At 46.0% G+C, this 71,367-nt stretch overlaps 1 protein-coding gene across 27 annotated transcripts; it reads left to right on the top strand.

Annotated features, from left to right (window-relative positions):
- Nucleotides 1-16,296: 16,296 nt before the first annotated feature.
- Tpm1 (tropomyosin 1) lies at nt 16,297-42,256 on the top strand. Of its 27 annotated transcripts, none has more exons than XM_052187939.1 (10): nt 16,297-16,565; nt 17,339-17,464; nt 17,672-17,797; nt 28,752-28,885; nt 31,004-31,121; nt 32,123-32,193; nt 32,956-33,031; nt 33,474-33,536; nt 33,813-33,882; nt 35,199-37,012. In XM_052187939.1, the coding sequence occupies exons 1-10, from the start codon at nt 16,452-16,454 to the stop codon at nt 35,279-35,281; spliced, it is 981 nt and encodes a 326-aa protein (XP_052043899.1). In that variant the 5' UTR covers nt 16,297-16,451; the 3' UTR covers nt 35,282-37,012. The 27 variants fall into 27 exon arrangements, with proteins under 27 accessions (XP_052043899.1, XP_052043890.1, XP_052043900.1 ...); XM_052187938.1 differs by lacking the exon at nt 32,956-33,031 and adding an exon at nt 32,448-32,523 and having other exon boundaries at nt 16,299-16,565; nt 35,199-35,696; XM_052187937.1 differs by lacking the exon at nt 35,199-37,012 and adding an exon at nt 41,413-42,256 and having other exon boundaries at nt 16,303-16,565.
- Nucleotides 42,257-71,367: the final 29,111 nt, after the last annotated feature.

Below are 71,367 nucleotides of genomic sequence, written 5' to 3' on the forward strand. Positions count from 1 at the left end.
GACAAACAATCAACAAAAGATTCAAAGTCTGAGGCTGGCGAGCACCCACTGTTCTTGCAGAGGAGCTGAGTTCAGATCTCAGCATCCATGTCAGGTGGCTCAGAGCTGTCTGTAACTCTGGGTAATCAGACACCCTCTTCTGTCCTTCACAGCCACCTGCACTCACATATACAGACCTACACACACACACACACACACACACACATACTCACACACACAATTATTTAAAATTTGTTTTTCTTTTTCTTTCTTTTATGGATTTTTCCAAACAAGGTTTCTCTGTATAGCCCTGGCTGTATAGGAAACTCCCTAGTTCTGTGGTTAGAAGTGTGTGCCACCATGCCTGGTTTTAAAAAAGTTTAAAAAACTTTTCTTTTTTTAAGATTCAAAAGTAAAACAGTAAATCAAGTGTTCCCCGAAACCAACTCCATTGTCCTTGAAGGAATTCACTCTTCTACTTCCCTAACATCTGCATACAGGTGACATCTGATTAAAATAAATGACCCAAACTGTCCGGGGGGGGGGGGAAATAATTCATTACTAGAATGCTTGTATAGGGTCCATCGACAAGATCATGAGTTGTCCCCAGAACAACAATCAATCAACAAATAAAGAAAGTCTGAGGACCCACAATGGTGAAGATATTTATTATTATTTTTTATCTGTATTTTTTAGATGAGGAAGCTGAGGTTCAGCAAAACTTAGTAGCTTGGCTCATACTAGTACACAACTAATAAACAGTTAAATCTAATGCCTCAAAAGGCATAAAGGTTTGTCCCTCAAGTCTTCTGTATGAAGGGTAAAGCAGGAAATATTTCCTTTTGTTAATCCACAGCTTAACTACAGAAACATCTGGTGTCAAGACAAGTTAGTGCATTTACTTAAAAGAGTTAAACAGTCAACAGTTATTTTGCTGATTACTTTCCCACATAATAACAACAGAGGGGGAAATGACAGACATGGGTTCTATACCACACTTAATACAGTGCACAGTTTTATACAAGATATCTTTATCTGTAGTCTCAAGATATACTGAAGTTGGAGAACATTTGAAGTCTTTCATCAGACTCTTACCTAGGTGACTCTAAATGTCATCCATGCCCACAAATGTCATCTGTGACCTAAGTTTACCCTTGAACTGTCCTCATTGGGCTAACAGGATGACTGGGAAGGGCTCATGTGTGAGTTGGCCCAACACTAGATCAGGTGAGCCCAGGAACTGCTCCTGATGTCTCTTCTCCTTGTCTCCAGTCATTGCAAGGTGCTATGTATGATCCAACAGCTCTGCAAGCAAGATCATTCCATGGAGAAAATCCACCTTGGGCTCCCTGTTGAAGGAACCTAGGAACTGAGAAAAGTCATCAGCATTTGGGTCCTAGAAGAATATGGCTGGTGACTAACAAGTCACAAGGGAAACCAGCTTCCCCAGCCATCAATAATGGCTGCTGTGCTGACCACACGTGTGGAAGAAGCCTTTGCTCCCAGCCATGAGCTCACTCACTGTCCACATTGAGACCGGAGGCTGCTAGAGGGGAAGCAGAGACAAAAGCAGCCTGGGCAGGTCTTTGCTGTGCCCTGTAGCTGAGAAGTACAGGCTGCTGCTTTCTTGCTGCTCTTAGTGTCTGGCGACTACAACCCTCAGCTCACCTCTTTAAAAAAAAAAAGTTCTTTATTAGCACGTGTTAGTTCTGCATCACACCGGGTTTCACGCTAGTCCTTCTGTAATGTGTTTTGACCGTATTCACCCTATCCCTCTCTCTTGTCCTCTTCCCATTCCTGCTGCTCCTCCTCCCCTTCTTCCTCCCAACTTCTCTTCCTAGTCCTGGCTGTCCTGGAACTCACTCTGCACACAGGGCTGGCCTCTGAACTCAGAGATCTACCTGCTTCTGCCTCTGCCTCCTGGGTGTGGGTGCTAGGTAAGATTTAAGGTGTGCCTATTTTTCTTTCTTGAAGGAAGTGAATCAAAACTTAAATATTGAAATGGGCTTATCTCCTTTCAATCTGTCAGCTTCATATATACATCTCCTATCCCTTGGCCCAGTTCCCTCTAAGCCCTGAATATACTGATTTTTTTTGTTTGCTTTTTGGTTTTTTGTTAGTTTGTTTTTGATTTGCTAAATAAAGCCTTGCTTAAACTTTGTGTCTTCCTGCTGAATGTTTCCCTCTAAGAAGACCAGAATTGGGAACTCGATTCCAGCCACACAAGCATAAGATAGCAAAACAATCTCCATTTGATTGGGTGGGTTGTAGAAACACCTACAACAGTTCTAATAGATGATCCTGCCGGTCCCACAAGCAGTGACTAAGAAACTCACAGGAAGCCAGGCACTGTGGCTCATTTTCAGATTTCTGGTGTCCAACTTTACACCTGGCAAAGAATAGGTACTAAAGCCAGTAAGATGCCCTGGGCAACATAGAAACATGGAAGGTTTTAATTCTTATTTGTTTTTTTCATGGCCACAAAACTCTGGCTACTATGTGCCTCAAAATGATTTTTTTTTTCTTGAAATGACTTGGGAAATAACAAACAAATCTAGAGTTTTTCTACCATAAACTCAAGAATATATTCTAAAACATGATAAAGGTGAAAATGAACATTTCTAATACTTTATATGATTGAGAATATATTCTACTCAAAAGTTAAACCTTAGCCAGGCATAGACATTCAGGGGAGGCAGGGGAGGCAGGGGAGGCAGGGGAGGCAGGGGAGGCAGAGGCAGATAGATCTCTGAGTTCTAGGCCAGCCTGGTCTACTTGAGTTTTAGGACAGCCAAAGCTACATAGTGAGACCCTGTCTCAAACAACAACAAAATAAAACAAAAGGTTTAAACCTTAGGGCTGTTGTTTCGCACCCTTTGACCATGATACCTGACTCTCACCCCTACCTCTCACCACCCCCCCCTCAAGAGAAGTGAACTGCATCACCAAATTGTTCTGCAACCTTCCAAACTATTTTTATCCTACGTGGGTATATATCCATGCACACATGTAAAGCACATTGCATGTCCATGAACATTATTTTCAACTAAATTTTACCAGTGTGTGTATGATTTCTTTTATTATATTTTTCACGCACCATTATGAAACTGACAACTTGAAAGGTGATAAGCCTGTTTCAGTACTTAAGTTCTGACTCACTTCCTTCAAGGGGGAAAAGCCAGGTATACCTTAAATCCTACCTAGCACCCACACCCAGGAGGCAGAGGCAGGTAGATCTCTGAGTTCAGAGGCCAGCCCTGTGTGCAGAGCAAGTTCTAGGACAGCCAGGACTAGGTAGAGAAATCCTGTCTCAGAAAGAAAAAACAAACAAAACAAGACAAAACAAAAACCAAAAAAAAAAAAAAAAAAAAAAATCCTACAACAATAAAAACAAGCTATCGAGTTCATACTAGTGGCATTTTGTATAATAGTATTTGGGTCACTATAATAGTATTTGGGAGCACTAAAAATAGCCAGAAAAGAGCTATATAAATGTAGTTCAGTTGGGAGAGTGCTTGCCTAGAATGTCTGAAGCAGGGCTTCTGTCCCTAGCATTACATTAAACAGGGTGGGGGTATACTCCTGTAATCCTAGAATTGGGGTGGGGGTGGGGGCAAGGGAGTATCAAAAGTTAAAAATCATCTTTAGCCACACAGTGAGTTGAAACAAGTCTGGTCTATACGGGTCGGCACCCTGTGTCACCTTATGTCACCCTGTGTCAGCTCTAGAATTTACCATCCCTGCATTGCACTGACTGTGATACCAAGGAATGCTGTGGATGGTATGGGCTGAGGTCAACCTCCAAGATTAGAGCTATGCTGAGACACTTGTTATCCTGCGTGACCCTCAATGCATCTGTCCTCCACAAATGTATTGGGCTTCGTGAGAACACGTGTCCAGTTCCCACTTGTACCGCCCTTAGAAGGCAGTGAAGTCAACCTGTCCCCAGACGAAGGTTTGTAGCCCTTTGCCATTGTCTGAGCTTTATCTCATTTTCAGAGCTATCAAAAAAATTTTTTTTCTCTTTTGCTCCAAGGAAATACACAGAGTTGGTGTGAACAGTAGAGGGGCAAATTGAAGTTAGGAACAAATGGTGGCATCTCTAGCTGCTACTTTTCCATGGCAAATGTCACACTTCTCAACCAGGGACTGTGACGGCCCTGCACACATAGATAGGGACACGAAATGTCTCCCATTAGAAAGCCATCCCCTGGGTGGTATTTTAGGACATTAGCTCAGGCCGCCTTGTCCTCAGTCATCTCCCTGGCATTTAAGCGCCCCTTGGGTTACAGAGCACGGCAGGTGTTGGGAAGTGAAGACGGCCATGCTAAAAATACTGGCCTCTTCGGGAACTCTGCCGAGGGACGGACGGACGGCCTGCAGGATGAAGTTCCCTCCTCCAGCAGCAGGACCTAAGAAAAGGAACACAGTTTCCTCTGCCTCAAGCCCCAAGAAAGGTCTGACCCCACTGCCTTGCTGGAGTTGCCAAGATGAAAAGAGTTCTCAGGAGAAAACTTTGAAGGAAGCATTTCTCTGGAGGAATAGTGACTTCCACATAATCAAAAACCAAACCAAACCAAACCAAAAGGACAACAATAACAAAAACTCAAACCAAACCAAACAAACAAAAAACCCAACCAAACATCAAAACCACAGGCTCTCTCAAGGAGAATGCAAGGGCCCATTGGTAAGTCTTGCGGAAAATGTCTTACCAGAAAGGAAGCTTTACAAAAGCAAGTCCACTGCTCACTCTGCTATCCAGCTCCACCCTCATGTTCCCAACCAAATCACCTCTCCAGAAAAATGAGCTGCTGGCAGTGGGGCTGACAAAGAGGCCCAGACACAAGAGGCCAGACATCTGAATTTGAACTTGATACCTGATCGCGGTCAAGATTTGGGAATTTCTAGGTTCTTGACCTCTTGTTTAAATAAAAACAAGAGCCTGAATAGATTTGCAGAAGTGGCAAGGCAACCCTACTTAAGACAAGGGAACAGATCTGAATACATTTCAGAACAGTGGGCTACGTGAGTGAAGAGAGCAGAGAGTAGGTTACTGCGTGAGTCTCTGTATGAGGTTTAAAGGAAGCAAGAGCTGGTTACTGGGGGAGAGTTCCGGTGGTTCTCTATTTTGGTTGACAGACTAGGTTACAAAATCATCTTTTCCTCGGGCACATGTCCCTGCTCATAATGCATCTGATATTACCTGTGCGCACTCATCCATATACGTGTATAAGATGATAAATAGCAGGGCTGGGGAATCTGCTCAGTGGTCGCTGCTCTTGCAGAGGACTCAGGTTTGATTCTCAGCATCCACATGGTGGCTCAGAACCACCCGTAACTCCAGTCCCAGGGAACCTTGTTAGTTCTTTTTAGCCTTCATGGGCACCAGAAACACGCCTGGTCCAAAAACACACATGGAGGTAACATGCTAATACACATAAAATATTAACATTTTTAGAATCTAAAAACATTTTAAAAGATGGTAAATAGGGAGCTCTCCCTAGAAATTCACTCGGAGAGCAGCATGTCTCATTGCATAGCTACGCAAAGCCCGCTCAGGCTGGATAGCTGGGTGTGTGAAATATGTCCCAACAGAAGTGGTGAGGTTTGTTAGGGGAGGAGAAAACTATTTCCTTTTTCAGAAAGGGGCATATGTGTAGCTCAACCAGGTCGGGGGTCGTGTGTGTGTGTGTGTGTGTGTGTGTGTGTGTGTGTGTGTGGTGTGGTGTGTGGTGTGTGTGTGTGTGCGTGTGTGTGTGCGTGCGTGTGTGTGTGTGTGTGTGTGTGTGTGCATAACCCAAACTAACTGGAGTCCCAGGTTTCTAAGCTGCTCCTTGGGCTTGTTGGCCTCAAACTTACTTGCATGGAGGCGTTCCCTGAGCCTCAGTGAGGTGTAGCTAGCAGACAGTCCTCACAAGTGCCTGGTCCACCCTCCTCCACCTACATGGGTTGTGGCTGCTGGACTATCCTGAGACGTGTATGTGTGTGTGTGTGTGTGTGTGTGTGTGTGTGTGCTTCTCACACTCATGTGTGAAGGCATTAAGCCAACCTTGAGTATTGTACCTCAGACACCATCCATTTGTTGTCTTAAGCTAGAATTGGACAGAGGCCACACCTTTATTCCCAGCACTTGGGAGGCAGAGGCAGGCTGATCTCTGTAAAACTGAGGCCAACCTGGTCTACAGAGTGAGATCCTGTCTCGAACAAAACAAAAGACCAAAAACCAAAAAGGGGTGGGGCTGTTCCCTATTGGCCTGGAACAGTGGGCTGGCCGATTAGCAAATCCAGGGATCTACCTGTCTCTCTCTCTCCCCAGTACCAGGATTACAAGTATCTGCCACATACACACACACACACACACACACACACACACACACCCGTCCCCCAGCTTTTTCAAACATGGGTTCTGGGGATTGAACCCAGGTTCTTGCTCTTGCAAGGCAAGCACTTTGGCAGCCAAACCATCTTCCCATCTCCCCCTCCCCCCCACACCCCCACACCCCACAAACCCCGTTTGAGGCAGGGTCTCATATATACAAAGCTGGCTCAAATTACTGTGTAGTCAAGTGTCATCTTGAAGTTGTAATTTTTTCTACTTCTGCCTCCTGAGCACTGGAATTACAACCCATGGAACATCCAGTTTTTGTCGTGCTGAGGACTCTGCCTAGGGCCTCCTGCCTGTGAGGTGAGCCTTTACCAGCTGAGCCACCTTCCCTGCCCTCCAAGGCCTTTTTGCACTGGTCTCCTGACACAGGTCCCTCTGCAGTGACTCTGCAGAAGTCACGTCCACATGTGTTCCTGTTAAGTACATCAGTGGAAACTTGAGAACCAAGTACAGAAATATATAAATGAACAGGTGGCTCTCAATTCGAATAGAATGCAGGGCTCACTGGAGAGTAATGATTAAAACCCTCTCAGAGCTCAGATACCAGCCCTGCAGCTGGATGGATGGCTGCAGTCTCTGATCTACAAGGCCTGGAGGTGCCTTCAGTTTTGTGTGGGTTTATCTTGAATAAGCCATGAATACTGCCCCCCACTGTGGGTTTCATCCTCTCCCTAACCCCCAATGCACACACACACACACACACACACACACACACACACAGCCTGGATGGGTTGGTTGCTCGAGCCTGGCCAGGCTAAGGATAGAGGGGGCGGGGCAGGAAGCCGTGCTTGATCTTCGCGGCCAGTGATGACGAAGCTCCTGGTCTTTCCATGAAAGCCTTTCCAGGGAGGATTAACAGACAGCAGGAAATGACCCTGTAACTGGGCAGGGGTGGCACATGCCTTTAAACCCAGCCACTTGGGAGGCAGAGACAGGCAGATTTCTGAGTTCAAGGCCAGCCTGGTCTACAGAGTGAGTTCCAAGACAGCGAGGGCTATACAGAGAAACTCTGTCTTGGGGGACAAAAAAATGACCCTGAAACCAAGCAGCAGCATTCATGAGCTGGGTCTCTCGGGCTGGGCAGTGCGAAAGCTGGTAGAGGACAAGCCAGCAGAGGCCGGCATTGGCTCTCGGTACTGTCAGGCCTGCTGTGACTGGAACTGCTCTTCTCCATCATACCCTGCTGGCTCAGGGACTAATAAAGCCCCCTAAAACTGAGTCCAAGCAACTCTTTCCCCCTTGAGCTGCTTCTGTCAGGTATTTGGTCAGAGTGACAAGGGAAAGAAAAATAAAGAAACTTTGGGGGCCCTTCTCTTCTGATCTCTTCTGATCTTTACCTTATAGTATTTTAAAACCATGAAATGAAATGTAAAAATTAAAATAGGAGCCAGGCGGTGGTGGCGCACACCTTTAATCCCAGCACTTGAGAGGCAGAGGCAGGCGGATTTCTGAGTTCGAGGCCAGCCTGGTCTACAGAGTGAGTTCCAGGACAGCCAGAGCTACACAGAGAAACCCTTGTTCTAAAAAACCAAAAAAAAAAAAAAAAAATTAAAGTAGGCTTAGGACTGAATGGGGTAGAGCTTTCCTGTTGGAAGCATGAACATTTGTGTTCCTTTCTTCCAGCTGTCACCTCCCAGTGGCATAAACTCCAACCACGCACTGTCCTTGGTTTTCTCTACAGTGTGGCCCTTAAGCCACTCAGCCTAAAGTTTTCTACGAGGGAGGTTAAGGAGGGACTTGAGAGTGCTTTCTAAAACTTTACACAGAAAAGGGAGGGCTGGAGGGGTGGCTCAGCAGTTAAGAGCACTGGCTGCTCCTCCTAAGGACCCAGCACCCACTCGGGCATCTCTCAACTGCCTGTAACTCCAGCTTCAGGGGCTCTGACGCCCTCTTCTGGCCTCTGCAGAAACTCATATGTTCACACACAAAAGAAAATATCTTTGAACAAAGAGAAGGAATCATTCTCAAGATGGGCTTGGTTAACTTGATTAGACCCACACATAGATGCTTCCGTTGAGAGGCAGAAGAGGAAACATAAAGCAAAAATAAATCCTTGTGCTCTTTTTTTCCTTTAATATACTGGGAAAATTATTTTGCCCATATCATTCTCTCCAGAGGGTTAGCACACTCTGGGGTCTCAGCAGAATCCAGACCAGGTGTGGGTCACTAGACCATGAAGTCAGGTGCCCACACTTGCCTAAAGTCCCCAAAGATTGTTCTCAGAGTGCCACCCCTACCCTGCTCCAGGCAGAGGCTGTTTTCCCTGGGCTCTCGATGACCCTTGGGAAACAACACTCCCCTGTGTCTGAAGAGAACATGCTGTATCTTGTTCAGTAGGACAATGAGCCGTGGGTATAACACACTGCATTCCAGAACCCAGTGGAAGGAGCATTGTCTCTGGATTTAATTATAGAGTCTTCACTTTCTCTTCATTGTGTGAGTCAGTGGGGCTGACTCTGGGGGAGTCTGCAGTACACAGGTAGGGGCTCTTGTTACTGCAAGGCATGACCTTCGGGCAATGAGAGTCTTGTTTTGTTTTGTTGTTTTTTAAAACAAGCAATCCCTCATTTACACATTCAAGCAAGCATTCCTGTTGAGGGTGTCAGGGAGCTCTGCTCGTGTTGACTCTCTTTTGTAATTAAATATTGGGGAATGTAGCATGGTAAGTACAGGCTCCTTCCTGGAGGGAAAGAGATGGTATAAAACTCTCCTAGGAAAACAGAACTGTCCAGGTGTGAGAGTATATACCTGTAATCTCTGCGCTTGGGGAGGCTGAGACAGAGGGATGGCCAATCTAGTCTATATATCAACTTAGACATTTTAGAAAGACTCTGGAGCAGAAAGAAAAGGATTAAAAAAGAATAGAAGGAACGAAAGGAGGTCAGGGTGGCCTACTGCCCATGTCACCCTCAGAGTTGTAAGAGACCACAGGCTGTGCCAATGGTAACATAGTTGTAAATGCATATATATCAAAGAGAGTTTTACCCAGCATTTCATATAGTTACTTTTCCTAGAAGAAATTACTCATTTCTTATCTATAGTATGGACCGTGGGCATCCCCTAAATCTGTGTGTTGAGCCGGAAAGTGATGGCACACTCCTTTAATCGAAGTACTCAGGAGGCAGAGGTAGGCAGATCTCTGAGTTCGAGGCCAGTCTGGTCTATAGAGCAGTTCCAGGATAGCCAGGGCTACACAGAGAAACCCTGTCTTTAAAAAACAAACAAAACAAGCCGGGCGGTGGTGGCGCATGCCTGTAATCCCAGCACTCTGGGAGGCAGAGGCAAGCAAATTTCTGAGTTCGAGGCCAGCCTGCTCTACAGAGTGAGTTCCAGGACAGCCAGGGCTACACAGAGAAACCCTGTCTTGAAAAAAAAACAAAAAACAAAAAAAAAAACCACCAAAAAAACCAAACAAACAAAAAAACACCTCACTACTGTTCCTCCTTGCCATATTCCTCAGTCTCCAAAGCCCTAAATATTTTGCACATAAAGATAGGCTTGGTGACTAATGCCTATAATCTTAGCATTTAGGATGCTGGGGTTAGAGGATTGTCATAAATTCAATCCAGCCTGGACTACAGAATGGGACTTTATTTCAAAAATAAAGGGAGTTGGGGTATATATAACCCATTTCATCCAGCATTTTCAAGGCCCTGGTTTGGTCCCCAATACTGATTTTGTTTTTAAGGTGCCTAAAGAGCCATGTGGCAGGCCTTACTAGACTGCTTATATCCCTTGTTCTGAAGATAGAAGTCCATATTTTGAGTGGGAATAATATCTTTGGAAAGCTGTTTTGATACCTCACCATCTCTGGTGGTTAATCTTGATTGTCAACTTGCTGGGATTTAGAATCACCCTTGGAGGCATTATCTAGATAAGGTTCCTTGAAGTGGGGAGACTCACGCAAATGTAGATGTCACCATTCCATGAACTGGGGTCCTAGGAGAGCAAACTGAGCACAGGCATTCCTTGTGAGAATGGTCACAATGTGACCAGCATCCTCAAATTCCTACAGACATGACTTCCCTACCTCCCTGGACTGTATCCCTTAGACTGTAATCTGGAATAAATCTTCCCTGCTTTAAGTGTGCTTCTTGTCAGGTATTTTGACAGGAATGAGAAAAGTAGCTAATGTACCTCTCCAGATACTAGTTCTCCATTATGTCAATTAAAGACCCGTTCAGTAAATTCTTGTGGGAAAATGGCTGAATAATGGTAAATGTGGAAATTTTAGCGGAGTTTCAGTGTTCACAGGAACCAACGAGCCAAGGCTGTTGTACATGTTCCCACACCATTACTTGGTGGTGGTGTTTTGTTGTTTGTTTCAATTGAAAAAAAAAAATCAACTCTTTTACTGTCAAGAAATCCACTCTCTCATATGTCCCTGGGAAATAAGAAGTGTATGGCTTTCTTGAAAATAAATTTGATCAGATAATCTGTAATCTCCCTCTGAATTGTACTTCCGTTCATCTTGACATGGCTACTGAATTCTCCTACCTCTATAACCAGAGTTCCCTGTTCCCCCTATCTAAAATGGTCTATGGAGGTATATTAGTCAGGAAAACTAGCTCTGTTTCAGTAACAAAAGCCCCAGATTTCAGTGATTTAAAATCACAAAGGTTTGTATCTTGGTCTTATGACATGTCTGCCAAGAGTTAGTCTCTCTCTCTCTCTCTCTCTCTCTCTCTCTCTCTCTTTCTGTGTGTGTGTGTTTGTGTGTGCGTGCATGTGTGTGTGTGTTTGTGTGTGCGTGCATGTGTGTGTGTGTGTGCATGTGTATGGTGTCACTTGGGAACCCAAAAGGACAGAAAAATGACAATCTTAAAAAATAAATACAGTGAGGCGCACAGGCTAGCTCTTAAACTGTCCATCACAAGCCACTTATACTCTTATTTTCTTGACCAAAGCAAGCACCTAACTTACTTTGGTGAAGATATACAATCCTGCCAAGGCACTGGCTGGACCGAGAGCCCTAACATTTGTAAATAACCATAATCACTTTTGCACATGGCCTCTTCAGCCCAAACTCTAAATCCTTTTCATTTTAGCAGTTAATAATTCATATTTTCTCCATCTCTTGGTGTGAGTTACAGTGAGAGAGAAGCTGAGAGGCCCAGCTTGTCTTTGCCCCACAGGCCACAACATTAGCTCATTGGTTCATCTTTATGTTCTTATCCATGGTCAATTGCCAGGGAGCGAATATATACAGTATAGTAAGTGGCTATTCAGCCCTCTCTTCAAGATACTCTCTGAGGAGGCCCAGAAGATGTGTACAGTATAGAATTTGTTATAGAAATTATGGCATTTGGTTGGTCGTATTCCTTGATGGAAGGCAGGTCCTGGGCAATATCATCTATGAACCTGGGTGGGGACCTGGCCAGCTGTTAGACTATTCAGAAGACTGAAATGGTAATGAGTAAACTCAGGGACACATGGTGTCAACCCATTAGTGTTGATGATATGGTAGTTCTGGGGCAAGGGAGCTAGCTCACTGAGCATCTGATGTCACTCCTATCTGCCATTGCAGTGCTGGAGAGTTGGATCCCTGGGGATCTCCACCTAGCAAGCCTAGACTACATGGCAAGTTCTAGGCCATTGAGAGACCGTGCCTCAAAACCAATGTAGACAACATCCTGAGGAGTAACACCCAAGGTTGACCTCTAGCATATGTGTCCCACCCCACAAAGTTAGCTCAGCGTGACTCTGTGTGATGCTTGAGCCCCATAGGTTCAGCCTTTGAGTTTAGCTGTATGTGAGCGGTCCAAGGCTAAGGAGAGGCAGAGAGACATCCATAGCTTCCACCACACAGGAGCCATGTATGTGTAACCTCGGGACTCAAGAAGTAGAGGAAGGAGGACAGGAGTTCAAGGACAACCTAGAATCCCAAGTTCTTTGCCATCCGGCCTCAGCTTGCCTGTCCAGTCTGATGTCCAAGAGAGCCACTGTCCAGCCAGCGTTAAGGGCTTCTCAATTTTGTGACCCTCTAAAATCTGTCGTAAAACTTCCCAAAGAAGCCTTTTCTGTTTGCTCTAACCTGGATCTTCCTATGTCTTCCTTCCCCGGGTCTTAGACCACTGTTCATTCTTAGCATCTGGATGAGAAAGTCACCCAAGTTTGAGTTCAGAGTCCAGTCTGGCCTGTCATGCATGTAGCAGGTATCCAATTGTGGTATAGTTAATGGACTGTACCATGAGCTTCTTTAAAATGGATTTAGTGAAAGTCACAGGATATTCTTTAATATCTCTTAACATCAGTGGACTCAATTTCCCAATAAAAACACATAGACTAACAGAAATGTTTTTCATGTAAATCTTCAGTTTTATCAGAAAATGTTTGTAATTCCTCTTTCAATTAATTTGGTAATGTTTTTGTGTCTACCATTTTATCTGCATTATTTTTCATGATAATCTTCAGTTTTAACATGTTTTTCTATATATTTCTTCTATTTTATCAGAAATGTTTTCAATGTAAATCTCTGATTTTATCACAAAATATTTTTAATTCTACCTTCAATTAATTTAGAAAGGGATTTTTATGTCTACCATTTTATCTGTATAATTTTCCATGAAATAGTCAATTTTAACATGTTTTTCTATATATTTCTTGAATTTTATCAGAAATATTTTCCATGTAAATCTTCAATTTTACCTGAAAATGTTTATAATTCCACATTTAATCAACTTAGAATTATTTTTATGACTACATTTTATCTGTATAATTTTCTGTGATAATCTTCAATTTTAACATGTTTTTCTATATATTTCTTCAATTTTATCTGAAATATTTTCTGTGTAAATCTTCAACTTTATCAGAAAGTGTTTATAATTCCACTTTCAATCAACTTAGGAATACTTTTATGCCTATCATTATTATATCTATATAAAATTTTCCATGATAATCTTCAATTTTAACATGTTTTTTCTACATTTTTCTACAATTTTATCAGAAATATTTTCCATGTAGATCTTCAATTCTATTATAAAATGTTTCTACTTCCTTTTTCAATTAATTTAGCAATTTTTTTTTGTTGTTTTTTTGTTTTGTTTTTTTTTGGTTTTTGCTTTTTTTGGGGGGGTTGGGTTTTTTGTTTTTGTTTGGTTTTAGTTTTTTAAAGCAAACAACAACAAAATAATAACAATAACTGTAAAACTAAAAATTTGTGTTTATTTTGTATAGAGATCCCTTGATAATATACCATATAATTAAATATTGAATATATTCTTTTTTTTTTTTTTTTTTTTTGGTTTTTTTGAGACAGGGTTTCTCTGTGTAGCCCTGGCTGTCCTGGAACTCACTCTGTAGAACAGGATGGCCTCGAACTCAGAGATCTGCCTGCCTCTGCCTCCCAAGTGCTGGGATTAAAGGCATGCGTCACCGCCACCCGGCATTAGCAATGTTTTTTATGTCTACCACTTTACTCTTTAATTTTCCATGAAAATTGTCAATTTTAAAGTGTTTTTCTATATATCTCTTCTATTTTATCAGAAATATTTTCCATGTAAATCTTCAATTTTATCATAAAATGTTTTTACTTCCTTTTTCAATTAAAAAAACACATGCTTTTCAAAGAAAACAGATTTAGTGAGTTTTTCAACTCTGCCTAGTCCATGGAGAAAGTCAGTGTCTACTCCAGCACTTCATTAATAGAAGAGAACAGAGGTTTTAAGAAGGTCCCACCACAGCTAAGGCTACATTAAAAAGAAGTGTCCAAGTTCATTTTGGATCTCAACTTCTAAATTCCAGATTCCCTAGTCTTCTCCTCTGTTAAACTCCAAGTGGGAGAGGCAGCTTCCTGTAGCCCACACATACTGCTGAAGACTGCTCATGGCCTGGAAGGGTGTCAGTGCCCTGAGCCATGTGACACGTGGAAAGGAAGGACTCTGGTGAATTTTCTGTGCCACGAAGCCCCTGTGCATCCTGTTCCAATGTTCTGGTCATTACCAGAGGGTATGTTTTTCCTCGGGAAGCCAGAAATCTGATAAAATCCTAAAGAGGAATATGATCAGTCTCTTCTTGAAGGACTTAGCAAGTCATTTGGCCTGTCTAATCACCTCAGACTCTGTCTGGGGGAATATTTGATATCCATGTAGTACCAGCTGTAAATTATTCTGTAGGGACTGGTCACAAGACCCTCACAACCCTGTCTCAGCTGGTCATCTGTAAGGTTTGGGGACGGCCCTGCCCCCTCCTGAAGCCTCATTGAACCAGAAAAGATCAGGCTTCTCCTCCTTGGGGACTGAACTGAGATAAACTTAAAGAGGTACAGAGGAAAACTTCCTCCTGCCTTCAGCGCAGAGCTGACTGGTCCCTTTCCTCTGCAGAGCTCAGGCTATGGACAGCACCCTTTCCATAGGCTAACTTGTACCATGTTTTTAGCACCAACACCCAAGTGCCTGAGAGAGAGAGAGAGAGAGAGAGAGAGAGAGAGAGAGAGAGAGAGAGAGAGAGAGGGAGGGAGATTCCCTGTATGGACTCACTCGAGCAAGGAAAAGAGGAAAAGCTAGATCTGAAGGGATTTTAGGAATCCTCTACCCTCCAAATTTAGAGATGAGGAAAGTGGACTAACAAGATGGCTCAGCAGGAAAAGGAGCCTGCTATCAAACTCAAAGATCTGTATTGGATCAAACTCCCACGGGGTAGATAGAGCTGATTCTTTTTGTTGTTTTTGTTTTTGTTTTTTTGGATTTGGGTTTTTTGAGACAGGGTTTCTCTGTGTAGCCCTGGCTGTCCTGGAACTCACTCTGTAGACCAGGCTGGCCTCGAACTCAGAAATCTGCCTGCCTCTGCCTCCCAGAGTGCTGGGATCACAGGCATGCACCACCACCACCCGGCTGAAAGAGCTGATTCTTAAAGAGTTGTTCTCTGACCTCCACAGCCCGCCATGGCACGAGTGCACCGCCATGACCCACTCACCCCAATAAGTGAAGGGCTCTAGTGAACTCTAGTGAACGACCCACTCACCCCAATAAGTGAACTCTAGTGAACGACTAGAGTAAAACACTCAAATGAATAAATAGAGGGAAGCTACAGCATTGAAGCTGTTACAAATCACAGCTACACAGCTGCCAAGTACCCCCGTGTTAACAGAATCTAAACTCAACACACACACACACACACACACACCACCACCACCACCACCACCACCACCACACGACTCTCATAGGGGAGAAAAAAAACCCCTAAACCTCTACACAATTGACTCTCCCTCTGCCCTTTCCAAAGCACAACAAGGCAGATTTGGGCCCTAAGTCCCTAAAGTATTTTACTACCAACCCCCAGTTTGGTGAACCGACTTCAGACTTCCTGTGTGTGTCATTATGTCCATCATCAGGGGCAGAAAGATGGGGGTCTCAAGAATGTCCCCCACACCTTCCTCCACCTCTATTTCTTTGCTCTGGTTGAAATTCCCAGACCGTGAGAGCCCAGGACTTCAACTGGTGGGTGGGCTGAGAGCTGCCAGCAGGATGCAGCTGGCTACGGGAGAGCTCCCAGGCCCAGATGCGAGGTGCAGTGCTGTGACTGGCAGCCCCCGGACCTTACATGAGCACCCCAGGATCTGGAGGCCAAGTGAGACGGTGCGCACACACCACCTGCTTTGTTCCGGGGATTCCCGGTGGCTCCGGGCAGGCTCTTCTGGGGACCCTGACAGCCAGACGATGGCTCTGGGAGGTGGCTTGAGTGCCGGGATCCTCTCCAGCGAGGTCCGGGCGCTCTTTCCCAGGCGTGCAGGTTTAGAAATAGGACGGCCTCGCCCGGCCGCGGCCTCGGAGGCTCGGGTCCCCATATATAGTCATATCCACCGTCAACTGGGAGGCCGGCAGGCGGCAGCGAATGGGCGTGCGGCCCCCGCGGGAGGAGCGAGGAGGGGGCATGGGGCGGAGGCAGGAGACTGGGAAAGGGGGAAGGAGGAACAAGCTTTTCCAAAAAAGTATTGGCTGTCCTAAGGAATGCGGTCGCCCCCCTGGGAAAGTACATATCAGGGAGCAGCAGGCAGCTCCGCGCTCGCACTCCGGCTCTGCCTCCCCACCGCGCGCGTCTCCTCTCGCTCCTCTGCTCCGCTGCCTAAGGGCCCCTCGCCACCGCCGCCATGGACGCCATCAAGAAGAAGATGCAGATGCTGAAGCTCGACAAAGAGAACGCTTTGGATCGAGCGGAGCAGGCGGAGGCTGACAAGAAGGCGGCGGAAGACCGGAGCAAGCAGGTCTGCGCCTATCCCCAACCCCCAGTGCCCCAAGTTAGCGTCGGTAGCTCAGCCCCGGGACCCGAACCCTTCCCTTCCCATCCCATCCCATCCCCAGCCCAGGGTGTCCAGGGGCGCGCGTTTAAAAAAGAAAAGGAGAAGAAGCGCCAGAGTTAGACTGATTATAACTTTTCTGTCTCGCCTGAGGACGCTTGTGGCCCTTCTCTGGCTCCCACGGGCCGCGAGGTTCACTGAGCTCCCTAGAGAGGCTCTTGACTCTTAGGGTTGGGAATCGGTTTTGAAAGAGGAAGGGAGAAAGGCTACAAATTCCCGGGTTGCCTGGAGGGAAGGGCGGGGGAGCGGAGCAAGGCTCACGTCCTAAGGTGTCCGAAGTTCTTTGGACTTTTTGGTTGGGTAGAAAGAGCCCTTAACATGGGATGAAGACTTTGAAGGGAAGAGGAAAAAGTCACTGAATTATTTCCTAAGAACAAAAATGGGACAGAATGGGAGACTCAGATGAAAAGGTAGCCAAGCAAGGGCGTGTTTCTTCAATCCCTCAAATTGGGGACCTGAGTTTGCTGTCTTGGGCCGGAGCGTGTGGTCCCGAGGTGGGGGTGGGGTGCGAGATGAGTCACCGAGTGGCTCCAGCTCTGGGAGAGAGATTACCTGGGGTCCCCTGAGCCCCAAAGCAGCAATCCCTTAGCACCAGGGCCCCAGCCAACCTGGCACCCATTTGTTGTGTGTCTCACACCCGGTCCATGCCGGCCGCCCGCGCCCGCTCGCCGCTGCCCCAGCTCGAGGAGGACATCGCGGCGAAAGAGAAGCTGCTGCGGGCGTCGGAGGACGAGCGGGACCGGGTGCTGGAGGAGCTGCACAAGGCAGAGGACAGCCTCCTGGCTGCCGACGAGACCGCCGCCAAGGTACCCCGGGCGCGCGGCGTGGCACGGCACACGAATGGCTAACTCTTTCTCTTTCTCTCTCCCTCCCTGTCTTTCCCTCTCTCTCTCTCTCCCGCTGTCCCTGTCCTTTATGGTCTATGCACCCTCAAACCGCACCTTGCGGGATCACGCTGCCTGCCGCACCCCACCCCCTCCCCCCTTCCCCCGTACTCCACTGCCACCTCCCAGCTGGAAGATGAGCTGGTGTCACTGCAAAAGAAACTCAAGGGCACTGAAGATGAACTGGACAAATACTCCGAGGCTCTCAAAGATGCCCAGGAGAAACTGGAGCTGGCGGAGAAAAAGGCCACAGATGTAAGTGCACGCTCACACTGCCTCCCTCACCTCCTGTCCGCGTGGCCGCTCTGGGGGTCACCACAGAGGCTGCAGAGCAAAGGAAGAGGGTGAACCTCCTCCTGCAGGACACCTGCACACAGCCTGGCCGAGGCCCAGAGCACTGGATGCCGCCTCTGCTGCTGCGCACATTTCACATTTCCTTTTTTCCTCTTTTTCCTCTTCTTTACCTCCTCCCCTTTGGTTGGAGGTGGGTGGGTGCGAAGCTGAGAGCTGAAAAGGGGACTGCTGGAGGTGAACTTCTCCTCCTGCTGCTATAAAACCTCAGACGTGTATGTCATCACTAAGGTCTGTGCAAACCAGAATACCTAGTGTTCTTGTTTGCCCACCCCCACCCCCACCCCCACCCCAAGCCCCGGTGGTTTTCGCTGGTGAACCCAGTCTGAGTGGGTTCAGAGAGCCTGGCCTTTAAATGGACTCGTCCTTTGACTTGGGACGCTAAGCATGAGGGCTACTGTGACACTTTTTCTCACTAGGCAAGCCTTAAGACCTGCCCAGGGAAGATGATACTTGCTTGGGTCTGCAGTCTGAAACACTGGATCCAGAAAGTACGCAGGGAGTTATATATAGCTCAGCGCTTTATATGGCAGAGCGAGCTGGCTGCCCCCTGCCCGCCCCACCCCCACCTGTCAGCCCTCTGACAACCACCACAGAAGTACTCCCAGGGGGTGACAGACACAGGTCCAGCTCTGCTAAGCGCCCTCTCCACCCCAGAGCTAGCCACGTCTGTCTGCAAAGTCAAGCTGAGGGTCAGTTTTTCAATGCTCTGACTTCACACCCCTACATTCCACGGAAGAAGCCAATTAAGCCTAGAGGCCCAATTAGAAAAGAATTCCTTGGGAAGCTGATAACAATCCCAAGAATGTGTAAGCCGCAGAGAAAGTTACACCCAGAGGTTGGACCCCCAAATTCAGCAGCAGTTTGTAATTTTTGGTCGGTTTTTATTTATTTATTTATTATTTATGGATGATGTGTAAAGCAGATTACCCAAGGATTTTAAAATCTGCACGGGCCTTTGTATCATAAGCCTTTGAAAGGCTCGAGATTTATCTAGTGTTCTTGGTAGTGGTTCCCCAGACAACCAACACTGGAATCAGACAAAAAAAAAAAAAAAATTCAGAGACAATTACCTTTTCTGGAAAGGAGGCTTGGGGAAACATTGGTTTAGCTAAACCCCACGCTAAAACCTACCTGAGTTTATAAAAAGAACAACAAAAAGCCTTCAGAACTCTGAAACTGTATTGTATAATGTGGGTCAGATGTCTGCTTTGTATGTGCTGCATGGAGGATACACAGTCACCCCCCAAATCTCCTGCAGGACGTTTATTTAGGTTTTTCAAAAGAGCCGCTGATAGATCAAGGAGAGATATTCCATATAAGGAAAGGAATTCAGAGAATTTGCAGATAGTCCCAGTACCAATGGAAGCAGGAGGGGGGGACACTACTATAATTCTTAAGGGGAAAAGATAATAATTGTTGTAACTATGTAGTGGTAATCTTTAATAAGAAATTAGGGAGGGTGGCACTGGGATGGGGTGGGGAAAGTGGAAAAGAGACTATTTAAAGTCATCTTTGGGGGTGGAGCCAGGAGGAGAGGGAGGTTCTTAGAGCCAGTTTTGTTTCCTTCTATGAGCTGGAAAACTGTCTCTAAATATGGTGTGAGTGTGTATTTCTCTGTTTCTTTTGGTTAGTGTATTGATCATCTTTCTCTGTAAAACACTGTAAGTTCTTTTGGAGACTAGGAATGTTGAAGGAAGTTTGTGAAGACTCTTATATTTAGAGAGATCCCGACTCACTTGAAATAGCTAAGACTTGAGGGCAAGGCAGGTGTCACTAGAGGAAAGAGGTGGGAGAGAAGTCAGCCTCCTTGCTGTGTAGTGTTAAAAATATAAATGATTATTATTACGAAAAAACATTGTCCCAACCTACTTTTAGAAACTATAGTCCCGAAACAGTCCCCACGCCTACCCTCTACCCCCGCCACCAGTTTAAAAGGCTGCCTGTCACTTGGAAGCTAGTATTCCCAGAAATCTGTTTTAGATTTTTCCTTTTTCTTTTTTTCTTTTCACCTAAATGAGGCTGAGTCCTGTTAAGACTCAATTATCTTGGCTCTTTCCCCCAAATACCTGTGATGTAGCTGATTATTTACAGGATGTGAGTCTTCCTCCCTCTAGGTCTCCTTCCTAACGTAGTGACTCAGGCTTATCTAAACGCAGGTTTTCCCTTGAGTGAGTCACACCAGGATCTCTTCAGATTCGACCCAGCCACAGTGTTTCTTAAACAACCAAGGGATTCTAACCTGTAGCTAAACTACCGGTAGCTCTTCTGTAGGGACATCATCAGCATGAACATAATCTCTACAGAAACTGACTTTCTAGGCAGTTTAAAAAGAAAGACATTAACTTACTAGGGTGGCTGCTTACTGCACTGGCAAGTGACCAGTATGTTCCCTGGCTGCCCTTAGAGGGTTGTAGATGCCCTGCCTGGGTATCCTCAAGGTTGGAGGCAGATGGTCTGTGAGCTCTGGGGAGGATCAGTACCACCACTGCTTAGCGGGCCAATTGCTTGGAAACCAAGCAAGAGGCTCCACCTACCGGACTTGAGAGACCTAGCTGGAGTCCACAGGCTTTGCTTCTGCCGCAGAGACCAGAGGCGACTAGGAATTACAGAGGTGTTCCAGCTTTGGAAAACAGGCTAGACAGGGGTGTTTTCCTTTTCTACCTTTGTTTACATTCTCCACCCTGCACATTTAAACAAGTCCAGGACTAACTGTTTGACGAAAGTGCAGGATAAAAAGCCCAGAGACTTGACAGGCTTTTAAAAACAGCACAAGAAGGAATGGCAGAGATGGGTTCTTACAGATTGTGTCCATGTGACTTTCCAGCTGGTAACCAGAGGTTCTGTCAGAGGTTTCTGTGGTCGTGCAGACCGGTTCCTCAGATTCCAGATATCAGGCTGAATTGCCTGAGGTTGCACAGTTCATTATGGGGTCCAGACAAACTCCTGTGGTAGTGCATGTGTGTTTAATTACATAGTTTGAGTTCTTAAATATGTAAGGCATCGTTAAATGTTTTATATCATCTGATAATTGTCAACAGCCCTGTGAAGAGCCCTGTAGTATTATATTCGTTTTTAAGAGATGAAGCCCCGAGAAGTCATTTGTCTAAAGGCACACAGCCAGCAGAGACTTAAGAGCCAGATTCAAATCTAAAAAAAGCTGTACTTAGAACAGGAGATCTAACCACTATGCATTGCCAGCTAGTAATTTACACTTGGTGAAATAGTTTGAGTGCTGGGGTTCTTTTAGGCAGGATCCTGTATTCTGTTCTCTACAAGGGTCTTTAGGATATTCATATTTCAGGTTCCAAGTTCCTTGTTCAGACTCTGGGAAATTGAAATTACAGAGCGCTCCGAGCGGCCAGGAGTTGTCAATGCCTTTAGCATTAGGAATGATGATGTTCTTTACAACTATTAGAGTTTAGGGTACGTTTCAAAGTCTAGGTTTCTACCCTTAACTCAGCTTTAGGGATATCGGGATTTCAGAGAGCCCCAAATGGCCAGCAGGAGTCGCCATAGGCTTTAGCATCCACGTCCTCTACTTGGAGTCGCCCAGGTTGAGCGGAATGGATGCAAACGCCCTCCTGCGGTGGCCTCGCTCTAGGCAAAGCAGCCTAGAGCCAGCCATCCCCGCGCGCACGCGCAGTGGCTCCATGGGCAGCCAGTTCCCGGGGTCCACCCGGCCCCGCCCGCCTGCCCGCCGCGCCCGTCCCCTGCGCTCGCACACCCGCCCGCGGCTCTCTCTCTCGGTGAGGCCTTGGAGCCGCGACTTCCGGGCTGCTTCTTAGCCGCAGGGGGCGCCGGCGTTGTAAAGCCGGCCTGGGCGGGACGAACCGGACCTGGGCTCGGTAGCTGCAGCAGCAGCGGCAACAGCAGCAGCAGCAGCTGCAGAGCGCGGAGGCAGAGCACAGCCTCAGCAGCCGCCTCACCATGGCGGGTAGCAGCTCGCTGGAGGCGGTGCGGAGAAAGATTCGGAGCCTGCAGGAGCAGGCGGATGCCGCGGAGGAGCGTGCGGGCAGCCTGCAACGCGAGCTGGACCAGGAGCGGAAGCTGCGGGAAACCGTAAGGGACCCACCCATCACCCCGAGGCCCCCACGCCGCACCTGGCTCACCTAGGCCAACCGGCACCCGGCTACTCAGCCCTGCCCGTATATCTCCTTGGTCTAGAGTAAAAGCTCCAGAGAGGCTTTTACTCTCTTCTGTTGAGAAGGTTTTGGGGCGATCATGAAATGGGCCCCCGGGATGCGCACTTTGCGCTGCTGCCATTTATTAACTCATACTGAGGTTGGAAGGAGGCGTCCTCTTTGTAAAGACCAGTCCTTGGGGAGAAGCACTGGGACTTCGGGGCCTTGGGATACTGGACTTGTCTTTGTTTTTCCTGTTGATTCCTAGAAGCTGTTTTTCTATGGAGGTTAAAGACCTTAACAGGACCAGGTTCTGAGGAAAGAGCCAACTCTCATAGCCCTTATAGTCTTAGGTTTTTTAGCCCTCCCTTCGCTCAAGTAGATATCCCTCTACAATAGATATTCCTTTGTAAAAAGTTTTGGCAAAAGTTGGCCAAATATCAACGGCTACTGAGTATACCTTTTACCGGCTTTCTCTCCTCCTTGTTGAACATAGTACCTGGCTTCCTTTCTTCATAAGGCAAATGTATCCAGCAAACAGAAACAGGGTTTCAAAGGGGTATTAGATATTTGTTAGTCTCCAGTGTGTTTTAAAATCGAGGTATTCAAACACCTTGGGAATTTTATGACAAAAGAATAATAATACGGTGTCCAGCTGTGCTAAACAGGCACAGGACTATGCTGAATTGAGTCATTCCTTCTGGCTACGTGTTTGGAATGGCTGTATGGTGTCTTGCAAAAACTCCATAGCATGTTTTGTATAAAATACAGAGACCCAAGAGAGTCTTCCTAAGAGGAAGGCCTAACTAGAGGAAGTTTAAGATAAAAAGACAGATAAAGATATTCTTAAAACCAATAGGCAAAAGATAACTTTCAGTATTTGTTTGAGAGGGCTAGTTAGCAAAAGACCCACTGCAAAGGTCCCAAGGTGGCTGGTGATAGATTAATTCTGATCCGTGCCTAGCTAGCCACTATGAACCAGGGAGCTAAAAACAGGATGCAAGGACTGGGGCCCAGTTTGCCAGGATTTGAATCCTGGTCCATCTCCTCACTATCTCAGGACAACTGGTAGAGTTTTGGGTCCCTATGAGTAAACTGTGGTTAGTGTGTAAAGAGATCACAGTGGGGCTTAGCGCACGGAGATAGTGCAACTTAAGCCGCCCTGCTATTATCAGTGACCAGCACCGCCTTGACTAGCATTCTTTACTGTAATTGCTTGGCAAGGGCTCCTAAAAATGGCCCTACTCACTTCATTACCCGTAAATTTCCCCCATTTAGTGCTAATCAAGAATTACATTCTCAATTCGAGGAGGGGAAGTAGGCGGCCTGGAAGGGACTGGGTTGAGGAGGCAGTCCTACTGGGATTCCGATGGAGTCCCCTGGGACTCACAGTCTAGTGACTGGTGGTAAAAGGTACACGTGCTATTTTGTACATTGTTTTTTGTAACAGCATTTTCAGGCTACTTCGCTAAGGTCAGAGCTTTCATTCCTTTAAAAACTTTGGGTCTTGATTTAAAGCAGTTAAATCCTTTTTAAAGAAACGTTAACATGGCTTTCCCGGAATCATCTAGCAGGGTCATCGGTCAGGACCCCATAGCATCTTAGAGCCTGAGGATGAGCTCTGGTGAGCCACTTGCAAACTGCCTGTTGCTCCTGACTTTTAAAACTGAAACCTCCAAATGGACAAGGCAACTTAGGTAGTTATTAGACTTAGTATCTTAGGCTGTGGGTTAAGCTAGTGGTAACAGTTTCTCCTGGAAGCAAAGATTAAGGTTTAGTGACAAAGCCATGAGCCACTGGGGGAAAAACAATTCACTGTAGAGTTGGCCCAGGTTCAAGCACTGAGACTCAGGCAGACTTAATGGGCCCTACTAACCTGTCCGTACCTTGGAAAGAGCAAGTATCATTTACTTCCTCCTCGTTTTCCCAAGGTGTGTGGGCCCTTCAAAATCTTGGAATGAAATTGCTCTACTTGATGTAATGCTTGACCCTGGGTCTTGTGACTTAAGGGTTTGCTAGAGTGGTGGGGGTGTTTAATGTAGAGAAAAAGCCAACTCTCTTTCCAGCTTTCTGGGCAGAACCTAGCCGATGAGGGGACCTAGAGCTGCTTAATGGATCCTTTATTAATTATGGGAAATAACCAATTTTCAGAAATCCCCGTCCCTTTCCTAACTCTCAGCTTCTTCTGGAACCAGGAAACTGAGCATGCTCTGTGGCTACCTCGGTACTTGCAGACAGCCTGTGACTGAGGGTCCTCTGGGTTACCCCTTTCCCATGCAGTCACAGCAAAGGCACCTCAGTACCTTGCTCTGACTCCTCCTGCTACACAAACATGCCTCACAAATTACAGGCTTTGGCCCAGATAGAGGAGGCTGTGTTTATCTGCTATCCATGGGAGTGCCCTAATGCCGTCCTTGGGTGGTTTTTTCCCCCTTTCTTGACCATATAAGGGCAGAAGTTTAGCTTGGCCGTAAGTCACTTTGGTCCTACACAGCAAGCAGGGTGAAACTCTCTCTGTGTGACTACAGTTTACATGAAATAAAAGGATCTGACCTTTGATCGTTCCATGCCCTCCTCTGATTCAGTCAGGACTTTGGAAATATATTCCAGAGCATTGGTTTTTCAGAGTAAAGGATTTCCTTCTTTCTGTATTGGCTATAACATGTGAATTTCATGTAAACCTTAGACTTTATCCAAGTCTGGTTTGGAATAACATTTTTTCTGCATTGGAGTGGGGACAGCCTGACTTCTGCATTGTACCTTGTTGGGTAGGAGAATAGTCAGTCTGTGCCTGTTTTTCCTGAAGGTAGCCACTTCCTTGTTTGGGAAGGAGGGCGAAAGGTAGGAATGGTGAGCTTTAGGACTTCCTAGGTGGGAGCTGGGACTTCCATCTCACATGTATGAGCACTGGGTGGTTGTTTCATCAGGCAGGGCTCATAGTCCCAGCAACACAACAGCCTCTTTATGAGTAACATGCTGGGGTCCAGTAGCACTTCTGAAATAAAAGAAACTAGCAACTCCACTGGAAAGGCTTTGCTGGCAGTGTTGATGTAAGGGCCAGAAGACACTTAACTCACTGTACTAAGGGTGATTTACATACCTATGAATAGTTTGCATTTGGGGTCTTGACCCTCCCCCAAATGCCTTGTTATTTCTGTCCACTTCTAAATAATGGATGGGCATAGTACAGTGGGCTTATACTGACAGACAGCAATGGGTACTTAAGATGACTTGGGTGCTGTGATAGAGAGACCCTCAGGAAATATCTTAGAAATATTCACCAGGCCTCAGCCCTGGGTGGGGGGACCCAGACTGTAAATAAAAGTGACAGGCATAGGTCTATGGACACAGAACGTAATAATGAGGGCAACCCGTGCATGTAGTCTCTGCAGCTGAAATGCTGAGGCAGGAACGACCCGTCTAGACAACAGTCTCAAAATGGGGGTGGGAGAATAAGAAAGAGATGGGGCTTTAATTATGAAATCAAACTTGTCTTTTATCCTGAAAAAAAAAATCTTCAAAATTTCTATTAGACCAGCGTAAGAGAGGCCCCGGAGCCAGAATATAGGGTTTCTCCCCAAGAAGGTGGTCTGTTAGTGAATCCCAGGCGCTAACCTCAAATTGTCATCGTTGAGGGTTAGAGAGCAGTGTCCTTATGGGAGCTGATGGTTATGTACTAGGACACTCTGCCTTTTAAATACAGATTGAGGTGACTTGCTGATTTTCTTGCACTGACGGTTATGCTGATGGTAGCCAGAGTCTATCCATATACTCTTAAATTACTTGGGGTCCTGGGGGTAGGGAGATGGTAGAGAACCTTCTACTCTGGTATCTAAGAGAGCAAGTGAGAACCACTAGTCCTGAAGCTTCCGTAGTCTCATATTTAAGACGCCAAAGGGCTTGGGTTTCAGTCCTGCCTTGCCTTGCATTGATGGAGCATGTCTTAGCACTAGGTCAGAGCTCCTTCCCTCTGTCTTAGTAGAGAGTTTGCTAGGCAGCTCTTGCGGTTCCTGTCAGCTTCTTGGGTGGCGGTGGAAGAGGAGAGGAGCTTACCATTATGTTGTAGTTCCTGTCCCTTCGCACTGACCACCCAAATGGTAATCTCTAGGCACCAGACCTGGTAGTCTCTCTATTACATGCCTCGAGTGGGTTCATATGCAGAGAAGCGGGAAAGAACATGGGGTGTCATGGCCTCCCCAGATGCTCCCCCGTCCCAGTGATTCAATCCTGTCTCTGCCCATCACAGTCATCCTGTGAATGAGTACAGTCCTTAAAGTTTGGCTCCAGTGCAGGGAACTTAGAATTTGATGCTACAGAAATCTTTTAAAAATTCTACTCAGATTTCTCTGATTTTCCAACAGCTGCTGTAACAAGGATATTTACTATTATAGTAAATGATAATCATTTTATTTATGAAGCTGATAAGATAGGTACTTTTGAACATGGTCTGGGCATTCTAGAGGAATCCATGCAGGTGCTTCTTGGTGTTTTTTAAAAAAATGACTGAGATGATTTGTCTAATGTTGATCTTGCAGTAACTGTCCTGATGTTGGTCAGAGTCTAGCCATATAGGTTAGACTACTTAGGGCACTGGATATTGGGTGGTGGCCCAGAACTTTGCACTTTGGTGTCAGAAAAGAAAGAACCAGGTTGAGGGTGGGGGAGTTTGTAACCACCCATCCCAGTCGATATTCTGTTTTGGTTTTGGTTTTCGGGGTAGCTTTCTGTCCCCCACCCCCACCTCCATGTTTTAAAGAGGAATTGAATGTATACTAGAAATGAAACACATACAAGATGAAGAAATTTAACCTAACCCTGAACTATAGCCTTAATGTATATGAATGTGTGGTAATATGTATATATTTCCCATTAAAGAGGCTGGGAGATGGCTCAAGGGTAAAAGCACTTGCTGCTCTTATAGAGACTGAGCTGTGTTCCCAGCACCCACACAGCAGCTCGCAACCATTTGTAACTCCTGACTCCAGGTCCTAGACCTGGGACTCTCCTCCATGGGCACTGCAAGCACACATGTGGTACATATGCATACATGCAGACAAAACACTAATACACATACAACTTAAAAATTAGAAAAATTTTTTTTAAAGGAATGGTTTCTCAAAGGGAGTTCTCTGCCCTTAAGAAACTGGTTATTTCTGTCTCCCACAGCCTTCAAGGAAAAGCCCAGTCATTCACACCCTTCCCAGCTTGGCCCAGCTACAAGCTGGTTTCTGATAATGACTGACCCTGTGGACTGGTCCAGTTGTAGCCGTTCCTCCTCCAGTGCAGTTCACTGTTGCCCTGCTTCCTGCCGTGGGCAGCCAGTCACCACACTGTAGTTTTTTGAGATAAATGTGTCTAAAATGATTATGTATTTTAAAAAACACTGCAGTCTTTCATGGTGGTGGGAGGCACCCTGTTCATTGTCCTTTTCCTGATAAAACCTGAAGATCTAGATGAGCACGGGACTAAATGGTCTCATTCCTGTGACTCGAGGCCTTGACTGGCTTTCTTTAACTGCACGTGCATTCTCTCCTGAGCTTTGAAAGGTCCTGTTGTTTTAATTAGGGTGTTTTTGGTTGTTCAGCCCTGTAGACAGCTATGGAGCCCAGGCCTGTGTGGAGAGCTTATGATGCCTTGGAGTGTAAGCAACTTACAGTTCAGTAAAAACAGAGAGACAGCCCAGTGGCATGCGCTCTAAAGTGTGTGTTGCCATTGTTAGAAAATTGACTCCTAAATATCCTGAGGTCTCTTCAGCCTTTAACGAACATAGATGCAGAGTGGATGAGGATAAATAATTGCTATCTAATTAGCAAGGGCCACCTTCAGTTCCGGGCAGTCTGGGACCAGCCCCTATAGCAGTGAGGCAAGGATTCCCAGGCTCGGAGCAAAGGTACTTATGACAGGAAGCAGCCAGGTCCTGCCCAAGAAAGAAACACTTTCATTTAAACTTACATTCCAAATAAAAACTGTATCTGCCTCGCTTTTCTCCTTAGGCCTGTGAAACTTTTCTTGTAGCAACCTTGACTTTTAAGACATTCCAATAAGCTTAGGTCAAAAACCCTTGGGAAATTTATCTTGGGCTCATTCCAGGAAGGCTAGTTATTTTAAAGAGGTTACTTAAAAGGTGGGGCAAAGGGGAAGTTTCTAAGTTGTATGAGATCTCCATATGGGTATATTTTTGTTTGTTGGTTTGGTTTGGTTTGGTTTGGTTTGGCTTTTTTGAGTTTCTTGTTGTTGTTGGGTTTTTGTTTTGTTTTGTTTTTCTGGTATATGTTTTTTTAAACCACTGGATTTTTAAAACATCCAATTTCGTCATGAGGCTCCTTTGAGAACATAACTCAGAGAAAGGACAGCGTGCTGAAACTCTGCATTCCCACGTCTGGTCATCCTGCTGGTGACTCCATGGCTGAGCCTGGATAGGTCCTGATGTCTCTGTCCACACCTCCAGTGTCTGTGAGCTGGGGGAAGCTCCTGTTCACCCACAGCTGAGGGAGCCGTGGGAGCATGTTACGGACAGCCCGGCCGTCTGCTGAGTGTTGTTTCTACTGTGTATTTCCGAGCGTGATGCTCCCATGTGAGCACTTGGGTTAGTTGGGGCTTGTCATAACTGGAAGGTGGCTCACACCAGGGCCCAGACTTCCTGTCTGGAGCCAGGGCTTCAGTCCTGGCCAGCTTCTGAAGGTCCCACCCTCACTTCCTCCCCAGCTCTGAAGTGTCGTTCATTCTCTGCCTAGGCTGAAGCTGACGTAGCTTCTCTGAACAGACGCATCCAGCTGGTTGAGGAGGAGTTGGATCGTGCTCAGGAGCGTCTGGCCACAGCTCTGCAGAAGCTGGAGGAGGCTGAGAAGGCTGCGGATGAGAGCGAGAGGTCAGACTACACCATCTAGCTCCTGTGTGAGCGCGCACGCATGACACACAGACACGCACACCACGGAGGTTGGAGACATGGCTTAGCACTTAGCACTGCTCTTCTAAGGACCGTGGTCTGAGTCCCAGCCCCAACATAGTAGCTCACAACTGTCCGTAACTCCAGTTCCAGGGTGTCTGATGCCCTTTTTGGCCTCTGTGGGCACCAGGCATACATATGATGATGCATAGACAGGCATACACATAAAAAGATAAAACAATAGATTCACCAAGATGTCTCAGACCTAGGGGAAAGAACCATGGTAATCAGACAGGTAGAAGAAAAGACATAGATAAATCAAATAAGTGATATGCTTTAGATTTTGGGATGCAGCCCATCCTAGTGGGAAAAATTAGGGTGACAGAAACATGAGGCAGCTGGTCACACTGAGTCCACAGTCTGGCAAGGAATATCTAGTGCTCGACTAGCTTTTCCCCTTTTGTTTAGTCAGGGACTCTAGCCTGAGGAATGGTATTGCTCACAGTTAGAGCATGTCTCCCCACCCTCACTCACTAGCCCAGTCTAGAAGATCCCTGGCTGCTGTGCCCACAGGCCTATTTACTGCTGATTCTGGATCCTGCCAATGATCCGTTTTAACCATCACACCACACAACTAACCTCATTCATTCTGCAAGGCTTTTTTTCCCTCTGAACTCTGCCATGCAAACCACAAAGTGTGACATCATGAGACTAGAGCATTCTGTTGGGTGTGGGGTGGCACAGCAGAATGAACGCAGAGCAGTGCGGGCATGCCTCGTTCCTGCTGGAAACTGGGCAGGTGAAGGTCCGCGTCTCCACTACCACTTTGAGTGAACCTCTACTCTTTGGCACTGGGTATGAGGAATCGCTTTAGGGCTACAGAAGCTCATTAGCTAAAGTTTTCAGCTTGATATTTACGACGACCTAGTTTTTCTTTACTTGCCAGGAGCTCAGGGCTTCTTTAAGATGACTAATTGTGTCTTAGTATATCAAATAGCAGTAAGTAGTCTTGCGATTGACTTCTTCCAGCTACTGAACTTTCAAAGGCAGACAGACAGCACAAGACTAGAGGAAAAGGAATGTAGACCTTATTTGTTATGGCACCCTCTTCTGGCATCTGAGGGTACTGCATGCACATGGTACATATACATACATGCAGGCAAACACAGACACCAAGTGAAAAATCAATGTGTTTCAAAAATGATCCTTTACTAAAACTGCTTACTTAAATTTTGCTAAGTGAAACCCATTCATGGTTTGCCTATGCCGTAAATCTGTAAACTCTAGATCAGTGGCACCATGCCTTAACATCCGGTGTCAATCTTGCCTCCAACACCTGTTCATCCTCCATCCCTCTCTTCTTCCCTTTCTCCTTCCATCCCTCCCTCTCTGTCTTTCCTTCTTTCTGTCTTTCCTTCTGTCTTTCTGTCTTTCCTTTTTTCTTTCTTTCCTTCTTTCCTTCTTTCTTTTCTCTCCTTCCTTCCTTCCTTCCTTCCTTCCTTTCTTTCTTTCTTTCTTTCTTTCTTTCTTTCTTTCTTTCTTTCTTTCTTTCTTTCTTTCTTTCCTTCTGTCTTTCTTTCTTTCTTTCTTCTTTCTTTCTTCTTTCTTTCTTTCACCTTCTAGGCAGGGTTTCTCTGTGTAGTCCTGGAACTCACTCTGTAGACCAGACTGGCCTCTAACAGATCCACCTGCCTCTGCATCCTGAGTGCTGGGATTAAAGGCAGTGCCACCACACCCAGCTCTTCATCCATTTCAATCTACAGTCTCCCTCAGGAAGAGGGAGGAGGTGGAGAATCTCTACTTATAACAAATAAAGCATGAAGCCTCCCTCATTTCCATGCCTCCCAGACACCAGTGGCATCCTGGCATAGCACCTTCCATTTAGGGTTCGGTGACCTGGAAGTTTCACCACTACCCTCAAGATCTCACTCACAGCAAACAGAGAGAAATATGTGTCTTTTCTGGAAAATCTTGCTCTGTCTTTGGAAAATAAATGACTCCCTGCTCTCTCTTGGCCGGCCATGTGCGTGGAGCCTCCTGTTCCACAGCAGTGACAGTCTTCTCTCCATCTTGGGTCTTCCTGCTTGTCTATCTTTCCAGAGGCATGAAAGTCATTGAAAGCCGAGCCCAAAAAGATGAAGAGAAGATGGAGATTCAGGAGATCCAGCTGAAAGAGGCGAAGCACATTGCTGAGGATGCTGACCGAAAGTATGAAGAGGTCAGTTTCCGGGGCCCAGAGCCTTACCGAGTCCCAGCCATGGCTGCGGGGAGTGGGATGCTCTCTGGGTCCCTGGGTGTAACAGTCAGCTTCCCCGGTAGAAGTGGGTGGTTCTGAGAAGCAGGATTCCTTTACCCGCAGAACCTGGTTCTTAGTGTGATAAGCCAGCCAGTCATCTGCACCGGGAGGAAAGATCAATACTCCTCCACCTCCTAAAGGCTGGGACAGAAACAACTTTAGCCAGGAGAGGTGGGCGCTTAGGAAAGTAAGCTATCCTGTTGTGGTATAGATGTTTCAGCCCAGACATTGTAGAGAACATGGACCACACAGTTCCTTGGGAGATTCGGAGAGGCTTCTCCACGGTGGTGGAAATCCTGTTAGCAGAGGCTCTGCAGTAAAGGGGTCCCTGGCGTTGTCCACATGACAATAACCTGCTAAAAGCCACAATGACTGTAGGTTCCAGTTGGTTCTTGTGGCTTTTTGTGTCTTCTGTATTTCCTCCTGGCTGTCTGACACTGCCCGGTGGAACTGAGCTGCCTCCAGGGAACTTTTTCTCTAGGGCTGCACATCTGACTGTAGATTTGACCCTGCGGGCCTCGCACTGGCTCCTGCCTTCCGCGGTGCAGATCTCTGCGTGGTGCAGGCCTTGGGTTTATTTGTGGTGCTCTCTCGGCAGCCCCGTTCTTTCAGTCTAAAATGCCTCCTTAATGTCTCGTCATCCTGCTATTTTTAAGATTGCGGATTTTATATTTCTCTCATTCCGAGAATTGGCCTGGGTGCTTTGTAATTATCTAGACTCCACCTGGGAAGAGCTAACCATTCTGGTCTTGGTAAGAGGGGCCGTGGTGCCGAGTGAGAGCTGCCTGTCTTTACTCTAGGGAAAGAGGAGCATTCCATTTGCAGACAAGAAGCCCTAGAGCCAGTGCATATGATTTCTAGAACCACCCACTACACGAAATGTGCCAAGCCCTTAACGGTCTGCCGTGTTTCCCCTGCTGCAGGTGGCCCGTAAGCTGGTCATCATTGAGAGCGATCTGGAACGTGCAGAGGAGCGGGCCGAGCTCTCAGAAGGGTAAGAGGGCCCGTTGCTACCACGCGTGGGGGTGCCGCAGAGCAGCTGACTAAACAGCATGGCCTTCAGGCAGCTGCTCATCTACCCACCTCAGCTCCGGGCTCCTTGTGCGCTCGCTCAGTGTGATACGGATGAGCCGTGAGCGTGGAACACGGAGGAACCACGTGGGGTGTCTGTGAATGCGTGTGGCACTGCATGCCTTACCTGCACTGATTTTGTGAATGGCCTTGTGCATTTCCTGTGTCCACTAACAGCCAAGTTCGACAGCTGGAAGAACAGCTAAGAATAATGGATCAGACCTTGAAAGCATTAATGGCTGCAGAGGATAAGGTACTGATGGCTCACGTATAGTTTTTAGGTTTAACTGCATCCCAGACAGCTTTGAGCTTCCAATGCCTACCGGTCAGTTTGGTGTAATGACTGGACCTTCGCTACACCCTCTGCTACTTATATCTTGCTTCAAGTGCTTTCTCTTGGTCCTTTATGCTCTTTGTTTTTCCCTTCATAAATACTCCAAGGGGTGGCCAGTAAGAAGCCAAATTATCACACCGAGGAGATGCTGGATTCGGTCTCTCTGCCCCTCCACGGATGGAAGGCAGAGCCGCGGCAAACCCAAGCTCTTCCTCCCTGGTGATTTGGCTTCTCGAAGGCGGCACTCTGGCTCTAGGACTCCGTTTTCATTTTTTCCCATCCCTCTCCTTTTTTTCTCTTCTCGTCCCTTGGGCTTCTCCCACCCTTTCTGCTTCTGATCGAAAACATTAGCAAATGTGCCGAGCTTGAAGAAGAATTGAAAACGGTGACGAACAACTTGAAGTCACTGGAGGCTCAGGCTGAGAAGGTAGGCCAGGAGCATGGAGTGGGGAAGACATCTTTTTAGGAACTGCTCAAAAGAGGCCCTGGTGGTGACAGTAACGGCACAGGAGGCATTTCAGCAAGGGACAACATTTTGAGACAGTTTTCTAATGGTTATTGGATAGTAGCATTTTTATTTTCTTTTTTAAAAAAAAAAAAAGGTTAGCAGAGAATGTATCTTATGTTGGGTAAATCACCAATTTAATTTAAACAAAGTGCCAAGTGGATAAGTTATCTCATTCTTATCCCATGTAAAGCAATAGGCAGGAAAGCAGAGAATGCATTGTAGTGTGCCATGTGATATCTGAGGTTCTGTTACCTGCTAGGAGATCCCAACATCTGCTGGTTGGGCTGGCACGTTCCTTGTGTGAGAAGGCGTGAGTGGGAGAGCCACAGCCTGACATCTGGACTGCTCTTTCTAATTACAGTACTCTCAGAAGGAAGACAAATATGAAGAGGAGATCAAGGTTCTCTCTGACAAGCTGAAGGAGGTAATGTGAGAGAGAGAGAGTGCGAGCCTGGGGAAACTGGCTGGGTTGTGATTAAAGCTCTGTGGAGTGGGTAAAGCACTGTCATTTGGAGGTGCACCATCCAAGACAGTATTCTTGGAGTTCGTGGAGTTAGCTAGCTGCTGTCGCTCACAGTAGGGACTGAACCTGCTATCTCCCGGAACGTACACACTTGAGTTTTGCCCTCGTTTTCTCTATATCTGTAGCTACTGGATGGGATCTCCCTGACCTTGACTCAAATGAATTAAATCATTACAGGCCGAGACTCGGGCTGAGTTTGCAGAGAGATCAGTCACCAAATTGGAGAAAAGCATTGATGACTTAGAAGGTAAGATCTTTCATATTTTAAATTCAGTCCTGTGGTTGACTATAACTCTCTTGATAAAGCAGTCATCCAATCCGAGGGCTTCCACTGAGATATGCCTGTCTATTGTCACACTTCCTGTCTGTCCTCCAGGGTTCTCATCTGTTACGCTGAAACTCTTGGACCGGAGTCCTCAGTTCTTGGGGTGACTTAGTCAGCTGCCAGATAGACAGCTTCTGTCTAATTTCTTGTACTTCAGTTGTGGGCCTGGGCTGCTTTTCACTGAGTGAAGCAATTACAGATGAATGTGACTCTGGTTTTCTGTATCTCTGGCAATATCTCCTAATTGTCAGAACAGTGCGGATTTGTTTTAGATGCAGCCCATCTTCCAAGTGTGCCCCCAGAAGAAGGACTTGATTTAAGTCATTCATTGGCAAAATATTCCATATTTTGAAAGGGTAGAGGGCAGTGAATGTCAAGAATACACTTAAGCATTTCTCAAACACACACACACACACACACACACACACACACACACACAATAAAACAACAACAACAAAAAAAACCACATACACCATACATCACGGGCAGAAGGGGTTGGAGAAAATAAATAACAACTAAAAGCAAGATGTGTGAGAGAAGAAAGACGGCGTGTGGGTACAAGTTTGCAGTGAGTGGCAAACACAAACCCCACACCATTACAGAAACTAAACTACAGACAAGTCCCAGTGGTAGCCCCAACATGGCTGCCTTTGCTTTTCAAGCATATGGTACTAGCAACAGGTGGCTTGAAGGGGAGGGCCACAGGAATAGTTTAAGTGCCACCAAGAAGTCAGTACCCCTGGTCTGGCTTGGGATGGAAGTGAGTGGTTTGCAGATAGCATTGCAGACTGTGAGAGCAAACTGAACTTGCTCCCTTTGGCTGCTCCTCCCCAGAGCTTACAGCTGCCGACGGCTGGCTACTCTGGTGTAATTCATTGACAACTTTGTAAAAAGAAAGCTAGCTGTTCCATGACCCACCAGGAGAGACAGACTTGGTGGGTGTCTAGGATTCAACAGTTCGTTGGAATTACCCCTCCTCAGTGTTGTGTTTTTCATATTGGGTCATTCTTATTTTATTTTCTAATGGGTTTTTTGTTCTCTTTGTTTTTGTTTCAATTTCTTTAAAAAACAAATCGCACGCCTCCCGCCTTGGCCATCTGCTGCGGCACCACCCCCTTCATGCACTGCCCTTTCCTTGCTGCCGCATGGGGATGGCGCCCGCGCCGCCCCTGTTCACCCTCCATCTCTTGACCATTCTCCATGCCCTTGCACCTCTGCCCTCCACTTCCTGCTCATAGACGAGCTGTACGCTCAGAAACTGAAGTACAAGGCCATCAGCGAGGAGCTGGACCACGCTCTCAACGACATGACCTCCATGTAAATGTCCATGCACCCGCCTGCTTGCTCCCTCATCCTCATGCTTGTGTGATGACCTCACCGTGTCTCCCTTCTCCGTCCGTGGTCTCCATCTCTGCACCTTTCCTTGATTCTCTTGCATAACCTAGTATAGGTTGTCTTTTTCATATTGTACTAACAAAGGCCAAGTGGATTCAGTCCATGCAAACCATTCCAGGATCCTTTTATTCCAGGTACAACCATTGCAGATGCTAGCTTGTTTCTGCAGAGAGATGAACTGGACTCTGAATAGGCCCTGAGTATCTCCCTTTAAAACCTTAAACCAGACTCTAGTAAAACTAGGAAGCCATGATGCAGTGGTGCAGGAGGTTAGGAAGAAATACAAGTTTGTTTCCTGTGATTCTTTGAGGTACAGTATGGTCGTTTTCAGTTAAAACGGCAAGTTTAAAGTATCAGATTACTGAGGATCTGAAGGAAAGGAACTGGGCAGTGACCCAGTAAAAATCTCTCCTTCCCTTGTTATGAATTCCAGAGCAGGGCTGGGCGTGGAGGTACATGCCTTTTGTCCTACCGTCTGGAAAGCAGAAGCAGGTGTATCTCTGAGTTTGAGGCCAGACTGGTCTCTAGCAAGTTACCGACCAGCCAGGGCTACATAGTAAGACCCCGTCTTAAAGAAAAGAAAGAAAAGAATTGAATTCCAGAGCAAAAATGGTCTCCTGAGGAATCAAGTCTTCTATTTGATATGTTTATGTTGGATGAGAATAACAAACCCCACAGTAAATGCTCACCACAACGTACGTCAGAGAAGCAAGAAATAAAACATTTATACAATATGAATTTGGAAGTTAGTGGTCCATATTTTACTCTTGTGAGGCAGTAATAGTTGCTTGGGGAATCCTCAAACACAGAGAGCTAATTTACATATTACTAACTGTCCTTGCACCACTTGGGAATCTAACCCCTGGAGTGTTTCTTCTCTGTGTCTCTAACCCTGCTGGGTTCCATCAAAGCTGGGAGTGGTATTCCTCTAACCATTCAGAAGCATAGTAACTTCAGGAGCTGCTACATGTGCCTGCTACCTGGGAGGTTCCGGGCATCCTGTAGAGACCTGGCTGTCACCATAGAAACAAGGGCCGGCCTCTTCTCCACCATTAATAAAGGAAGGGTGGAATCAGCTTATGTCTAGTCACGGTCCTCCGGATCAATAAAATGGCACACTCCACAGGGAGAACTCTTGAGAGTGATGGAATGCCCCAGAAGGAGGATTTAGCTTAAACTTTTGTTTTAAGTTCCGTGTATGGCCCTTCCTCGAGGATGGCCCAGGCCAGCCTTGGTCCAGGCTGCTGAGGAAGGCCTGTCCAGGGGCAGCCGGCGGTGGTGGGATTTACCTGGCTTCATACCTGCTTGCATGTCAGACACTGCTATCATCTGTTTGATTTTCTTCCTTTCCCCTTTTCCATTGCTCCACTTGTTCTCTTTTACCTTTTATTTCACGCAGATAAGTTTCTTTGCTTCACTCCTCCCAAGACTCCTTCATCAAGCTGGATGTCCTACCTCTCTGAGCTCTGCATCTGTCTGCTCTCCAGCTGACCCAGGTTTCTTTTTAGTGCCCACCCACCTGAGGGCCAGGCACAGACTGTGCTTTCTATTGTACAGAAGCAATTCACCCAGTGTAAAATAAACACTGTACGCCATTCCTGCTTGCTATTCTTTTTCTCCTTATTTATTGGCATTTTCGTCTCAACGCTCAATAAAACTATAGTTCTGCTTCGTGCATCTCGGGGTTCTTTTTTTTTTTTTTTTTTTTGGAACATTATATACCATCAGGGATTTTTAGAGTAGTAGTTCCATGTACAGCTTTTTTAAATGCTACCCACACCTGTGCCCCTCCGAGTTGAGGTTTACAGGGCTGGAGTGAGGCCGGGTAGCTATGGCTTTAGGAGGTGTGATGGTTCTGAGATGCGCTTTAGAGTCAGCACCTCCACAAGAGCAGATGGTGGGAGTCAAACCCTGGTTTGAGCAATGTTTTCAGACTCTGCCAATAGTGTAGTTAGGGCCATGGCCCCTCTTTGTGTCATATGGAGATGACTCTGCCTAGTTAAGTAATGGAAGCCAGTGTAGCCATCCTGAACTCCATGCAGCAAGGGTGTTGACATACTGTGAGGAACTGGGATTGTAGCATCATAAGTCATGGTTCTGCCTTTTGTAGCCCAGAGATGAGTTGGAACTTCTATTTTTCTTTAAATTCATTCATTACACAGACACCTTCATTTTGAACACAAAAATGACATTATAGGGATTCTAGGTATTACTATATTTGAGTCGTATTTTGTTTTAATGTTCTTAAGAACATCCTGTGTTCTGCCAATATTGTGCTTCTATAAGACAAGTTTCCCCTCCCCCCTTGTATATGCTCCACTGCAGATAATTCAATGACATCCACCAAGGAGCAAGCTTGATTTCAGTAACAAACAGCAGTTCCATAGCTTTTATTTCAGAACTAGGACTTTAAATCAATGTGGGCTCTAGCTCCTTGCTTCTTCCGTCAGCCTGGCTCTGTTCTCCAGTGTTTTAAAGCATGAGTGACCCTCATCTGTCTCCTGTATGGTACTCGTTAGCCTAATAGGGCTGCCATACCACTCTCAAGTAAATTTGAACAAACTCTGAAAATAGTCGTTTACTCTGAAGTCTTCAGAGCAGAGAGATTTAAAAAAAACAAAAACAAAAACAAAAAACAGAAAAACAAAGGGTCTGAATTAAAATATTTTAGTTAGTGGCATAGCGGGCTCTAATTTTAGGATCTAGGCAGAGTCACTCTGCTGAAGGCTGCAAAGGCTTCTACATTTTTCTGATTTTTCCTTTCCCTGTTGCTCCATTGGCCTGCTTCTCACCATGATTCAGGAATCTGGTTCTTTTTAAAATTCAGACTAACAGCGATGCTCTTTCTGCGTGATCTGCCACAGTGGAAGCAAGACGCTTGGAGTTCTGCCGAGCTGTCATTCATGCGTCCTGGGGCACAAATTTCTTGGTTCTCCCAGACATTTCTCAGACTTTCTGTGAGTGTTCACTGCGGGAGAAATGGGAACAAGCGGATCGTAAAAGCAGTTCCCAAGTAGCTTAAGGCGTGTGCGCAAAGAGCTTAGATAGCAGGCTGAGGTTATCAGGAATCTGTTTAACAGGCTTCTGGTTGCACAAAGACCAGCCTGCATCAGCAACTCTCCCAAGAGCCTCAGTTGGCCCAAACCAACTGCACTGCTAGCTCTGAGAGCGGAGGCCTCAGGACAGCTGGCATCTGTGCAGAACAGGAGGATGAGTACTTACAAAGGTGTCTGCCCTCGGGTCACCCCAGTCCACCGGCTCCCCTGCAGCTAGAAGGAACAAGGCCCAAAGTGGGTTGAGATGGGGAGCGCTGAGGTGTAAGCTGAACTCCTGGCTGGTCACTGGATTCTCCAGTGTCCTTCTATCTAGTGGCTAAACATTTGGGTTCTGCAAACGGGGCATCTTGTCTGATGCTCATGGAGGCCGTTTCCCATCGTGATGCTGTGGGTGTAGTAATGGGGTTTCTATTTTGCAACCTCTTAAGTATGTGGGAGACACTGGAAGGTAAGCAGGGTATGAGAGGAGCTGAGCTGGGCGTGCTCTTTGTCCTGTATAAGCTGGCCATGTGTGGGAACAGAGGAATGGGGTGAGTGTCCTCTGGTAGATAGCGTGTGTTTTGAGCCAACAGAGAACAGAAAGTTTCACTGGGCGCTGCCTGGAGGAGATGAGAACCGAAAGAAGTTTTGAATATAAGTTAAGAGAAAAGGCATGGGTTGAATGTAGCTCTTCATAGTACGCAGCAAACATAAGGACCACAGCAGTCTGCCTCACCTTCTACCTTCTACTTATGGGAGGAAGTTGACGAACCACTCCATTTCCCAGTGAGTACTGGTGGTTGACCAGTAGGCAGTAGGGTTGTTAGCTCTCCAAGATCATCAAGTAGAAGGTCCAGGTCCATAGTCACTGTCATTCAAAGCAGTCACACATGCCAGCTTCTCTACTGTGTCTTACCTGTCACGGGGTGTCCCCTGATCATCAGACAGCAGAGTCCTGTGGTGGACTGCTTTGCCACCCAAATAGGTCTCCAGGCATTACATAAAGTTTGTATCTCACTAGGCAAGTATGGAGGTTTGAGAGGGTTTGGTTTTTAGGGCTTGCGGGGTTCACAGACCACAACGTGAAGTCAGAAGATAACTTGTAAGAGTTGGTGTTTTCCTTCCACTGTGTAGAACCCGGGCATCCAACTCTTGCATCAGGCTCTGCGACAGGCACCTTTGCCCGCTGAGTCATCTTCCTGGCCCGGTTTTATTTGCTTTATGCATGCCGTCAGCGCCCCACATGAATGTCATCCTCTTGAAGCACACAGATAAGCTCTGAATCAGTGTGGAGTGGAGATAAATGCTTGTTTGCTGTGGGTCACACGCTATCGAAGTCAGGTTCAGCCTTTGTGTGTGCCTTGGTGTGGGGGATGGGGACGGGGTGAGGGGGAGCTGGAGAGTTGTCTAAAACTGTTCCACGGGGCAGAAAAGGTAGCACCAGCTCAGCAGCACCCTGAGCAGAGGGGGCAGCAGAGACTGATGGTGTCTGATGATCAGGGGACACCCCGTGACAGGTAAGACACGGGATGAGTGTACAGAAGTGGACTAGTCAGAGGCTCACCTAGAATCTCTGCTGAGCTCCAATAAGACATGAGTGGCTGGAGCTGGCCTCCGGCATGGCCTCAGTCCCCATATCTGTTCCTAAACTACACATAACTGAGTTCACTGGGTGGCTTTAATGAGATGCAAAGGGAGTGTTGGTTCCTTCCTGCATCCTGCACCTCTTTACCTCTGTTCCAAGTCAAGGAAAGAATCCGGCCCCTCCTTTATTCTGCCAGGCCTTGCCCTGCACCCTTGGGGGCACAGGGCAGAGGGCCTAGGGTCAGGTACACAGTTGCTGTCCTGTGTATTGTGTTCCCAATCTGTTAACCATCTCTCACTGACTCTAGCTAACCTCTTCCTTCTGCCTCTTCTTTTCTGCTAACCCTTGCTGACCTGTCCAGATCAACTCTACCATCAACTCGAGCAAAACCGTCGCCTCACTAACGAACTAAAGCTGGCCCTGAATGAGGATTAAAAACTTGGGCCAAGTTCTAGGAATGGAGCCCATGTTCAGAAAGTCTGTGACTCACAGGGTTAAAAGGTTTTTACTTTCTGGAGAAATGGGAAAGAAAGGCATTGGCTGGAAGGCCTGCCTAGCCTGCATTTTCCTCTGTATAGCTTCATTAAATCCTCAGTAACCAAGAAGTTTTTATGATATGTATATGTGAAAATATTTATACCAATCAATTCAGCACTTCCTGCATCCTCTTTGAACTGATTGATAATGAGGACTCCTCATCCCCCCCTTCAAAAAAGAGGGAAATTTTTTTTTCTATTTCCTCTAAACAGCTGAGTCCTGCTTTAAATGTCTCTTACAAATCTGTATTCCTAACCTCTTCAGAACATGTATAGTGTTTGAAATGTTATTCAATGTACCTATGCTTGGGCAAGCTAGCTTTTGCACACAGGAGCTCATACCAGAAGTCCCTGGTTGAAAGGTATGCTTTGTTACATTTAGCGGTGTTGGAGTCTGCTAAGGGTGTCGTGCTAATAAGTGGGATACTGTAAAAATACTAAGAGAATGTCCTAATGAAGTGTGCATGAGATGTGTCGATATAACCATTTGTGAGCAGTAGAAATAAACCGTTTAAAAAGTAGTCAGAACCTTCCTTACGCCATCTTTGTTTGCTGTTTTCTGTGATCTGGCAGATCTTTAACTGCCTGTAACTTGGAATCCCGTGCTGGTATTAACGTCTTCAGTTTGTTTAACAGTGCTCTAGCTGTATTTGGTTTTTGACCCTCCCTTGTTCCCTGTAGCACGCGGTGGGTGAGCCTTCACCGAACACACCCTGCACGTTTACGTCAGGGTGGGTTGCAGGTGTAGGTGCACCCGGGGCCTTGTGTAGATGTGAGTGATGTCTAAAGCATGTTAGTGCCACTCATCTGTGTGTGACTGATGTTTGCTTACTAAATGTACAAACCACTACCGAGTGCGAAGCTCGGCTACTCATGACTCAATTTTCTAATCCCATCACAGAGAAAGTGGCTCATGCCAAAGAAGAAAACCTTAGTATGCACCAGATGCTGGACCAGACTTTACTGGAGCTAAACAACATGTGAAACCCTCCTTAGCTGCGGCCACATTCTCTCATCCCCCTCCTCCCTGTTGTTTAATTTTGTCTTTAAACACATGCTTACCGTGAAACCCCTTCAATGCATTTTTTTTTATATACTTCTACCACTGTCACTGAAACATCTGCAGAGAGCCAGCTAGGGTGGGGGGTGGGGAAAGACACCCAGAAAGGCAAGCCCGAGGCAGGGCACTTATTATTTAAATGTGCCATTTCCCAGGTTGACATTGCCACACTTCATAGAGTTTAGGCATGCAGTTTGCTTAGCCAGTGTAGGAAGCCTCACAAAAACAGAAAGATTACCAGTCAGAGTGCCAACGGAAGACCAATGTTGTTGGAGACATCCAGGTGCGGATTGGTGCTAATTTAAACAAAAGGGCCCCTGAGGTCTTTTGTTCAATATTATACAATTTAGATTTCTGTCCAACACTAATTTATTTTGTCTTGAGTTGTACTTCGAGAAGAGGTATGGGTTTCTTATGCCCGTGTCCCTTGAAGTCAAGGGTTGGAAAGCCACTTTGGTCTTGTGAGAGTCCCATTCCTTCCCAGCTGATGTGCTTGCAGCCCCTTCCAACTCAGCGGGGAGAGCACTCAGTGCGTGTTGCCCCTTCCCAGTTCTCCAGGTCAGGACAAAAGATCTAGGCACTACATATGTAATTGGTAAAGCAAAGGCATTTTCATAAGAGTTATAACTATGTAAACATTGTATAATGATATGAAATAAAATTCACATTTAGGACATTTTCTAAATCTGGTGGTCCTGTTGTTTGTATGGTTTTGTTGTTATTTTACCTTGTGAACTTGGTGTGACTGACCTGCCTGCCTTCGTGAGAGTTACTAATGGTGGTGGTCCGTGGAACCCGGACCCCCGGCTAGCCTCTCAGCAGTGATTTAAGTGGTAACAGGCAGGAAAAGTCCTTTCCAAAAACCATTTTTCGTGTTACCGGTGTAGTTCCAAGGACCTTTCACAGTAGTCTGTGAACTGCTCTGTGGATTTCCCATCAAACCTTAGCTGAGTCTCGATGCACCCACATTTCAGCTCAGTCGGGGTGAGCTGACATACCAGAGCTGTGACTCTGCTTAGCTTTTGTGGAGCTTCATGATTTTCTGTTTTCAGATTCTCTGCTTCCACACCTCTTCATTTTCTCGGAGTGAGAAACTGAAAATATCTTTTCCCTAGCTCTTGGAGACATTCCCTAGCTGTTGTAAACAAACAGAGCATAAACAGAATCCATTGGCTTTAGTTGTACTGCAGCGAGATTTAAAGGGGCTGGGAGGATGGGCAGTTCTCGCCCAAAGCAAACATAGTAGAGTGTAAATAAGTGAAAACTCAATTGCATGCACAAATAATGTTCTGGTTCATAAGCATTCACTGTCCTGGTATTATGGCAAAGAATCCAAACAGCCTGGAGACCTAGCTGTCCTGTCTATATAGGAAGCTGTTCCCTTATGCTAGAAATAAGTACTGTAAGCCTCAGCCTTCCCCTGTCCCACCATCCCCAGGTCTCTCTGCTCCATCGTAATCGTGAAAGACTTCCCTAAACTCAACATTCTCCCTTCAGATCTGACTTCAAGTCAGGAATTACTGTGAAGAGCTCAGTCTGAGGTCTCATCACCACAGAGATGAGATGAGTTCATGGCACTGCTGTGGGGAACTGATTGTGACACTCATACTAGACACCTAAACACATTCTGTACCACTGCTGCTGGCCTGAATCTGCCACATATCCAGAAGACCAGGGTATTTAAGGCTACCTTTGTGAAGCTAGAAGAACCCTCACTTTGACCTGGGTAAGGGTACCTCTTACTGACCTTGGGTACCATCTTTATGTTCAACTTACAAAGAGTAAGTTAACTTGTACACAGCTCTACAGCTCACAAGTGATGGCCAAGACCTCGGACTTCGGCCTGGAGACACCAAAGTTCACTTTGGATTCTTATGGTATAAATATGTTGCAGCAACAGAAAACTGGAAAGGTTGCAGCAGCAGATCACGCAAACTCAGTAGTTTCTACATCTTTCAAATGAACATATACAGGAGAATAGACATGTCTCTCCATGGCACATGCCTTGAGTCTGATCCTATGAGGTCAAGATAAAGAGTCTCACATAGCAAAGCCAGGCTGGAAGCTCACAGGGACATGTGAAATGTATTCTAGACCCATACTGTGGGTTCCATTGCTGAGACCGTGTAGTAATTCAAAATTCCCTGTGAACTCCTGAGAGAAAGCATATGGGTGAGAACATATCTTGAAGACAAAGTCACATGAGGTTCTAGAGTCTTCAGAGGGAGAAAAAAACATTGTATGTCTATTCTGAACTCAAGAAGCCAGTAGTGAAAAGAACAATTCCTCTTCTGACTGCTCCTGGGGACTGTTAGAAAACAACATCTGCTGGTTGTGAATGCTGCTGTGTGACTTCCTGGAAGCCTGGTTTTCTGTTTTTCCTCCATGAAAATATTTTTTACTTGAACAAATATTTGAGTGTGTTCTCTCAGCTTGTCAACACTATACACACACACTTTAATCATGTCTGTAGAGGAAAAAATGTGAATTCTCTAGCCCAAACAAAAAACACTGGTAGATTTGGGGAGCCTTTGCTTGCAGAATTATAGACAGGTTTGGAAAAGAAAAAAATGAGAGATGCCAGGCAACATAAAAAGTGTCCCTTCTGCTAGTACCTGGCATTAAGAGTTTTCAGAGCTACAGTCCTCCAACAGGTGACATAAATTTTGTGTGACACACAGTGAGTGGAGCTATATTGAGCGATTCCTAGTATGAACACAACTTTGTCAAGTGTTTGACAGATGGGCACTGACCCAAAGGATAAGGCTGGTTTTTGCTGCCTGAGAGTTCCCTTTCCATCTGCTGCCAAGCCTAAGAACAAAGAGTCAAGTCAGGGCCTTATCAGAGTCTGCCAAAGCTGAGCTCTGCACTCAGATGCTGACTCGGGGATCTAACTGCCTCCGCTTTGGCGTGGTATTCATTCAAGGCCACTTGGGCCACTTGCTTCTGCTCCACTGATGAGCTGCCTTCTCCTCCTCTGCTCACAGTGAGACCTGGTTAATGTGACCATTACATGTCTTCATCCCTTAAGGAAGTGCTTTCACCTCTTCCTATGTTGTGAATTTCCTCAGGACTAAGTGCTCAGTGACATAATGAGTCAATGCCACCAACAGACAGTCCCTTGTCTATTCCTCAGCCCTGTACCTGAATTGAGCCCTTATGGAAATGTCAAGGTGACTCTTCTTAAATAGAATTCCTGGGATATGGGAGATAGTACAGTGCTTGAGGGCTGTCCCCAGAACTCACGGTAAAGATAGGGGAGGGAATAGCTGGAAAGATACCTCTCTGTTCTTCCAGAGAACTCTTGATTCTCAGCATCCACAACCATCTATAACTCCAGTTCCATGAGATCCAGTGCCATCTTTTTGCCCTCTGGGCACCAGGCATACAAGTGGTGCACAGACTTATATGCAGACATAACACTCCTATATATTAAAAATAAATAAATAAATGGATAGCTGGGTGTAGTGGTGAAGACTGGCAGATCCCTGGCCCATCAGCCAGCCTAGCCCACTTGGCAAGTGCCAGTCCAATAAACAACCCTGCCTCCAGAAACAAATTGGACAGTGACTGAGGAATGACAGCCGACATTGATTCCTGGCCTCCACACATTCCTGCCCTTGTCACACAAGTGCCCTTGTGTGACACACAGATACACAGACACACACACACACAGACACACACACACACACACACACACAGAGAGAGAGAGAGATTGACAGAGAGAGAGAGAGAGAGAGACATACACACAAGAAAAAGTCACTAGTGCTGCTACCCTGGCTACCACCACACATAAAAGAAAACTCATTTCTTGGTAAGACAAATGGCCCAGCATGAAACTACAGGGAGTAGTGATTCTATGACATACAGTTAGATTTTATTTGTAAGCAAAGGGCTAGCCTTTGAGAACACAATTCTGGGTCCCTGGTCTGTGCACATGGATCAACTGCTCAGTGCGAACAAACAGAATTCTGAACATGGGTTGTCAAGGTGACATGTGGAAATCGGGAGCCTCAATTGAGGAATTACCTCCAGTAGATTGGCCTATGGGCATGTCTGTGGGGCATTTTCTTGGTTGTAGAAGGGCCCAGCCTACGGTGGGTGTTGCTACCCCTGAGCAGGTGGAACTGGGCTGTATAAGAAAAGTAGCTGGCCAGGCAGTGGTGGCGCACGCCTGTAATCCCAGCACTCTGGGAGGCAGAGGCAGGTGGATTTCTGAGTTCAAGGCCAGCCTGATCTACAGAGTGAGTTGCAGGACAGCCAGGGCTACACAGAGAAACCCTGTCTCGGAAAAAAAAACAAATCCAAAACACACACACATACACACACACACACACACAAAAGATTTATTTAAGAAAAGTAGCTGAATGATAAGCCCTTGGGCTCTGCTTCCATTTCCACCTCCAGGTTTGGGCCTCCAGGGCCTGTCTTGGCTTCCCTCAGAGATGGACTGTAACTGGAAAGTATAAGCCAAGGAAAACCGAGGACCTAGGTTGCTTTTGGTTAGTGCTTTTCACAGCAGCAGAAGAGCAAACCAGGACTGCTTAGGCAGTGGGTAACCCTGGGAGCAGCTCAACTGTCCTCTGTTCAACAGGAGCCTTAAGGCAAGACAGACATGGAATTGTGGAATACGCTAAGTCCAGAAGAAAGATGACGACAGGTGAAGAACTCCCTTTTTTCGGAGAGGGGCATTCCATGGTGATAGCTTCTAATTTATTTTCAACTCAGTTGTGATTAGAAATTCAAACTTCCCAGCGGAATTCACTAGTCTCAGGACAAGTGTTAAAGTCCCAGGAGCCCACAGTAGAATACCACCCCCCCCCACCTTCCAGTGAGCCTCGCTTTGATGGGCTGACCACACCCTGCACCAGCTCCAACCCGTTTACTTCCCCTATAAAAACTAGAGTTCACAGCAAAAAAATCCCCCAAGAGTTACTAAGGACATCATTATCCAAAGTGCACCCAACATTGGGCTTCAAAGAATTATTTCAGCCTGTTGCTAGAAGTCCAGTCCAGTGACCTTCATAGATGTGGAAACCAGTACCCAAAGAGGCAGGAGTTTTGTTCTGAGGAGCATGCTGGCCTCACTGGTAACTTAGAAGGTGTGTATTCTGGGAACCCAGAGGCAGCCAAATCTAAGTAATGGCTGGTATGTTCAGCATAAAACTCACCATTGTATTCTTTTCCTGATAGTTATATAGGCATGTCTTTCCAGAACACTCCACCACAAGTCAGCCTAGTCCCTCCACAAGAAACCCAAAAGGAACAAGGAACAGTCTAACCAGGAACAGGGATATAACAAGTGAAAAGAAGCCACAGGGGAGATGCTCAGCTGATAAAGGGTTTGCCACAAGCATGAGAACCTGGTTGGCTCCTCAGCACCCAGGCAAAAGGTGGGGTAGAGTGGTGTTTGTCCGTAATCCACTGGGAAGGCGGAATCAGGAGGATCCTTTGAGCTTGCTGGCCAGCCAGCCTAACCGAATCAGTGAGCTCCAGGGTCAATGGGAGAGCCTGTCTCAGAAAGGTAAAAGTGGACTTGGGGAGATGGCTCAGAGGTTAAGAGCTCTTCCAGAAGCCGGGCGGTGGTGGTGCACACCTGTAATCCCAGCACTCTGGGAGGCAGAAGCAGGTGGATTTCTGAGTTCGAGGCCAGCTTGGTCTACAGAGTGAGTTCCAGGACAGCCAGGGCTATACAGAGAAACCCTGTCTCCAAAAACCAAAAAAAAAAAAAAAAAAAAAAAGAGCTTTTCCAGGGTATCTGACACCCTCACATAGACATACGTGCACGCAAAACACCAATGCACATAAAAAATAAAAAGGAATCATAAAAAAAAAAAAAGGTAAAAAGATCCCTGCCTAGAGAGAAGGGCATTCCCGTGCGCTCACACACACAGCATACTTCTTTGTTTCTCTAATCTCTTGTTGAGCTTACTTGGGCATAAAAAGAGTTTCAATGTCATCTGCTATCAGAGAGTATCTGTTGGTATTAAGCTGCATGACTTGGCCTAAATGACTAAAAAGCGAGTTCTGTTCCCATTTAAGAATATGTCGCCTCATGTTAGGGACTTAGGTTGTTACTTATAAGATGATGTAAAAGGTAGATCGTGTGGTGGAAGCCCACAACTTTATTCCCAGGACTTGGGAGGCAGAGGCAGGCAGACCTCTGAGTTTGAAGCCATCCTGGTCTAGAGAGCAAGTTCCAGGATGTCCAAAGCTGCACAGAGAAACCCTGTTTCTAAAGCCTATGAACAACCCACCCCCAAAGAAAGAAAGAAAAGATGATGTAGACAATGCAGAAAAAGTATAAAACGGACTTGTTGCACACACACACACACACACACACACACACACACACACACACACTCTCTCGGAGCTCTGATTACACAGCACTTGAGAGTAAATGAGGTAGACAAACATCAAAGGCAGACACGCGCCCTTCCAGGAAGAGCTTATCCACCTAAAAGCAATTTTTAAAAAAAGGCTTTTTGATCCTGATGTATAATTTTCCCAAAGGTTCTCTGGCCATGGGCAGGTCAGAACTCACCCTTGGCTCCCAAACCTTAGAATAGAGAGTTCTGCTGGCTCATGAATGCATTTTATGATTTGCTCTGTCCACTAAGGTTTGGGCTTTTGTTTGTTTATTTTTGTTTTTATTCATTATTATGGCTTTTGTCCTACCAGATTTATTTAAAAGTTTTCTCTCAGCTACATCCCATTGCTTGCTTTGGGACATTAACTTTTCAGCTTTTGGTCTTAGCACGCCTTTCTTCCATCCTAAGGGATCTCCTAGTCTTTAAAGAAAAAGGTAGAGCATAGATCAGTACATAAACGTGGGCTCAGGAGAGAGGGCTTGGGAGGTGAAGGAATGTGCTGCCGCGCCTGAGAACGTGACTGCAGTCCCTGGGTCCTGGTAGTGGGAGAAGGGAAGCAACTTCCAAAAGTTGCCCTGCGATCTCCACCTTGGCATCCCCCTGCCCATGCTCATGCACATACATACATGCAAACGAATAAGCACATGTGACAAATTTAAAAGTAATAATTACAAAAACTTGAGGCTAGCAGTGTGGATCGTTTTGTAGAGTGTTGGGCTAGCCTGTGCCCTGGATTCAACCTTTAGCTTCATATAAACTAGATAGGGTGGAGCACTCCTGTGACCACAGAGTCTGGAGGCGGAAGATCTAGAGTTCAAAGTCATTTTCAACTATATAGGGAATTTGAGTCCAGTCTAGGACACATAAGACCCTAAGATCCTTAGGGACTGTGAGATCAGCTCTCTGTTAAACTAGAAGTTATGAAAGGAATCTTGGAAAGGTGGGTGGTTGAGAAATGTCCCAGGGACCAGCCCCTATCGGTCCACCACCACTGCTCAGTGCTGTCTCCTGGTAAAGAATTCAGTGACCTGCTCTGAGTTTCCTCATCCAAGTTCAGAGCCTCCCTAACAGGTCGGCAGCTTTGGGCGTCTCCACAAATCCCTTTCCACCCTTCCCTGAGAGATAAGAAGTAGGTCAGTATGCAAGCGAGAACTGCATTTCATTCCAGCGTTAGGGTGAGCTACTGGGGTGGGGCAGGAACTCAGTCTTTTATTTGTTTGTTTGTTTGTTAAATTTTAATTCCTATCCGAAGATAGGATAATTGATGTTGGATGGAAAAGAGCCCTACCTAAAGAATTAATTCCAATTTGTATAATAGCAATAGATGTGTATTGCATATGTAAAGTTACATGCAAATTTTAGGTAGTAGTAATTTGCTAGTGCAAATATAAAGCTGCTTGATACAGATGCAGGGTTGCCAGGTAAATAAATCAAATGTGCTCCCAAGGTAAGAGCCAGCATCTTATTTATATGTTCCCTGATTTCCTTTCTTTTTCTCTTGTTCTTTTCATTTTTATTACAAAGCATAATAAATCAACAGAGAAAAATCTATATAGGAAGAAAAGTCTGTCTATAATCTCAGCCTGTGTGGGGATGGGGGAGGGGTGGGGAGGTGAGGGTAACAGCATCTCACTGTATAGCCCTGGCTGACCTGGAACTCTGTATGTAGACTACAGACACCTACCTACCTCTGCCTCACAGATGCTGAGATAGGTGATAGGTCTATCTGTGCCAGGCAGTTGTGGCGCACGCCTTTAATCCCAGCACTTGGGAGGCAGAGGCAGGTGGATTTCTGAGTTCAAGGCCAACCTGGTCTACAGAGTGAGTTCCAGGGCAGCCAGGGCTACACAGAGAAACCCTATCTTGAGAAACCAAAAGAAAAAAGAAAAAGAAAAAAAGAGAAATGTCTGTCTGTGTCTCTCACTCAACTAAGCCAGCCTTTAAACTTGGTATGTAGCCAGAGATGAGTGTGAATTCTTAAACCTCCTACTACCTCCAAGGGCTTGTTTTTGAGGTCTTGTTCTCAACCAGGACTGACTTGGGACTCTTTGTAATTTGAATATTATCTGACATGTGGAAAGTGAAAATATACACTTAAAAAACAACAATAACAACAACAAAGAAAAGTGGGGCTGGGGAGATGGCTCGGTTGTTAAAGCCTTTGCCACACAACTTGAGGACCCAAAGTCAAATTCCCAGAACTCACCTGGGGAAGAAAGATATGGAGCAATTCCAAAGCAAGGGAGCTAGCAACACAGGCCACAGGGGGATGGACCTCTGTACTGAATGGATATACAGGTGTGTGCTCATGTGCTTCTGCATGCATACACACACACCCCCCCACACACACACGGAGAGAGAGAGGGGGGGAGAGAGAGAGGCTAGCAACACAGGCCACAGGGGGATGGACCTCTGTAGTGAATGGATATACAGGTGTGTGCTCATGTGCTTCTGCATGCATACACACCCCCCCACACACACATACACACAGAGAGAGGGGGGGGGGGAGAGAGAGGCTAGCAACACAGGCCACAGGGGGATGGACCTCTGTACTGAATGGATATACAGGTGTGTGCTCATGTGCTTGTGCATGCATACACACACACACACACACACACACACAGAGAGAGAGAGAGAGAGAGAAAGAGAGAGAGAGAGGCTAGCAACACAGGCCACAGGGGGATGGACCTCTGTACTGAATGGATATACAGGTGTGTGCTCATGTGCTTGTGCACACACACACAGCACACACACACACACACACACACACACAGAGAGAGAGAGAGAGAGAGAGAGAGAGAGAGACTTTTAAGTGTGGACATGGCCAAAATACGGCATTAAGCAATTTCTTTGACTGTATAGTGAAGTCTGGACTGAACAGCACAGTTTTTATTTCTAAGCTTTGGGTCTTATGAAAGAAACAAAACATTTGTTGTAAACTGGTTGAGATGAAGGCCTCTTAAGAAGTATGGTTCTTCAGACAGGAGATGGGATAGAGTTTTTGCCTAGCTTGCCCAAGACCCTGTATTTGGTGCCCAGCACGAGAGAGAGAGAGAGAGAGAGAGAGAGAGAGAGAGAGAGAGAGAGAGAGAGAGAGAGAGAGAGAGAAGGCCTTGGGGCCTGCTGGGAACAGAACTTCTAAGAGCAAGTCTGTCTGGAGGACTGTGGGGCAAGGCCATTTTTGCTGGCTACAAGTGAGGTCTCTGTGGGCTGGAGAGACAGCTCAGCAGTTACGAGCACTGACTGCTCTTCCAGAAGTCCTGAGTTCAATGTTCAATTCCTAGCAACCACATTGTGGCTCACAGGCATCTGTAATGAGATCTGATGCCCTCTTCTGGAGTATCTAAAGATAGCTACATAAATGAATAAGTAAAATCCAAAAAAATAAGCGAGGTCTCCGGAACCCCAGAGAGCACACGGCTATTCTTAAAATTGAAAATGCCCAAGATGAAACTGAGTTCTACTTAGGCAAGACAAGTGCTTATGTATATAAAACAAAAAACAAACAAACAAACAAACAATACAGTGATTCCAGAAGGCAAACCAGACAAAACCAGAGTGATCTGGGGAAAAGTAGCTTGGGCCCACAGAAACAGTGGTATGGTTCATGACAAATTCCAAAGCGACCTTCCTGTAAAGGCCATTGGACAGAATCCTCCGTGTGAAGCTGTACCTTCCTGGATCTAAACTAATGGAAAGTGGATAAATAAAGTGGATTTGTGCTCTTGTATTTTTTTTTTCACTAAAAAGGAAGGAAGGAAGGAAGGCTAATATCCACCATACATGAACTTTTAATTCAGAATGAAAAAGAAATAATTTTATAAAAACGACCAAAATTTATTAAAGGCCTCAAACATCCCATGTTCTTTCTATTTCCCTCCTGTTTTCTCTGCTCCACACCCAAGTAAACAATGAAAAATTGATTTCTAAGCCATATATCCACCGAGTCCACCCATTTTATCCTGTATCCCTTGTCTAAACCCAGAGTTGATAAATGTGATACGGGGCTCAGACAAGGGCCTCGTGTTTGGGAAGACCCTTAATTACTAGAGAACAACCAGAGACAAAGGGAGGAAGCAGGAAACATAAACCAGGCTCCTAAAAAGATAGCAGACTGTGAGCAAAAACCCAGACCTCAAAGTAAGACCAGAATCTTGAGTCATCTCTGCCACACACTGTGTGACCTTCAGTAAGCTATTTCTCTAATTATCTCCCCACCTGCAAGGGGGGGGGGAGAATAATAATAACATAATAAATAATACCTGTACCGTGAAATTCGGGACGCGGTTAACTAAGTGCCCATCTCAAGCTCAGAGATGGACAGCTTTCTGGGACGGTAACTGACATACCACGGAGTCTGGCATCGCTGGAATCAGCTGATAGAATTTACACTCCCCAGGCCTCAGAGAAAAAGCAGCCCCTCCCTCCCCTCTTCCCTACTCACCCATACAGCTGCCACAGATGCTCCTGCAGGCTGGGCCAGCGTAATGGTCCCTTATCCCTGTGGCGAATTTTTATCTCCCCCTGAAATCACAAGGAAACAAGAGCTTCATGGCCCTTCAGGACTGAAGGGCAGCATTAGTGTGCAGCACAGACAGCCCCACTGCGGAGGAAGAGGAGAGGCCTGAGTGACCCCCAAGTCTCCAATGAACTGTCAGCTGCTCTCCAAAAAGCCACCTCCCCCTGCCAAGTCCAAAAGACAGTGCCTAGCTCCAGTGTCTCTCCCAGGGCATGATGGGGGTTTGCCTTCAGGGTTAGGTTTCCTTGCATCTTCTTAATGACACTCTGAAAACCCAGCTCTCTTCTCTGCTCACTCAGACTCTAGAAGTTTATTATCTAAGGCACTAGAACCCTGACCGAAGATAATGGTAGCCTGGTGCTCCTATACTGAAATCCTCAGCAGCTAGCGGGTTCTATGTCTGTCTTTAGCCTGCAAACAGTAGAGCTAACAGGAGGAAGCAGGCTGTTCTCAGTCTGAGCAGGTTGTACGCAGGCAGGATCCTGAACTTCCTAGTCAACTGTGTTTTGTTTTGTTTTTCCTGTAAAGTATTTCTGCAGGCTGTGGGGGCCCCAGCCAGCACAAGGAGTAAAGCCAAGCATCTGGTTTGTGCTTTTTGGTCTGGCTCACCAGGCCATCTGACACCAGGGAACATCTTTCCTTTCACACTCTATTGTCCAAGGGCTTCAGTTACATTCTTGACTGAGAGCCCTGGATCAGGATAGTAGGCACTTTAGAAATCCTTAGGACAATGGCTCTATGCGCGTACAGTCTCCCCAGGTCCTCCCCAAACCTGGAGCCTATGGCTGCCTACCTGGAGACGCATTGCCTGTGCAGTTCAGCTTCACTCAATTTGATAAACTAAAGCCTCCAGGAAGGGAGCGCCTCAGATGGGGAATGGCCTTCATCAGACGGACCTGCGGGCATGTCTGTGGCCTGGCCCAACTGTAAGCAATTCCAGTCATGAGTTGTATAAAAAAAGTAAGTTGAGCAGACCGTGGGAAGTGAGCCAGGAGGCAGTGTACCCCCATGGTTTCTGCTTCAGTTCCTGCCCTGGCGTCTCTCGATGATGGCCAAGAGATGAAAGCCAAATAAGTAGTTTCCTATGCAAGCTGCTTTGGTCAGTGTTCTGTCACAGGAACAGAAATCAAACTAGGACATGGCCGTCTCCAGAGAGCCAGAGGGATAGACCCCAGCTTCAGGTCTGACATTAAAGGGTGCGAAAGACCAATTTGCCATCTCAGAACGGAATTATTTTGTATGGCTTCGTAGTGAGTACAGTGGCAAAAACCAGAAAGACCATCTAAGGCAATGAGGAAAAAAGATTGTGAGGCAGGAGATGACTCAGTCTGTCAAGTGCTTGCCATTCAAACATGAGGGCCTAAGTTTGATCTCCAGAACCCACATAAAAAGGATAAACAAATAAGCTAGGCTGGGCGATATGCACTTGTAATCTCAGCACTCGGTAAGTTTTCACTTCCTCCTCTGACTGTAGCCACATACTCTGTCCATCCGGGTCATTCACCCACCTAGCCTGTGCCTCGGTGTTGGCAAATGAGATCAGAGCTAAGGGAAAGAGAAAGGCTAACCTTGCTCGACTAACCTTAAGCATCCATACAATCCAATTACCTTAGAACGTTCATCATCTAACCCAGTGCCTGGCCAAGAGCACATCCTTCAGAAATGCTTGTTTGGTAACCTGAAGAATCCCATTATTACATACATGAAAGGGGCCGACTACTGTTTGGATCCTGAGTGCCCTCCAAAGGCCCATGTCAAAGGCTTGGTCCTCAGAGTGGCACTACTGGCAGGTGGCAGTGTTTAGGAGATAGGGCCTACTGAGAGGTCTTGGGGCCACTGGGGCATGCTCTCAGTGAGACAGACCCTGGATCCTTCTCTTTCCCTCTTCTCTTCCTGATGCTAAGATTTTATTCTGTCATCTGCTCCCACCTGATGTTGCTACCTTGCCCCAAGCCCAAAAAGAACAGGGCTAACCAGTCAAGGACAGAAAAACCTCTAAAATGTTGAGCCCAAATGAACCTTTGTGTGTTTTTCTTCAGCTCTTTGTCAAATAGCAAACGGAAGCTGACCACGTGGGGCAGTGTCTTTCACTGTTGATGCTCTGCTCTGAGGGCAGGAGGTGGTTCTTACTACCTGGGAACTCAGGGTGTCCTTGAAGTGCAGTCATAGCCAAGGAAGTCAGTTCAGTTTGGTGGAGATGGAGCATCTCCTGCCTGAGAGAGAAGCTCGTAATAGTTTATGAGAAAGAAAATGATAGCCAGGCAGAGGTGGTACATACCTTTATCTTAGCACTCAGGAGGCAGAAGCAGGCAGAACTTTGTGAGTTTGAGGCCAGCCTGGTCTACACGGTGAGGCTGTACAGAGTGAGTTCAAGGACAGCCATGGCAACACAGAAAAACCCTGTCTCAAAAAAAAAAAAAAAAAAAAAACAAAAAACCAAATGAACAAGATCATTTCCCTTTACTCTTATTTTTTAAAAGTTTTAAAATTATATTTATTTCTCTCTCTTTCTGTCTCCCTCTTTGTATGTCTCCCTCTGTTTTTTTTTTTTTTTTTTTTTTTTTTTTTTTTTTTTTTTTTTTTTTTTTGGTTTTTTGAGGCAGGGTTTCTCCATATAGCTCTGGCTATCCTGGAACTCACTTTGTAGACCAGGCTGGCCTCCAACTCAGAAATCTACTTGTCTCTGCCTCCCAAGTGCTGGGATTAAAGGCGTGCGCCACCACTGCCAGGCTTGTATGTCCCTCTCTGTCTCTGTCTATCTGTTTTTCTGACTCTCTGTCTCTGTCTGTCTCCCTGGCTCTTTCTCCCCCACCCACTGCACCCTTCTCCTCCTGTGTGCGTGTACCCAGTATGTGTATAGAGGTTGAAAGACTACTTGCTAGAACTGGTTCTGAGGGTAATGCTCAAGTCACCAAGCCTGGCTGAGGCGCCTTCACCCACTGAACTATTTCCTCATGCCCACAAAAGCTTGAGTTACTTCTTTTAATAATTGTTCCTTTGGCTTTCATTTTCTTTACCCACTTGTTTTGCTAAGATGCCAGTGTTGCCAGGAAGAGTTACCCTCATAAGCAACTAAATTTTACCTTCTTTATTGCTTTTCCCCCTGGGAACCATCTAAACTAAAGCTTGGTAGACTATGGCCTGGGTGTGGGGTGAGGGGAGAATTCAACTTGTTTTTGTACAATCTGAGAGTAAAACATGGCTTCGGAATGTTTAGATGGTTGGGGGAGATGAAGGAGGGACTCAAAATGAGAACAATGATTCCTGGGCTGGAGAGATGGCTCTGGGAGTAAGAGCACCTGCTGTGCAAGGCATGGGGCCCTGAGTTTAAATCCACAGCACCCCTGTAAAAAGGCCAAGCTGCATGAACCTACACCCCAAAATTTTGGACAGAGAGACGGACAGATCCCTGGAACTTGCTGGCCAGTTAGCCCAGCTGAAAAGCAGACTCCCCATTCAGGAAAAGGCCCTATAGCTAGGCAATTAGAAGGCACAGAGAAGGAGACGCCAACTGTCTTCCTCTGGCCTATATATGTGTGCACAAGTGTATGTGTGTGGCATGCAGAAAATAACAAGAATAATCATGTATGATACATGAAGGTATGCAAGCTTCTGGTGTCCATGCTTAAAAATAAAGTTTCATTGCAATGCATCCATTCATCAATATCTCCAACTGCTTTAGTGCTCTGGAGACAGAGCTGAGTACTTGGGACACATACCATTACTCCTTATTACTCATAAAGCCGAAAATGTTTACTATCTGATGTTACAAAAATGATGTCTCACGTGGACTGGAAAGATAACTCAGTGGTTGAGAATGAATACTGCTCTGCAGAAGATCAGGGATTAGAGGTGCAGAAGATATGTGCACTTCTACAGCACCTCACAACCTCCTGGAGAGAACTAAGTCCCCCACCCCCACCCTCACCCCCACCCAGCCTCTGCGCACATGCGGTGCACATAAACTCACAAAGTCTCACACGTGCACATTCACATAGGGTTTTTTATTTTAATTTTAATTTTAATTTTTTTAAAAGATATTTTTATTGTTATACCTAAGTACACTATAGCTGTCTTCAGACACACCAGAAGAGAGCATCAGGCCTCATTACGATGGTTGTGAGTCACCATGTGGTTGCCGGGAATTGAACTCAGGACCTCTGGAAGAGCAGTTGGTGCTCTTAACTGCTGAGCCATCTTTCCAGTCCCATTTTTATATATACATACATATATATATATATATATATATATATATATATATGTGTGTGTGTGTGTGTGTGTGTGTGTGTATGTATGTATGTATATATATGCATATGTATATATGTATATGTGTATATGTGTATACGTGTATATGTGTATATGTGTGCATATGTGTATGTGTGTGCATATGTGTACATGTGTACATGTGTATATGTGTGTGTGTATATATATATATATATATTTGTTTGTTGACTCCAAAGGGAGACTTTACTCCTGTATGTATCCAATCCACATGTCCCAATTCTAGTTACAAAATCACTAAGGGATGATAATCTCTTTTCAACAGGGAGGTAAGACTCACTTTAGGAGACAGAGTCCCAGAAAGTTATGTTAAATAGCGGTAATTGAATAGTAGTTTTGCCATTTTTATGTTTGTGGTTTAGATAATTCTTTAGGCTTAGAGAAGTGAGAATACACTCTCCCTGAGCCCGGGCGAGAGGCCGGTTGGTGACGGGGATTATGTCACCACAATGCCTTCCTCTTCCTGTCTGCTCACTGCTCATAACTCTTGGTGTTCAGACTCATTGGCCCAGGCACACTCCATCCTTAATCCCAGCGTCTCGGCTCAGTGGAGGCAGAAGGTTTGAATTATGACCCAAGCAGGAGATAGGTTTCCCCGAGGGGCAGAGAAGGAAGTGATTTACTCCGGGAAATTCTCAATACTAGGTCTAGGAAATCATCTTTCTGCAGTAAATCATTTCCATACTGCAAGGATGGGAGAGGAAACAGGCCAGGGACAGAGATCCCAAAAGGCAAATTCTTGCATTTTAGTCTCTGTGTGAACTCAGTCCACAAACACTTGCTGCTGGTCAGCTTTAAGTTGAGTGAACTGGGACCTAGTTGCTATCACAAGGCTGTGCAAGTCATATGTCACCCCTTCGGACAAGGAAGTCATGAGTGAGATTTCCTGTGGCTCTTTGGAATTCTAGATCTTCCTGGATTTGCCAGAGGGATTTCGTTGGTCTCACTGGTATGAGCCTTAAAGCTGTTTTTCCATTCTCACTAGGAATGTCACAGCGCAAGAATGTAGGAGACTTCCCAGGTGAGGAGAGGTTTGCAGGCCTTCCGGCTTCGCTCTGAATTGCTAAGGATGGTGTGTGTGTGTGTGTGTGTCTGAGTGTGTGTCAGTGTATGTCCCTGTTTGTGTGTGTCTCTCTGTGTGTGTCTCTCTGTGTTTTCATGTCTGTGTGTGTATGTATGTATATATATATATATATATACATATATATATATATCTCCATGTATGTACAAAGGTCAGAGATCAATGTCAGGTATTTCCCTCAGTTTCTCTCCACCTTATCTTTGAGACAGGAGACAGGGTCTCTTGCTGACCCTGGAGCTCAGTGATTTGGCCAGACTGGCTGCCCAGCAATCCCCTAAGGATCCTCCAGGCTCCCCACCCCTACCCTGGGATTACAGGTACTCACTGCTGGATCCACCCTTTTTCTGTGGGTACTGGGGACTAACCTCAGGTAGGCCCTTGCACTTGCTGAGCAAGGATTTTATCAATTGTGCCAGCCCTTCTGAGGGACAGTTTTAAAGTCATTTCTACCTTGAACATGTGAGCTAAGGGTTGTTTGTGGAAGACAGCAGATTTTCTGCCTGCCCTGCAGTGAAGGTTTTTACCTTTCTGTTCTCAGAGGGTAATGGAGTGGATTTCATGATACGTTTAGACTAAGCATCTGAGTCTTTTCCTGATTTAAGAAGCTTTCTAAGTTGTCCAGAGTCATAAAATCATCAAAGATGTTAGTACTGGAAGACAAGCCTAATTTTACAGATGTTGAGCCAGAAGCCTGATCTCACAGCTAAAGGGCAGCAGGGTTTGTATTTGATTTAGGCTTCCTAACGTCATATCCAGAGCATTTCCTGTGAGGCTCCTCTGGCTGCCTTCTCGCAGCTGGTGGAAATGAGGTTGCATATAAAGTTAGGAAGGCTCAGTGGGTAAAAGCACTTGCTATACTAGGATCAAAAGCTGAGTGTACCAGCACAGGCCTGTTAACCCCAGCACTGCGGTGAGGGTCACGGGGACAGTGACTCTGACAGAGGCAGAGAGTGTAGAGTAGGCAGGATACCTGACTTTCTCTGGTCCCCACGTGTATGCACGCTCACACATACCTACACACACATGTACATTGATTCTATATAGGTAAACCCTGCGCGCGCGCGCGCACACACACACACACACACACACACAAAGAAGACAAAGAGAGGGGTTACTTACATTAGACGGAGGAGGTATCATAGGCTGTCCACCCCATATTTGTTTTAGACAGGGTCAATGAATGAAAATCATATAAACCCAGCTTTGAGACATAGGCCTTATACCTTGCTGCCAGACAGACAACCCTGAGCTCCCACAGTTCGATGGTTTGACTTTGCATGTTTTATTTGCATCGGCTATGACATGAATCTGTAATGTTATCCCCGTTTTGGATGGGGATTGGAACATAAAGCTGGTGATATTCCGTCTTAGGCTCTTCACACCTAAGGATGAGGGAGTTACTGGATGAGGGAGGGGCTGTAGGAGTGAACTGGGTAAAGTTCTGGTCCTTCTGATGGTCTATCCAAATGTCCTTCAGGGACCTTAGACCTGAGGTATAGAATCTAAAGTAGAAATCAAACTTCCACCAACAAAGAGCCAATCCCTTTCCTGCAGGGCATGGCCGTGGCTGTGATCCCCTGTCCCTAGGAAGCTAGTGTGGCAGTGTACCTGTGCCCACTGGCTCAGCAGGAGACAGAACAGGCATGCTCAGAAACCAGGCCAAAGCTTTTGGCTGCTTTCCTGTTCCAACGAAAAACAAATACGATCACCCTGAACGCTTCTCTGCTTAAGACAAACTGCCCAAGAGAGCCAGGTCCTGGACCCTCTACAGGCTGACTCTGCTGACAGAAATGGCCTCTTAATCTGCTCATTATTACTGGGTCCCGATCTGTCCCCTAAGTAGTACTCCTGTTTTTTTAAGTATATCCCTGCCTTTTAAGCAGGGTCATGCTGACTGCTATAGACCCTTTGGCTTTAAGAGCCCCTTCCTCCACAAACATAGAGACGTCGTCGTCTCCTCACTGGCCCTTCCTCTCATATCCCAGGCTTCGGTTTGCTTTCAATAGCAGCCAGCCTCTGTTTGCTGAAGGACATTCACAGCGAGGAAGACTCAGGTGGTCAAAGGCAGTGAGGGAGGAAGAAGAAGCCTTAAAAAGCTTAAAAGATGGTGAACCTGAGGCCTGGAGCTTAGCTAGGACTTTTCCACCTGCCTCGTCGGAGTCTGGAGGAGCTAGCCAGAAAATGTAGCCACCTCAGTAGTCTTCTGAGACTGAAGTTCAGAGGAGCCCAGAGACAGGAGGAGGTGCAGGTGAAACGAAACCAGAACCTACATTCGTCTCCATACTTCTTGTGGGTAGGAACATAACAAAAGACAAACAAGACTGTCACCCCACCCGCTGATATAGTCTCTGTCCTGGGACATTTGTAGTGGCAGCTTCTGCCTCAGAGATGGAGGGAGAGGAGATGCAACAGTTATGCTTGTGACAGAATAATACCATTCTGAAGATTCAAGGCTTAGGGTTAGGGTCTGGGTAGCATCCTGTTCTACAAAAAATAAAGCATCCAGAAAGAGAAGTGGGCCCTGTAGCCTAGGCCCTTGAAAACCTGCCCTGAGCAGGGTGGTTAAGGACAGACAGGTTGGGAAGTACAGAATGAGGGACAGTACAGACAGAGAATACAGACATTGAATAGACAAGGATGGAGCCAACCAGATGGCAAAAGGTTGCTAGGTTACCAGGGTGGCAGCTGCCCATGCCTTGGACTTTGTCCATTTACATGATACGTCAGTGTAATCATGAAAGGGTTGAGCATCGTGGCCAGGTTTGATAACCCTGTGTCAGGCACAGCCAGATAGGAGGAACAAGGAGTCAGAAATGTACCGGAATGGAGGTGAGGAGCAGTCCAAAATCTTGACAGTCGCTATCAAAAGCCACAAGCAGAAGCATCTGGCCAGTCGGTGCCCTGGCACAGGGCCCCCAGCCAAGGAACTGTGCCCAAAGGCCTGTGAAGACACAAGACACACACCAAAAAAAATTTTAGATCTAAAATGTAAGAGAACAGCATGAAAAACGAGGTATTTTAATTAAGTGTCCAGAAAACACGAAACCACGCCAACCTCATTCACATTTAACTTTAGCAACCTCTGAGTTCTCTGCTCGGAAATACTGCTACGGCTTGACTTTTCCCCTGCTCTGTCAGACTTCCTGTGTCTGTGTGAGCTAGTCCAGAGAATGTAGCCACCTAGGTAGTGAGCATGTATGGCTTAACTGTTTCAAAACAGAAAAGGGTAAGATCCTGGGGCTGGGAACATGACTAGCAGTAAATGCTCCCTGAGCAAGTGTGAGGACCTGAGTTCAAATCCCCAGGAACCCACATAAATGCCAAGTGGGTATGGTGGGTCTCTGAAGGCAGCCAAGGGATTATCATAGTAAGCTGGTAGCAGGACTAGTCCTAGCGATTGGCTCTGAGCTTGACGGAAGAACCCTGACTCAGTAAGTTGGATGAGCAATGGAAGATGTTCCTAACATCAACCCTGGACCTCCACATGCATGTGCACACATGAGCTCCCACACACGTGCAAAATAGCCCGTACAAACAAACATACACATACCACACACATATTGGGAAAGGATCAAAAAAATAAGATCTTTTTGATCCTTTCCACAGTAAACATTTTCTAGTTAATGTAAAATATGTGTGTTTAGTGTGTCAGATACGATGTCGAAAGCAGAGTCCATTCTTACAAGACTTTGGGGAATGTAACAGTCTTGTGGTTCAGGCTTCATTAAGCCAGATATCTGCAGAGACGATGGGACTCCATTGCTGTGTGATAATTGGATTAGCTGAGCCTCAGAACCGTCCAGAGTCTGTTCATATCTAAGTACTTTTAACTCAGAAATGTTATTCAAGGGGATGAGCTTTTACATGACGGGTATAGAAGTTCCTTGGGAGGAAAATGCACCTTGCCAATGTGATGAGCGGTTATGGTAGGGTTCCCCTGGGGTTGATGGAGTCTGGGGGCACATACCTGCACACATAGACACACAGACACACACAGACACACACACACAGACACACACACACACACACACAGGCCCCTGGCAGTGTCACACTAGCAGTGATGGGTCTACTAGTTCTAGCTGGAATGCCACCACCATCAAGTACTAAACATGGACACCAATGGCACACTGGCTGGCCCTTTGTCCTTTGAAGGATGTCTTGATCCACCCTTAGGCTTGAGGACAGGAAGGACAGAGAGTAAACAGCCTTCCCCAGGCATCTTTGTCCCCCAACCCTTCATGTTTTGACTCTGATGCTAGTCCAGGCATGGACTATTGCTGTCCCTGTCACCCCAGCTCTGTTCTTGTCTCCCCACCCTCCCTACCCAGGTCCCCTCACTGTGGCCTTGGGCCTCCCTTGACCCCCACACAGCAGGCTGACTGGAGCTGTGAAGGATGGAAAGAGAAACCACTTTTGATGACACTGGATCTGGGCTTCCTCTTCTGGCCTCCCCTTCGGCTGACTCCAAGCAGCGAATTCATCCCTCAGCGGACAGTGGGAGCACTGGAAAGGCCACTGGAATTTTCCTGTTCCTCACTGGCAGGTGACTTGGGGAAGGCAGTTTAACAGGTGTGAGTCCCTGTCTATTGTGGATGTTAGTGACCAGGAAATCAAAAGACTGGAGAGCAGTTTGTTCCGCCCCCTCCCCGCCCCCCCACACTGGATCTTCCTTCCTCTAATAACCCCTTCATTGCCAAGCTTGACTTTCATAAAGATTGGCTGTTACTCATCCAGCACTTTCCCGATCCCAGGGAACTATGTAGTTTTTATGTCCTTAGCCATGCTAAGGAGAAGTAGGTCAGACCTCGGACTTACTCATGATAGATGAGCAGTCAACTCAAGGTAAACGGCCAAGGCCGGTGCTCTAAGGCAAGTGAGAGGATGAGCCAGGCTTGGCTCCTCTATTTCCCCCAGGAGGCTTCAGGGACTCACTGACTCTCATTAAGTAGCCTCAGAGTAGGCAGTGAGTGCATCGTGGAGGGATGTGTGGGAGGCGGTTTTCATGACTCAGAAAGCTCAGGGATCTTAAAATGCTGACATCACATGAAGTCATTGAATAGAGAAGGACCATTTCACTGATGTCAAGATCCTTCTAATTCATCTATTCATGCATTAATTAACTCAGCAAGTGTATTAGTACATTGGGTACCACTCCGTATTCAATCAGTGCAAGTCCGTTTGCCAGAATCAGTGCAGACCTGGGTCGGAGAGAGGGCTCAAGCATTAAAGCACTCACTGCACTTTCAGAGGGTCTGCATTCCACTCCCAGCACCCCCATAAGATGGCTTATCCAGTTCCAAGAGAGCTGACACCTTTTGACCTCTGCAAAGGTCTGTGTGCACATAGTGTACTCAAAACTCACCCAGGTATGCACATACATTTTAAAAATAAATTTTAAAATATCAGTGTAACCAAACACCAAAATTCACCAAATTAAGTCAATTTTGTTTGTTTGTTTGTTTGGTTGGTTGGTTGTTTTTTTGGGACAGGGTTTCTCTGTAGTCCTGGCTATACTGGAACTTATTCTGTGCACCAGGTTGGCCTCGAACTCAGAACCTGCCTCTGCCTCTCAACTGCTGGAACTAAAGGCGTGCGCCACCACTGCCCGGCGGTCAATCGTTGAACAATTAATTTACTGAGGACCCTTTTAAACCAAATTCATCTCTTTCAGTTACAACAACTTAAACAGTAATATTTTAACAGCTAGAAGGTTGGCTAAACAAAAATATTTAAATACTCTTTTTCTACATGAAACACTACATTTTTGGTCATTTCTAGCCCTTATCTAAAAATTGTTTTTTTATTGCTTCTGAATTCTTTCTTTGTATGGTTTTTAATTGCTTGCTTATTTAATTTATTGCTTTATTTACTTCTCTGTTTAGTTGGGGGGCATACCATAGCATGGAGTGTGGAGGTCAGAAATCTAACTCCTGGTCCTCTGCAAGGACAGCAAATGTTCTTAACTGCTGAGCTATTTCTTCAGTCTTTGTCATTTTAAAGGTCTTAAGGCATCTTCCAAATAATTATAAGATGGTCTTTCTGGGTTGGTATTTTTTTTAATCCTCATAATAAGTCTACGGGGTAACTTATCACCATTTTACAGTCTAACTGAGGCATTAAGTACTTTGCACAAATACCTCAACCAAATCTGATTTTCAGTCTGTCCAGCTTTGAAACTCATGCAAATCTTTCTTCCTCTACCACAATCTAAGTGTCCTTCTTCCTTACCGCGGCAGGACATTTGCATCTCAAAGTGTAGTGGGAGTGTTGAATGAATGGTAGAAATGGAAGCCACTGGCAAGGAGCTTTTCCACAATAAATGTGGAAGTTGGCTATGTGTATGTGTGGGGTGGTATCTGCACGTCCTTGGAGGCCAGAGACACGGGAGCACCTAGAGCTGGAGTTACAGACAGTTATAAACCTTCTGACTTGGATGAAGGGAACCAAAATCTTCAAGAGCCAAGCTTTTAACCACCAAGCCATTCCTCCGCCAACTCTTCTTTCCCCAGCTCATTCATTCCTTGGAGATCTGCCGCAGCAGAGGGTGAGAACACGCATGGAAAAGGCCCACCCGGTTTAGGAGAAGATGGGTGAGAGAGAGGTGGGTCACAAGTGACTCAAACCTCCTGTGACTGTCCATACTGACCTTGCTTTCCGAGGACCGCGAGGCACAGCCTGGAACACCTAGGGCACTGCGCCACCTGCTGTTCACTGTCTGCACTCACCTGGTTCTTGTCTGGCCGGGATCTATCTGGCAACCTCAGAGAGTTAAGCCTTTTTTTCTCAAGATTGGGAAGGGTGATTCCTTGGTAGAAGCAAAAAGACTTGAGTAACTTTACAATCATTTCTGAGGCGTGTGACCTTTGGGTAAGGCCTTTAGCGTTGTCGTCGTCGTCTTCAACCTCCTCCTCCTCCTCCTCCTCCTCCTCCTCCTCCTCCTCCTCCTCCACCTCCACCTCTACCTCCTTCTTTGAGACAGGGTGTCACTGTATAGCCCTGACTTTCCTGGAACTCACTCTGTAGACCAGGCTGGACTCAATCTCCCAGACATCTGCCTGCCTCTGCCTCCCAAGCACTGAGATTAAAGGCATGTACCACCACCCCTGAGCCTGGCTTTTAGCTTCTTAGAGTCAGTTTCTGTGTGTAAAATAAAAACCACAGGAATACTGTTTCATCCTAACATTTATATAAAATGAGTTTTCCGTTTTTTACTTTTCATTATTTTATTTTATTTTGAGACAGGGTCTTATGTAGACCAGACTTGGCTCAAATTTGCTTTGTACCAGAGGATGACCTTGAACTTGTGATCCTATCTCCACCCTGCCCTGAGTGCAGGGAAGAAAGGTGTAAGCTTTCTGAACATAGCATTGATAGCACTTGGCACCGAGAATGACAATCAAGTAAAGGGATTTCTTAAAGCTAAAAAGCTTCTGTAAGGCAGGGACACCGTCTTTCGGACAAAGCAGCAGCCTACAGAAAGGGAAAAGTTTATTCTTGGCTTTTAACCTGCTGAGCCATCTCACTAGCCCCTGAATTGATTTGATTTGATTTGATTTTTTTTTTTAATGGAAGAAAGACTTCCTAATTAGAATTGTTTCTACCAAGCCAGGAGGTGGTGGCGCACACCTTTAATCACAGCACTTGGGAGGCAGAGGCAGGCGGATTTCAGAGTTCGAGGCTAGCCTGGTCTACAGAGTGAGTTCCAGGACAGCCAGGGCTACACAGAGAAACCCTGTCTCAAAAAACAAAAACTAAACAAAGCAAAAAAGAAGAAGAAGAAGAAGAAGAAGAAGAAGAAGAAGAAGAAGAAGAAGAAGAAGAAGAAGAAGAAGAATTGTTTCTACCATCTGCATCTATCTGAGAGTTTCCTAGATTCTGATTCACAAATTTCACATCACATCTTTCAGGCAAATGAGCAATTTAAAACCAGGAAAACTGGGGTGGTCTTTTCCCAGTCCAGTTCCACTGGGAGCCAATACACAGAGCAGAGCTAAGAGGCTTGGCTCCCTCCAGGAAGCTGTAAACAGCACAAAGGCCTGCAGACCTTTGCCGGGTGTGGCTGGCAGTCCTCAGAGGGCGGCCTGCACACTGCCGTCTCGTCCTTCTGGACCATTTGCTTAAGCTGCTGCATCAGAGGTTCAGCAGTATGAAATCTGTCTGTCCCTGAGCTCCAACGGTGCATGTAATAAGTTCAGTACAACCCACTTGACTGGGCGTTTCAACCCTGCAGTGATGGTGATGAGGGAAGCTGGGCGGGCGCTCTCACCCTCAGAAGGGATGAGGCACCAACACACTTCCCACCTCTTGGTTGAAGATACAACCAGGTACCAGGACTTCTTCTCTTCTTATTGCCAAATGTTTTTTCCCCCCTCTAAAACGTAGCTTCTGAAAATTTCCTCTCATTTGTGGAAAATTTTATTTAAAAATAGCATTTAAAATAGATAGCATCTGGGACTGATAGAGGTGGTTCAGCAGTTAAGAGCACTTGTTGCTCTTGCAGAGGACTGTAATTCAGTTCCCAGCAACCATATAAGGTGGCTCACAGCTGCCTGTAACTCTACGTTTCTAGCCTCTGCTGGCAGCTACACACAGGTGGGCACACAGCCAAAAAGATACACAGGCATTCACATAAATAAAAACAAATCTTTAAAAATATAGCATTTAACTTTACTAATTTTTTAAAAAGACTTTATTTTATATTTATACGTGCGTACACTGTCACTCTCTTCAGACACACCAGATGAGGGCATCAGATCTCATTACAGAGTTACCATGTAGTTCCTGGGAATTGAACTCAGGACCTCTGAAAGTGCAGTCACTCTCCAGCTCTAACTTTACTAAATTAATAAAATCTTATTAAAATCCACACATTGAGCCGGGCGGTGGGGGCGCACACCTTTAATCCCAGCACTTGGGAGGCAGAGGCAGGTGGATTTCTGAGTTTGAGGACAGCCTGGTCTACAGAGTGAGTTCCAGGACAGCCAGGGATACACAGAGAAACCCTGTCTTGAGAAAAAGAAAAAAAAAAAAAAAAGACAATGTGTTGCATTTGAAACTCTGCCCACATGAGGCAAGGTAGTGCATGACTTTAATCCTAGCACTTGGGAGGCAGAGGCAGGTGGGTCTCTGTGAGTTTAAGGCCAGCCTGGCCTACATAGTGAATTTCAGGATAGCCAGGGATATGTAAAAAGACCTGTCTCAAAAACAACAACAAAAAATAACAGCAGTGGTCTGGAGAGACTGCTCAGTGGTTAAGAGCATTGACTGCTCTTCTTGAGGTCCTGAGTTCAATTCCAGCAACCACATGGTGGCTCACAACCATCTGTGATGGAATCAGATGCTTTCTTCTGGTGTGTCTGAAGACAGCAACAGCATATGGATGATTGTGAACCACCGTGTGGTTGCTGGGAATTGAACTCAAGACCTCTGGAAGAGCAGTCAGTGCTGTTAGCCTCTGAGCCATCTCTCCAGCCCCAATGGGTGAGGTTTATTTGTTTGTTTGTTTGTTTCAACATCTCTGTGATGTGGTTACATTATTAGAAGAAAGATAGCCAATCAAGAAAGAGAGTTCAAGCCGGGCGGTGGTGGCCCACGCCTTTAATCCCAGCACTTAGGAGGCAGAGGCAGGCAGATTTCTGAGTTCGAGGCCAGCCTGGTCTACAGAGTGAGTTCCAGGACAGCCAGGGCTACACAAAGAAACCCTGTCTCGGAAAAAACCAAAACAAAACAAAAAAAACCAAAAAACAAAAAGAAAAACAAAAAGGAAAAGTGTTCTATTTCTAGGTCAGCAGAGTTATTCGTGCCTCTTCTGGTAACAGGAAGGCAACCATAATCAATTTGAGAAGCCGAGAGTGTTCCATTTCCATCACAAGTAGAAAATCATTGAGCTTCACAGTATTTGGATTGGATGTATTGCAAATAGACGCAAAGCAGGGGTGGGCAGGGAATACTCCCTGGGTAAGACATAGGTTCCTAAGTCTTCAGTGTGTTGACCTGCTGTCAAGATGTCACTTCTGTCTAGTAGATATGTCAATGTGCATTTGGTTAGCCCTCTGTGGTTTCTGAAATACTTGATCTAATTTGAGCCTCAGAGAAACTCCACAGCAGTCAATGCCTGGGGCAAGTGGGGAGTTGTGGGGGGGGGGCAGTGATGGCCATTTTATAGACAGGGACACCGGCGCTCTCAGGGTCACAGGGCTAGTGTGTGATAGAGATAGAACTAAGCATTTGAGAGTTGTCTGCAGAAAGAGGATGTGATCTGCTCCCAGGGCTGACATGTCACTCCAAGGCCCAGGGATTATGGGTGCAAATACTGATTTTATGTGCATGCACACGGGTGCGTGTGATCTGTGCATGCAGATACATGTGTGTGCATGTGAAAGTCGGAAGGCAGCCTCCAGAGATCCTTCCTCAGGAGCCATCCATCTTGGTTTTTGAGACAGGGTCTCTTGTTCCCCCCCCCCACCCCCCCACCCCAGACAGGGTTTCTCTGTATAGCCCTGGCTGTCCTGGAGCTCACTCTGTAGACCAGACTACCAGTGAACTCAGAAATCCGCCTGCCTCTGCCTCCCAAGTGCTGGGATTAAAGGTGTGTGCCGGCCCCGGAGAGATGGCTCAGCAGTTAAGAGCACTGACTGCTCTTCCAAAGGTCCTGAGTTCAATTCCCAGCCACCACACGGTGGCTCACAACCATCCGTAAAGAGATCTGACACCCTCTCCGGGTGTGTCTGAAGATAGCGACAGTGTACTCACATACATAAAATAAATAAATAAATCTTCCAAGATATAATCCACAAATTAAATGATGTCCAAAAAGAATGGAGGAGTGGCCCCTGGTTCTGGAAAGACTCAGTGCAAGAGTATAGGGGAATTCCAGAACAGGGAAGTGGGAAGGGGTAAATGGAGGAAGGGGGGGGGAGGGAAGAGGGCTTATGGGACTTGTGGGGGGGAACCCAGAAAAGGGGAAATCATTTGAAATGTAAATAAAAATATATCAATAAAAAACAAAGAACAAACAAACAAACAAAAGAAGGTGTATGCCACCACCACCCAGCTTTTTCGGGGGGGGGGGGTTGGTTTGGTTTGGTTTGGTTTTCCCAGGGTCTCTTGTTGATGTGAAGCTCAGTGAGTAGACTAGATTGATTGGCTGGCAAATCTAAGTATCACATGTCCCTGCCTTTCACACGTGTGAGTCACAGTGCCCCTGGCTCCTTACATGTGTGTTCCAGCTCTAACCCACGACCTGCTGCTTTCATGGCAAGCACTTCATTGGCTGAGCATCTCCTCAACCCCTGGCCCACTTTTTATAAAGGGGGAAAGGAATGTTTTGTGAGGCTTCTATGGTAGACATGGCTAGGGAGAACCACACAAAATAGTCCAGGGGTCCCAGAGCATAGTGGCTGCACAGGGTGTTAAAGGCAAGAAAATGGCTCAGGACACCTGTGGTCCCTTAGAAAGCCAAAAAGCTGAGAGGGAAACATGTCAAACTTAGGCAAACCAGCACATAGTAAAGAAGGAGCGAGTCTTTAAATGATTTCTAGGTATTGTACTTACAACACTAAGCCCACGGTGTTGACATCAGTGGCTTTCTCAGCCTCTCTCTGATTTATCGCATGAACCTGGCCCCTGTGCTGGAAGCACTTTAGCTTGAGTCTCCCAGAGTGAGCTCTTCAGAGTCGCTGTCACGCACGTCTGAGTGTTTCTTGGTGGTGGAGCTTTTCTGGCTTTAATTCCTACCAAAAAGAAAAAAAAAAACAATGATGTTTGCATATTCTGGGTCATCTGAACACCACTGAATGATACATCATAGGTTCAGTGTCTGCAATGCCATTGTGTTTGGTGGCAAATGGTGCTATTTGAATTGTCACAGGCTAAAAGAGAAGAGAGGTGAACTTATGTGTAAACAAGTAGAGGCCAAAGGACATCATGAAGCCTGTGTGTAGAAAACTTTCCAAAGTCACAAACACCAAAAGGTGGGCATGAGAAGTCATTCTACCAGATTGATCTCCGGCCACACACGTGTCTACCCATATATGTATGTATATACATGCACACCTGTATGCATGTGCACACACATCTGCACATGTATGTACACCAAAAAGAAAAAGAACAGCCAGGCAATGGTGGCCCATGCTTTTAATTTCAGCACTTGGAAGGCAAAGGCAAGTGGCCCTTTTGAGTTCGAGACTAGCCTGCTCTACAGAGTGAGTTCAAAGACAGCCGGGGCCACACAGAGAAACCCTGTCTCAGGAGAACATACATACATACATACATACATACATACATACATATATACATACATAAATACAGGAGGAAGAAGAGGAAAAGAAAAGAAGAAAGATAGAGAAAAAAAGAAAGAGCAAAAGAAAGAAAGAAAGGAAGGAAGGAAGGAAGGAAGGAAGGAAGGAAAGGAAAGAAGGAAGGAGGGAAGAAAGAAAGAAAGAAAGAAAGAAAGAAAGAGAGAGAGAGAGAGAGAGAGAGAGAGAGAGAGAGAGAGAGAGAGAGAGAAAGAAAGAAGGAAGGAAAGAAAGAAAGAAAGAAAGTCTGGTCAGTCTTGGGACTTATTTGTACTCTTAATAATTAAGGATTTAGAAGCCAGGCAATGGTGGCACACACCTTTAATTCTAGCACTCAGGAGGCAGAGGCAGGCAGCTCTCTGAGTTCAAGGACAGCCTGGTCCTTGAGTGACTTCCAGGATAGCCAGGACCACACAGAGAAACCCTGTCTTGAAAAGACAAGCCAAAAAGATTTCAAGGAGCTTGTGTTTATGTGCCTTACACCGATGAGTATTCACATATTAGAAATTCAAGCTCCAGGTCTAGAGAAGTAGCCGAGCTGACAGTGTGCTTGCCTGACATGGTAAGGCTAGTACAACTATGTCATCTTAAAACTGTTACATAGCTTTACAAACTAAGTGTATCTAATAACACACAGGGAGCCACAAGACAAAACCAATCCATCCCTGAGTCTCTGGATGATGAAGAACTCCTGATCCAAGCAGACAAGTTTGAGCAGACAACTGGCTTTTGACTAGTGGTTGTCACAAAAGCAATACTCACAAGGCCTCAGACGGCTCCCAGGATGACTTTGTCATCAGTAAAGAGCTCACACAAGCTCATGAGGACCCTGCTGAGAAAGTCTTAGGATCCCCAGACAAGAAATTCCACTTCTGTGAGCCCCTCTGACAAGTAAGAAAGCATCTATGTACCTTGAAGGATTCTCTGGGCGAATGCAAGTAAAACAGCGCCACCATTTTTGGCATCTGAGATCTCCATTCTTTCCTCTTTGAGGACCTGTCTTATCTCTCCGATCTTGTTCTCTTGGCTGCCGCTGGAATCAAACGCCTACTCTTTTTCCTTATCTTAAATTAATTATTAATCTCAAGCTATTTAATCACTCTCTGAGTCTTTTGCCTTAAATTAGGATAATAACAATGGCTTTCTCATAAAAACTGTTGAGCAGATTGTTGATAACAAGGTGTCCAAAGTACACAGCAAAGCACTATCATCAACGAAACACTCAGCACCTAAGTGCTAAATAAATGC

This window comes from Apodemus sylvaticus, chromosome 7 (assembly GCF_947179515.1).
Source record: "Apodemus sylvaticus chromosome 7, mApoSyl1.1, whole genome shotgun sequence".
Taxonomy (NCBI): domain Eukaryota; kingdom Metazoa; phylum Chordata; class Mammalia; order Rodentia; family Muridae; genus Apodemus; species Apodemus sylvaticus.

Coding starts and splice junctions, on each gene's coding strand:
- Tpm1 (XM_052187939.1), top strand. CDS start 16,452: ATGGACGCCATCAAGAAGAAGATGCAGATGCTGAAGCTCGACAAAGAG. Junction 28,886..31,003: donor GCTGCGGATGAGAGCGAGAG/GTCAGACTACAC, acceptor CTATCTTTCCAG/AGGCATGAAAGTCATTGAAA. Junction 33,032..33,473: donor TGGAGGCTCAGGCTGAGAAG/GTAGGCCAGGAG, acceptor TTCTAATTACAG/TACTCTCAGAAGGAAGACAA.